Genomic DNA, 72089 nt, shown 5'->3' on the forward strand with positions numbered 1-72089 from the left:
CCTAGGGCTTATGTGGTTTGTTTCTGCAGCTCTGATACTTAAAATTAGTTTAATAACATAAAATCTGTATCCTTCCATTCAGACTGACCTCTTCATGAACCCTGGAATTGTATATGAAAAGTTGTTGTAGGCCAGAGTATGGTAAGAGGCCACATCTGGAGTGCTGTGTCCAGCTCAGGGCTCCTGAGCACAAGAAAGGCATGCACCTACTGGAGTGAGTCCAGCGAAGGGCCATGAAGATGATTAAGGAATTAGAACATCTGACATACAAGGCGAGGCTGACAGAGCTGGGACTGTTCAGCCTGGAGAAGAGAAGACTCAGGAGGGATTTTATCAATGTGTATAAAAATCTGATGGGGGAGTAAAGAAGATGGAGCCAGGCTTTTCTCAGTGGTGCCCAGTGAAAGGACAAGAAGCAATAGGCACAAACTGAAATACAGGAAATTCCATCTAAACATAGGAGAATAGGTGTTTTAATCTGAAGGTGGTCAAACACTGTAAAAGGTTGCCCAGAGAGGTTGTGGAGTCTCCATCTTTAGAGATATTCAAAGCCCGACTGGACACGGCCCTGGGCAGCCTGCTCTATGTGACTGTGCTTTGAGCAAGGGGTCGGGCTAGACGATTGCCAGAGGTGCCTTCTAGTCTCAGCTGCTCTGTGATGCTGTGAATAGAGAAGGATGTAAAAAGAGGTCCTTATTATTGCTTCTTGCAGAAAACATTCTCAAGAAAGTGTCTACAATTTTGTTAATCTCTGACACATATAGAGGTACTGCTGTCTTATGAATAAGCCTGTTAGATGCTTAAGGGGAGAAACAATTTTATTGTGCTCATGCAAATTACATACATACAAATACTATATGTACTTTATCTTTGAAAATTGGTGTTAGCTATATGTTCTGCAGATTTTTTTCTCCCTCTCTCTCCTTGTGACAGAATAGCTCACCACAGACAGCATTTTCAACCTCACAGTGTTGAGGAAGTCATTGTCATAAACACAAGGTCCTTTAAGGGGGAATAAAGAGAAGCCACATCTCCCCTGATGTGCTAGACAGTGCAACCAGCTCTGCAGGGCTTCCTCTCCCAAGCTTGGGCTCTGATTCCACGGACAGCAGCAAAAAGTCACACTCACAAGTGAAAGGGGCAACTTTTGTAAGGGGCAACCCTTGTAACTGGAAGCAGCAGCTAGCTGTACTGCTACTATTCTTCTCCGAATTTTCTCCATCAAATATCCAGAAGGTTTTGAGGGATTTAACATGTGAGCACATATTTTAAAAATTTAATAGCTTGGGGACTTGAGGCTGCCTGTAAGGTCATAACTGAAGGTCATAAACAGAAGAACTGCTGTGGATATAATGTGACCAGGAGTGATGGACAAAACAAGAATAGGAGCTGTCAGGCCCAGAGAGATGGTCACAAGGAAAATAATGAATGATATTCAGGAAAAAATACAAGGTGTAGGAACTAGGAAGACTAGTCCTGATACTTAAAACAATGTAGTCTTGTGTAGGAAAAGAGCAGGGATAGAAAATCTTTTTAATGACGATCATGTGCTTTTTCTGTGTTTTCCCCAAGGGTGGTGGAGTTTTTTCATAAATCTATGACTAATTTTTGAGTTCTGGATTTCAAGCCAACTCTACAATTAGCTAAACCTTTTAGTATTTTTAGTAAGAGTGCTATATGCACGATTTCAGCCAAGTTAGTCACACACGAGCACAAATTTTGTACTAAACAGTCTATTATTCATGAAAGGTTAATAAATATGGTTGGGGAGGTAAAGAAGGAGTTAATACTTCTTTCTATAGTAAAAATTATCATATATTTGATGTGGTAGGTCAAAACCTACCCAGAACTAGGACACAAAATAAACAGTGCTTTTACAAACAAAATGCCTATCTTTAGGTATGAAAGACTTGGCTGCTTCTGCATTATGGAAGATGGGAGGGGTTTTTTTGGTGAAGCTGAGGACTTCTCTGTGTAATTAACTGGTGAAAAGAGTAGTGAGGCTATTACTAAAGAGAAGTGATCCAGCGTGCTAGTATTGCCTGGCTGAATGTGAATCTACTTAGGATGCCAGTCATTTTTGTAATAATGAACTAGCGATATGACTTTGATATTAGTTTTATCTGATTTCAAATCAGTCTTTTAATCTTTTTGTAATGTTATTTTGTTAAGTGATAGAATTCTTATGGTTAATGATATATTCCACTTCTGATTTTTTTCTCTTTATGTTAACTTCTTCAAACTCCCAAGTTTTCTTCTGAAGTTTTTCAAATCTGTGAAGCTTTATAAAGAACTTTTTCTCATATGCATATTGAAGTAGCTGAGTTACATTGTTTCTTGAAAAGTTTTATTAACTATTTCAATAAATGAAAGTCTCACCAGATGCACATAAACATTTTCTAAACACTAAGAATTATTATGCTGTATAATAAATAACCTTGTGGGTAAGTAGCATGATTCTCACTGTTAAGGCATTTAAAACTTACTACTGGACAAAGCAGTAAAATTTTACAGTAGACTATGTCTTGGCAAAGATACCTCATGAATTTAGTTACTATGTAGCAGAGATTTATTAATTTCAGACTTCTTGGGTCCCTGCTCATCATTCTTTTTGGCATTTTATATTATTACTAGCAACCTTATGTCCTATTAAAAGGAATTGTTACGAGGACTGTTTCCAGATCAGAGTCTTCAGAGGTACCTATTCCCGTGCTCCTAGTATAAAAAAACTAGTCTTGAGGGCTGTAAAATTTGAACTTCAAACCTGTTTTATCTGTATCGTAGTAAAAATATGATCCGTATTTTGGGTTGCATTCACATACACCTTACATATTTATTTTCTACTGTTAGGACATCCTATATCCCCTTGCTAAAATTCTTCATGTGGAACTTATAATGCAACATGGTAATTTAGAAAGCAGAAAAAATGTGGTGATATATGGACTCTCATGGCACGTGTGGTGCCTGCGTTGTTACAGTCTTTCTTACCTTGGCTCTCTGTAGACTAGTAGAGCTTGGGACAATCCCCTCAGTTGTATTTTGATCTCCATCTGTCTCCTTAAAACACAAACCATAAATGAGAGTGAATGGACAACCAAAGACCTCTACTACCCTCACTCACACAATCATTAAGTTGAAAGCACAGCCTTCTCAGCTCGTCTGGCAAGGGAAAACATCCTGTATGGCAAATCCAAGACCCTGGTATATTTGAGATGTAAATAAAACACAATGGCTGTTTAGTTGTTTTTGTTTTTCCTATTGACAGTGTTTCCAAACCCACACTGCTGTTTTGTTTGTGGACATGTTCTGAGCCTCTTAATTAATCCCTCTTTGCTCATACTGCAGCAGTGCCGAGATACTACAGCCTCATACATGGCACTGAACAACCACATAATAAAGGGCTGAAGATCCTTTTCCTCCCCTCAAATTATATCAAGTGAATAGCTCCAACAGATGGAAGAGGTACAAGGGATAGTAGGCAATAGATGTGATTATGGCCTGTTCAAGTTTGAGCCCATTCTTGTGGGTAACCAAGGGAGTGGAGACGTGGTGACACTTTTTGACATATATTAGTGGCCAAAGTAAAAATACCCCTTCAGCCCCAGGTGCACACACTGCTATCAGGAGCTAAAACACATGTCACTGTGACTGCTGAAGACAGCACAGTTTTAGCATATATCACAGTTGCATCTTCATTTTTGTTGTGTAGACATATAGAATCATATATGAGACTGCACAATAAACTGGCAGGACTCTGCATGCCAGCTGTCTAATGCCTGTCAATATTTTGTCAGCTTTAGTGCAGAGACAACTTAAGGAGGAAAGTGAGGGAGGATGAGGAGAGTGATGACTTATTGTCCATTAACATTTTATCATATGAATATATACATTAATGTCTCAGATGCCTTTATAGCATATACATAGAACAAGACCTAACTATCCCAAATTCACTTTGAAAAACTGCCTTCCTAAAAGCCAATGGCAAAGAAATATTTTTTTTTTATGATTCAAGCAACTGACACAAAATACTTCAGTTGTTCTGAGGAGGTCAGGACATAAGGAAAAAAATTCCTCAGAAGTTTAAGCTCTGAGGTACTGAAATTCACATGGACACTGTTTCCCACAGCATTCTCCTGGAAAAACTGGCTGCTCATGGCTTGGACAGGTGTACTCTTTGCTGGGTAAAAAACTGGCTGGATGGCCGGGCCCAAAGAGTTGTGGTGAATGGAGTTAAATCCAGTTGGCGGCCAGTCACAAGTGGTGTTCCCCAGGGCTCAGTTTTGGGGCCAGTTCTGTTTTATATCTTTATCAGTGATCTGGATGAGGGGATTGAGTGCACCCTCAGGAAGTTTGCAGACGACACCAAGTTGGGCGGGAGTGTTGATCTGCTCGAGGGTAGGAAGGCTCTGCAGAGGGATCTGGACAGGCTGGATTGATGGGCCAAGGCCAACTGTATGAGATTCAACAAGGCTAAGTGCCAGGTCCTGCACTTGGGTCACAACAACCCCATGCAACGCTACAGGCTTGGGGAAGAGGGGCTGGAAAGCTGCCTGGTGGAAAAGGACCTGGGGGTGCTGGTCGACAGCCGGCTGAACATGAGCCGGCAGTGTGCCCAGGTGGCCAAGAAGGCCAATGGCATCCTGGCCTGTATCAGAAACAGTGTGGCCAGCAGGAGTAGGGAAGTGATTGTGCCCCTGTACTCGGCCCTGGTGAGGCCGCACCTCGAATACTGTGTTCAGTTTTGGGCCCCTCACTACAAGAAGGACGTCGAGGTGCTGGAGCGTGTCCAGAGAAGGGCAACGAAGCTGGTGAAGGGTCTAGAGCACAGTCCTATGAGGAGCGGCTGAGGGAACTGGGGTTGTTCAGCCTGGAGAAAAGGAGGCTGAGGGGAGACCTCATCGCTCTCTACAACTCCCTGAAAGGAGGTTGTAGCGAGGTGGGTGTCGGTCTCTTCTCCCAAGTAACTAGCGATAGGACGAGAGGAAATGGCCTCAAGTTGTGCCAGGGGAGGTTTAGATTGGATATTAGGAAAAATTTCTTCACCGAAAGGGTTATCAAGCATTGAAACAGGCTGCCCAGGGAAGTGGTTGAGTCACCATCCCTGGAGGTATTTAAAAGACATGTAGATGCTTAGGGACATGGTTTAGTGGTGGACTTGGCAGTGTTAGATTAACGGTTGGACTTGATGATCTTAAAGGTCTTTTCCAACCTAAATGATTCTATGATTCTGGGACGATTGTGGGGTTATAAACATACTGGAACGGAGGTGTCTGAACCACCTGCCAGATCTTTAATGAGATGAAGATAAATTTTGGAAACTAGTAAATCATGATTAAAAGATATAACAGACGTATTAAAATGACTTGCTGTAATTTGTCTGCCTATGGCGAACTGACCTATTCAGACTTCGAAAGAGTCCTTTGAGCTTATTTCTGTTCGGTAAGTATCCAAGAAAATTATCTTGAAAATCTGATGGCTTTGTTTGTTTTAATTCTGTTCTCTAAATGTTTCTTCCTGATGCCAGATTGAGTTGCCCAAAAGGAAGGTTACTTTTACAGCTTGCTAGATGGACGGGCGGTTCTGTAGTCAGAAGATAAAACAAAGACTTTGACTAGGTGCTGTGGAGGCAATCCATGCTCCAAACACATCACCACACTTTCAGGAAACAACATTTGTTGACAATAGATAATGCCACCCTCTGTACTGAGAACTAGAATTTTGTTTTAAAAAAAAAAAAAAAAGATTCCCACATTGAACATACAGTGCATTAGATGTACAGCCAAAACAAAAAATCAGTCACGACTGCCCAGTACAAGGGCGAGGTGGCAGAACGAACGTAAGGACTAAAACTAACTGGCATCTGCGTCCCTGCGCGATGTGTGAACGCGAGTTGTCAGCCCCTTCTATTGGATAGAGAGCCGTCAGCCATCCGTCAGGACTGTACGCTCCATATCAGCACCATTGTCGCGGAAGGAGCGAGACTGCACTTCACTCGTAAGAGAGAGGCAACAATACACTTTATTGATATAAAACAGTGAGTTAGAGTTCAATGGTAAATGCGACAGTGATTTAACAAGATTCGATGGCAAGGTACACTTGATTATTTACTGCATAGAGGACAGGGTCAGACAAAACTGTCAGGGAGACCCTCCCGTTGAGCCGTGAGGTTCAGAAAGGACCCCCTTGCTTTCTAGACTCCTTCTCAGAGAGGAGTCTAGGTGCGGCTGGATCCAATCCTAGTCCCAGACTTGGTCAACGGTTTATGTCTAAAGGATTATATATGCGCAATCAATCCTTTATATCACTTAGCTAAGATTTCAAAGTTGAGCATGACTAATAGTTACTTACCGAGGATCTGTTGCGGCAAGGAATCTCTCAACCTCGAGGAGTAACCTTGAGAGGCGTCCCTACTCAAGGGGAGATCCTGGCGTGCAGCCCACTGCCGTGCAGGAGAGCTCAACGGGCTCTTGGGCTGCTCACTATTTATAGGGGTAAGATGATTGACTCATAGTCATATTTGCATACCCATCACTGTGGTTAGGTGGGCGCATTGCTCACAATAGCCCTTGGCTATTGTGTTGTTATCGGGCTCCTGAATCCACTTTGAGCTGAATGCAGCTATCGCTATCAGCATCCATTAACGACCGCCCCTGGTAGTTATCACTTGAGGAGGGTTACAGGAGATAAAGGTCAGGTTGGGCGGGGGAGCACACTGTCACAGCGCCATCCTGCTTAACCAGCTGCTGGCCTGGGCTCCCCACTCCAGTGGGGAAAGCCTCATCCCGGCCCTCCCGCTGCACAAACTGTGAGCGAATTCGTGTGAGTCGTTAACCTAATTTGTTAAATTGCCCATAAATAATTCGTACCAGATGCACATTGCTCAACACCACACCTCAGTATCTATGGAGCTGCTGTCTGCTGTAGCGTGGAGAGGGTCCGAAAGCCTCTGCTCCATGTATGGCTCTCACAGCCACAGATGGGAGTTGCTCCTTTGTTTCTGGCTGGGAAACAGATGTGCTGCAGCCCAACTGGGAGCATTTAGTGGCAGCTCTGATTCTCATTTTCCTGCCTCCGGGGCTGCCAAGGCAGCAGCTTCTTTGTATGGCAGAAGCACAAATTATGTATTTATGTTTCAGTCATCCTGAATATTCAAAACACCATACCATTTACTAAGAAAAGATACTTCTTAAATACATATTAAAATAATTGTAAGAATTAATCTCTTTTTTTCCCCCTCTCTAATTGCAGAGAGCTACAGTTTGGGGAAACCTGGAGCAATGAGAAGAGAGGTAAAAGCTCTGCTTAGAGCTCACTGGAGGAACTTCATGGAATAACATTGCTCTGAAATGTGTGATTGCATAAAAATGGAACACAGTACACAGGAATTGTTTAAAAATGGAAAAATGTAATGTTTTCATTGTCTTTTGGAACAGTTTTTTAAAAATTATATTATATTGAAACCAAACAGCTTGGAAAATGCCTTGGAATTTTACTAGGAAGAAAATGGAAATTTTTGGCTTTTATCCAGCTTAAAATAAAGTCAAACTTCAAAATGTGAAACACTTTTCTGAACTAGAATATCCTTTCTTCATATGGCCATTGTTTTACTGTCCATGTCCTACTTATGTTGCAAGAACAGGCTGTGAAGGCAGTTGCAAGCTAAGTTTTTGTTAGCAGTCAGACTCAAGGAGAGTTTATTCTTCCATATATTCAAATTTTCTAATCCTCTTCATTTATTATTTTTTCCAGCTGCTGAGAGATTTTCTACTGATTTCCTATTGGGAGGGAAATTCCTCTTAATTGTGGAAAGGAGGAAAGTCAGAATGGGAAGCCAATGCCAGATTAAAGAAAAAGTGTCTTGTCAGTATTACACATGTGGCAGGGAAGGAGCACAATTCTTTATAAACAGCAGCTCTAGTGGAGACAGTGTGTCAAGCTCTATTCTTCAAAAATTATGAGAGTTTCCATGTGGGATTACAAAGGACAACACAAATTTGACTAATCTTTCTTCTGCATGAAATCCTTTGGATTTGTCCACTGTACAGTCCCAGCCTTGTGTTACAATCTTGATTACATTTTGATAGGCAAAGATATGTCATAGAGCCCCACCCTACTTTTCTCCCATTCTGAAATATTCCTTGTAAAGGATATCTGCTCAAATCCTTCATAACTGAAGTAATTGGAAACAAAGATTCCTCTGGCTCTCTTATCAGATTGCACTGCATGATAAGATATGATTCAAAGCACACCTATTTTTGCATCTGTTTTACTCATCTGTCAGCTTATTGCTGTTTGCATTGGCTATTGCAATCAACATAAAATGCAAAGTGAAGATGTGCCCTAATTCCTTACACTAATCAAGGCAAACTCATTGGAGAGGCTCCAACTCCTTGTGTCTTTCATTAGTGCTCAAACATTTTCTTGTCTTTTTCTGCCCAGGTTTTCAACTTTGCTTTCGGGCATCTGTGCACCACCCCACTGCTGCTACAGAGCTGCTGCAGTGGCAGTGCTGTAACTCACACAAGGAGCCCTCCACTTTCCCACTCTCCATCCTCACATGCTGTCCCTGCGCACAGGGGAGGATGGCTGGGTGTATAGATGCTGTAGGAGCCTCTGTTGCAGCAGCCTTCCTGGGTGCTTTTAGCAATTGCTGTAGCTTATAGTAGCCCCAAAGAGCAGTTAAATCTTTAGAGATACTCTGATGTGTAGAGCTGGATTATCCAAGATGAAGGCAAACAGGGCTGCCTTGGGAAGGGGAAGGGTACCACCGCACTGCACATCTGGGTTTATGCGATGGGATACTGTGTCTGATTGTGTTTATACAAGTTACATCCTAAATATGCTTGCAGGCCTTTTGTGTCCTAGAGGTGGCTCCACTGAAATTAATCTGTCCCTCACATCTTTTAAAAGCTCTCTCTATAGACTCTCATCTGATAGGACACACGCGCTTTTAATCTGCTCTGAAATGGAAAGTCCAGATTCCTTGCCAGACTGTCTTCTTGTTTGTGCTCTTTTTGCTGGTATTGCTTCTCCTGTGTATTTTCTCTAATACCAGTTCTAAATTACTTGGAAGGTCTCCCCTCCCCAGACACCTCAAACATTCAATAAATCGTGCACATAATCAACAACATATCATCCAATTGCCAAAAGCTGACTATTCTTCTGCATGATCAAATCACAAAATCCCCTGTGTCTGTCTTCTATCTAGGGCATGGATTTAAAAAGCAGCTGTATTCTGACTTCTATTCATTTGTTTGGAGCATTGCACAAGCCATGCTAACAATTACATAAATCATCCCTGACCAATAACCGTCCTTTAAAAGACTCATTTTACAGGATCCTTCCTCAAAATTCAGCTCATTGCATTCATTGCCAAAACCACACTGAAACATTCTCTAAATGAGTACGAATTAGAGGGAACAGCGGGGTTTTGTTTGATCCTTGACTAACTTGGTATACTCTGTGAGCGGTGTTACCAGCTGACCCTCCCTGTCAGTGGGACAGCTTCAGTGCACACTGGTGAGTGTGCTCTCTGTGCCCTTGCCAAACCGGTTGCATGCCTGTGACCATGCCCTCCCATCACCGCCTTTCTCCTACCCCACCTTGTGAGACAGGCTCCAGAAACAGGATGGATTCATGGCTCATCATTTTTACTATGGTTATTTATTGCAGCCTCGTTGTGCAGGCAAAACAAATGCAGTGAGATTTAGATTACAAACCCCAGCTAAGCCATCCAGAGCTGCCTGTGGATCCCTGAGTAAGCAGCATCCTGCTCCCTGCTTGGAAGCTGGGGGAGCGAGCAGCCCTGCTGCTTACCAATGTGTTGCCCCACAGCCCTGCAGCTGGACCCATGGGCTCCAGATGTGCCCCCCCTCCTTAGAGCAGTCCTGCTGCATCTGCACCTGCTGAGTTGGCAGCAGGGGTGGCATGGGAGCCCGCTGTTAGGTCGCCGTTCATCTGGTCTGATGCACTGTCAGCTAAGTGATCTCATCTCGACCAATTATTGTCAAAAAAGGACTTTCACAGTCTGCAGGGGGATGGATCCCATTTGTCTCTGAGCAGCGACACACCTGATCTTTGCTTATATGCTTGATGCATCCTGATGCCAGATGTTATGTTAGCTAGGCTGGCCAGCCAGAAAAATTTTAGTGGTTTCAGAGGGACTGTGATAGCTCTTTGCTCAGCTGGGTCTGTTTGCTTACCATAGGCAGGATTTAATCAGGGTCGAAGACACTAAAGAAGAGCCCAGGTAATACTACCTGCATTTTGTCTCTATAGATACAATCTGATATGCATTGGGTCTGCTGAGCTGCTTTAATGAGATAGCATTTGTATGTGAGATTTGATCCTAGGGTGCTTTTGGTATACCAGCTTTATACTGGTTGCCAACAGCCAACTACTTATAAAGATGTTAAGTTCCAGTTTATTCCAAGCCTGGAAATAAATGAATTCCCTCCAATATACTGGGCTTCCTCATTTCTTCCATCACTCATCTCTGGCAGAAGTGTTAGTGTCAAGACTCTTGACAATTTTCATGTCTCTGGCCACAGATGTCTTTAGCACATTAAAGCTGTTTTGAGATAGTTGTGGTGAATATATTTAGTTCTGTCCTTGCCATATACATTTCTGAGAGTATTCAAGTGTGCTCTTTGTGCTGCATTCATATTTTCAAGGAATCAAGTGTTTCTGAATGGCTGGGATCTTCTAATCTTTTAAAGGAGTTCTGCATATTCCTTATCTAGGCAAGGGTATATTGTTTTTGGCATTCAGATAGGATGGACTTAGGTAAATCTTGATTATGCCTGATCTATATTGATGTCACTTGGAGTAAACTTATCTCTTGGCCAAGTTTAGCACTTAGCAAGTCATAGTTTTCTACAGGTACTGCACAGGGCTCTGGGGATAAGATATAGACATAGAAACCATAATTTGGAAAATAATGGTAATCTCAAAGAGAACTGGTTATGGCAGAAATTTCAGGTGCCTGGCAGAGTGTTGCCATGCAGCAGTGAGCCAAAGATTGAAGAAGCAATTCAGAGAGCAAGAACAAAAACTTGCTAGTTGCTTGGGGCTGCGAAGAAGCTGTAGTTTGCTAAGGAGAGGTGTTTCTACCTGTGTGCCACCCTCCTCAGGCCAGCAAGGGGGTTCCTCTGACCCATCAGTGAGCTGACTCAGCTCAGTAAACCAGCCTGCAACTATTCACTCTGTTTCTGCCAAACGAGGTGTTCTGGATAGAGGATAACAAATTGCATCCTAAAAGGTTGAGGTTGCTTTCCTTGGTCATGGGGATACAGCAAGGAAAAGAAAGAAGCTAAATTCTGTTGTTTGCTTCCTTCTCCTTCTCTGGTGCTGGGGGAGCGCTGCTCCGAGCAGAGGAGCTTTCTCACTGTGGATACTGCAGGAGGTACATGGCCAAAAGGAAATCACAAAAAGTAGTGGAGAGATTAAAGCCCAAAGCCCACATGCTCATTTTGAAGGGTCTTACTATATAAATCTGCATTCTCTACACATATTGACCAGGCACAGTTCAAATTGTAAGGCATTTGTTAATTGACATGAAACAAGTACTTACATGTAAGGAGCAACATGATTGTCTCTGTAGTACAAGCCTGAGCAGGATTGCTCTGGCTCCTGAAGTCAGCCAAATTGTCTTGCAGATGTTAACGCCTGTTTCCACTCATCTCCCTGCCCAGGTCCACATTAGAGGTGACCCCCCCCACTCTTGTGCTCCCATAAAAGGCCCTGTTTGAATTTAATGTGTAATTGGTTTGCTTGGCATTTGCTTTTTTCTGTTCATTTATTAAACCTTAAGCTTGAAATTGCTCTCATCTACACTTGGAAATCTAACCGTACCTATCTCTCAAGTTATATGCAATATAATTTTCCAGATACTCAATTTCATCCTTCATGTTACAAAATGTAAATAAGATGTATGGAAATATATTCAAATTCCTGTCATTTGGAGTTATGATTAAATTATGACCAAACCAATAGAGTATAGATATTAACTTTTCCCTATGGCACTACCTCCTTGATGGGTACAAATCAAGGAGAGGTTCCTGTAATATTAATTAATTAAAAAATAAATTAAACCACGACAAGCTACTGCATATTAATTTATTTCATTTAAGTTGCACTTAGAGGTAATAACATTCTATTTTATCTTTGAAGGAAAATTTAAAAAATATCTTTAGTTTTTATTTCTCTGGGACATAAAACAGAGTACAGGATACAAATCTGTCCTGTGTATTAGGCTTTTGTGGCTTGCTGGAGCATGAGTGTTTTGGAGTTAGAAAACTGTGGCCTGTCTTATACTGCAGGTCCATTTCCCTTATCGATTGTTAAAACTAAGAAACTGTTCCTAAGAAATTATTTATTCTTTGTATTTATTAGTTCTATGCTAAAGAAACAGGAAACTGTATTAGCTCTTGTTTGTGCAGGCGGTGCAGCCACACTTTGCTTCTCTTCAAACAGCTTGGACCAACTCTGTAAATGGCTCAGAAACACACTGACACCTAGCAGACAGGTTGGTGTGAGCACATGTGCCAAAGGCACCTGCCAGCCATCTCTGCAGGATGTTTCTGCAGATATTTCTCTGCAGGACTCTGCTACCTCCAGCTGCCCTGGCTGCCCCATCCAGCATCCTGTTTCCAGCTGCCGCTCCCCATGGGGAAAGGAATGCTGGTTTCAGTGGGGAAAAATTGCCTTTCTGGCACCATTTTGACCGGTGGTTCCCGTAAGCTGGGCAAACTCCATTCTGACCTGCAAATCTGCTTGACTTCAACTTGCCTGATTTGAAATTAGATTTTCACTGGTGGATCAGACTGACCTACTTTTTTTCTGCCTGTGGCCCAGCCCAGAGGAACGGCTGCTCTCCTTCCCTGCTGCGTGCCCTGGAGCCCTGTGGCCACCTCTGGTGCCCTTCCACCTGCACGGTAATGCACCTTATCCTGTGATGCAACACATTTCAGCTCATAATAAAATTATTGGCTCATTCCCTTTGTGGAAAGATCGCTGTTACACAATGGGAGGGCAGCTTGTGCTCCCTCTGACATCTGGCTGCTTAACATGGGGAAAGGAGCAGGGCAAGAAGAGTTAAGACAGCATGTCTGCCTGCTAGGGCAAAGATTTTTGCATTTAGCATACAGTTTTAATTTCCCCCAGCTAACATTCGAAGCAGACAAAAAATTTCTTCTTATGCCAACTTGAGCACATCAAAATGCCGTTTAATGCAGCATCCAAGTTTGGCTGGAGCTGTTTTGATTTAGTAATGTCTCTTACAAATACATGCCAAAGTATCTAGTTTTCCAGTAATAACTTCAGCACTGGCACTATGACTTTATAGAGAAAATATCAGGTTTTAAAATCTATAATGAATGTGTTTGTAATTAGTTGCAAATATTAGGTCACTTATGTAATTTTTATCTTTCAAATTTAAGAGCAGGAGTTAGTTACCTAAAATGGTACAACTATGTGTTGGACAGGCATTATTTTGCTCTGTAAAGTGAAAGTGGGTTTTGCTAATGAGGGAGAAAATTGCCTAATGTAAGACATATAGAAATTTACCTGCCTTTATAGAAAATTATACCCTCTAGCACCTTGTTTCATGCACAACACAGCTGAGCACTATGATATTTCTGCACATCTAACTTGAAGTGATCCTCAAACACATTCTTAAAGATTCCAAGTAGGTTTTCAATTGTGCAAAGTTCAAGAAGTATTCCGATTTGGGTTTTGGTTAGGGAACTTCCATCTGAAAAATTCAGGTTCAGATTCTCAGTTCCTCCAAGGTTTCTGAGCATTTAACTTTTTTGGTTTTAGAGATACTGTCAGCCACCTCAACAAGGGAAGATTCCTACTTCTTTTTTTTATCCCTTCTTATTTCAGTGATTATATAAAAAGTGAGGAAAAACTTAAAGGAAAAAATATCTTTGTGGGAGGTAAATAATTTCTGGCAGGAATAAAATATGATTTCTTAACAGGCACTATGGAGCAATGAACTTATTCATCAGCCAGTTAATATCTAGCCATGTACTGTGGCTATGTCCTTGAATGTGGTTTTGAAGTGTCTGCCTCTGAATCTTTTTTTATCCTGTTTCTTTCCTTGCTTTCCTCCTCCACCCCTTCAGTCCCTCTCCAAAAGTTGCATAGATTCTCAGTCCAGGATATTGCCCCTGAGTTGTCCCTCAGGGGTCTGTATTGGGACCGGTACTGTTTAATATCCTCATCAATGACATAGACAGTGGGATCGAGTGCACCCTCAGCAAATTTGCAGATGACATGAGTGGTGCGGTTGACACGCCAGAGGGAAGGGATGCCATTCGGAGGGACCTGGACAAGCTCAAGAAGTGGGCCCGTGTGAACCTCATGAGGTTCAACAAGGCCAAGTGCAAGGTCCTGCACCTGGGTCGGGGCAACCCCCGGTATCAATACAGGCTGGGGGATGAAGGGATTGAGAGCAGCCCTGCCGAGAAGGACTTGGGGGTACTGGTGGAGGAAAAGCTGGACATGAGCCAGCAATGTGCGCTCGCAGCCCAGAAGGCCAACCGTATCCTGGGCTGCATCAAAAGAAGCATGGCCAGCAGGTCGAGGGAGGTGATTCTGCCCCTCTGCTCTGCTCTGGTGAGACCCCACCTGGAGTACTGCATCCAGCTCTGGAGCCCTCAGTACAAGAAAGACACGGACCTGTTGGAGCGGGTCCAGAGGAGGGCCACAAAAATGATCGGGGGGATGGAACACCTCTCCTATGAAGAAAGGCTGAGAGAGTTGGGGTTGTTCAGCCTGGAGAAGAGAAGGCTTCGGGGAGACCTTATTGCAGCCTATCAGTACTTAAAGGGGGCTTATGAGAAAGATGGCGGCAAACTTTTTAGCAGGGCCTGTAGCGACAGGACAAGGGGGGATGGTTTTAAACTAAAAGAGGGTAGATTCAGACTAGATATAAGGAATAAATGTTTTACGCTGAGGGTGGTGAGGCACTGGAACAGGCTGCCCAGAGAGGTGGTGGATGCCCCATCCCTGGAAACATTCCAGGTCAGGTTGGACGGGGCTCTGAGCAACCTGATCTAGTCGAAGATGTCCCTGCCCACGGCAGGGGGGTTGGACTAGATGACCTTTAAAGGTCCCCTCCAACCCAAACTATTCTATGATTCTATGATTCTATGATATAAGGTCAAATCCATGTTCCATAAACAGCACAACTCTTCAGGCTTTTCCCTTTATTTGGGGCTAAAAGTTAGAGCACTGTTAATATCCAACATGCAAAATATAAAGTCCCCTGAAATAACTGTACATTTTTTCAGGAACCCAGTTTAGGAATTAACAGTGTATGTGGATATAATTTTCCGTCATACACTCGTCTGCTATTGTAATGCAAACACTGCAAAGATTTGGGAAGGTGTTTCTTGACTATACTGTTTATTTCATTTTGAAAATGAAGAATTTGCTGAGTAATCTCTTTAAAACTGTGTCTATTTTCATACAGGAGGCTCAGTTTGGACAGCAGCCAGTCCATTAATGCAGGAAACTGGTCAGCTTGCACAGAATATTTGCTAGTCCCTGCAAGATTCAAGCTCCACTAAAATGTTCCCAGTACATTAATTGCAATACTAGAGAAAAACCTCACATTTTTCTTTTTTATTTAGTCATGAAAAAGAACGCATTTTAGTTGTCAGCACAGTTTACACTAAAAGCATCACATGCCTTAGGCTCTGCCTTTGTTATATCTGGTTGTCTTGGTGCATTTGTTCTACTTATGGCAACAACAGATGTTTCCAAGAAAGTTATTTTGAGGGGAACAAATATTGGAATTGGACATTCTTGATGAAAATATCAATAATACAAAAATTCACTTAGTAAATTAGCAATTAATCATATCTTGCAGCTTTCTTACACTAGCATTGGTGAGATCTGCACACTGCTGCAGTGAGCAGGTGGAGAGCAAGGCAGTGCAGTGCAGTCGTCTCAGCCTCCAGCAGGACCTCCCTCTCTTGCTCCGAATGCCACCCTCCACTTTGTGTAGTCAGATGCTTATTAATAATTTTAACAATGATGTGAGGAATGGGGCCTGTGCAATGTGAAGCAGGTGGAATGATTCGTTACAAATTACAAATTGTCATTTGCATTTTTCCATCAGTTATAACACTGTGCTTCATCCAGAGCTACTCTGCTGGAGCTGGAGTCAGCTTATATGAGTCTGACCCCAAACGATTCCCTTACCAGGAGCAGGCTTGCTCCCTTCTTACAGCAGCTCATAGGCAGAGCAAAATCAGGCTCATTGAGCAGAGCCTGAGATTTCTGCATTGTTGAAGGAGCATCCCAAATTGTTTGGCTTGCCTCCAACCCAAGAAAATCTACCTCAGTTGTAGATTTGGCCCTAGAAAGCTGCTGTTTTTAAAGAAACACTCTTCTTATGCATATGTGCAATAGGTCACTATTAAAGCTTCTCTCTTTGATATCTACTTAGATATCTGACTAGTACAGACTTTTATGAATTAAAAGTCAGGCTAACTCAGCAGTGCAATGAAGTGGAATGGTAAGGCGTAATCTGTTTTCATCACACCATTCTTCATACCCCCATACATATCAGTTTTGGCTTTATGGATTGGTATATCAACATCTCAATCCAGCATCCTATTCCACATAAGATTTACTTGGTGTTACCATGTGGTGTCAGCTCCCTGGCCTGTCTTTGATTTAGATAAATACTGTTCTGTTTTAGCTGAGATTCAAACACTTATTTTTTCACCTAATAGGAACACAGAATTTTCTTACTGATGGATATATTTTAAGTAATTGTCTTTGAAAGATTCTTCAGGTGTGCAGCTGCCTTTGAAATACAAGGAAGGAAGAGGTGAAATTTTTTATCAAAGTAATGCAGCTAGAGAAAAAACACATGCATTTTTGGGTATGCAACCTCCCCTATTATGTCCTGAAGAGGTAGCTGAGAAAGATTTTGCATATCACAAACCTTATGAATTGTTGTTCAGTTTCTTTTCTTCAAGTGTTAGTTGCTACATTTATGAATACTGCTTCTCTTATAGTCTTAGACCATCATGACAATAACCGCACTAGGGCTTTAAAACTTAACATATTTAGGGTGTGGGATGGAGTCTTTCAAATCTAGTGGAAATATATGGAAGCTATTCACAAGAAGGACAGAGGATAGCATTTTTATCTCAGTTATGTGTCTCAGTTAAAATATATATTTCAACTCAATGGTAACTTTATCCACCTGTCTAGATTAGGAAATCACTAATAGGACCTAAATAAAGGCAGGTTTGGAGGGCTGTTTGGGTAAGGAATAAAAAATGCATTCATATCAGCCCTAATAGAATAGATTTGTTGTATTAGGAATAATGCTGGGAAATGTCTCCTATTTCGTTCTTAACCTCCTCATTTAAATCCAAAACAAAGATAATGATACATTTAATACTGCATTTCTTAATCTAATTGCTGCTTATTCAGCAGGATAGACTTGAAGTCTCCTTTGTCGTGGAGAAAACCAATGCAGGAGGTAAACCTTTCTAAAGTTAATATAGAAGCAAATAACATGTTTCAGGCTAGATGGCATGTATTCTAGTCCTTTGCATCAGATCCTAATGCAAGTGGATTTTTTTGAGAAATACATCAAAACCCACTACACTCAATGCAGAGTCTGAAACTATTACAGTTAATCCTGGTACTTTCTCAAAGCACTGTGTATAGGACATATGGCATGTGTATAGGATGGTGTAATTAACTTCTTAATCTAGGAAATTGCAAATCAGTACAAAATTTAAACTATGTGCATATTTGGAGGAAAACAAAGAGAAAAGTTCACTTGTGCAGTAGGTATGCAGTAGGATATTTCATTGGGAGCAGTTAGTAGTCAGAATGGTGCACATATCTGCTGGTGATGATTATTATGCACGAGTATTTTGCATGTGCAGCTATTTTTGAAGTACACACAATGGATGTGAATGTATGGATGTGTACGTAACTGTACAAGCATTCATAACTTGCAATCATGGTCCTGATATTTCAGGCAATAGAAAAGGCTACACAAAATAAGGGCTCATTTCACTGCAAGCTTGTTCTGCACCCTCTACATATGTGCATGTTTGTATCCACATATCTACAGCAGCTGATCTGATCCATTTGAGCAAAGCCCTCACTTTGCATGGTAGCACAGTTCTTCCTTTATAGCAATTCACTCAGCATGTGGCACTCTCACAGGCACAGCAACTCTCAGCAGACAGCAGTAGTAGTATTATTAGACTGGAAACCTGCCTTCAAAAATATAAATATACAGTTATTTCCTAGTAAAACTATCATCAGATGGTATCTGTAATGAAAACCCTCTCTTTCCACATCCATCTCCTTCTGCCAAAGCTGTAAGGATTTTTCCACTGTTCCCTGACATTTCAAGCAGGGCTCTGGTCCTCTGATGTTTACAGTAGTATTTCTTACAGTTGAATTCAGTTTAACATATAAACACATCATTTCCCAAATGGAAGTGCAAGTCTTTCAGACACGGCCAAAATTTCCTTTCGGTGACCCCATCACAACTTCAGCATCTTGTCTTTACTGGTAAGAAAGTCATATTTTTACCTTGAGATACTGATGTGGATAATGGCTCTCGAGGCAGAACCAGGGAAGAGACAAAATACTTTGTCTTCTGAGGTCAAGGCCAGGTGGCTCCCATGGCTGTTAAATCCGTGTCCTCCCATTCCTGTAGACAGGGATTGACATGGTTATTATCATGCCTGCTTATCTCAGACTCCCCAGCCCAAATTATTGAAGTTAAATGTCTTTTTTTCCTTGGACTTTTATCCTGATATGGGCTAGGGTTGATGGCCAGCAGTGGGGATGACCCAGAGAGCTGAGAGATGCAGATCTGAGCCAGGGGTGGGACCAGCAGGACTCGGCAAGAGGCAGGGGCTCACCCCTGCGGGCCCCCAAACTGAGCAATAGCCATGGCTTTTCAGGGTGGCTCATGACTGGAAACATCTTGCTTCTTTGTGAAACAGTGTCTGTAAATGAATTTATGAAAGAAAAATGTGACCTGGCAAATCGTTTTTAAAGGGTGCTAGCTCCGGTGTAGCCATGCAGTCAGTGTCGGTACTGGAGCAATGAGCTCAGAGGGCTTGTCTGCCTTGGCTTAGGCACTCCCGAGATGCCAATAAACATTTCCTTTCCTTCTGTGCGGGAAATAACACATCATTATGCTTAAAATCTTCTTTGTGGGCAAAGAGAAAGCATGCCATATATATAAATAAAGCCAAGAATTTATTTTTATTATAATGTAGATCTTAACAGTGTAATTAAAGAATCATTATTAGTCTAGATCTTATTATTGCAGGAAAAGGGAGACTAATAATGCAGCTAGAGCACTTCTGTACAGAAAAGGTCTCAATAATAGCAATAATAAAATTGTAACGCATATATTTATTAGTTTCTATCCTTTTTCTTGGAGTTATGCTCGCCCTTCTACTGCTCCTCTGGACCTTCAAGTCAGGAGCTTTGGACTACTGGAGAGGATAACACCGTTGACCATCGGCCCCTGGAGTCCCTCACTGGGAGGAATGTGATGTTCGTGGTGCTGGATTCTTCTTCCTCCCCTGAAGGAACTTGGATCATTTTTATGGGATCTTTTTTTTATGTTTGCTAACACAGTTTTACACCTTTCTTCTTCTTCGCTGGTCTACAGCTCCATGTTACAAATGTATTCACTATATATGGTACCATTTATGTATGTTAGATATTATTTCTTTGTTCTCTTTGTTCTACCTAAAACCAGTTTTGTCCAGCTCCAGATCCATATTTCTAAAACTGACCACTGATGAGTTGTCTCCAGTGCCAAGCCTGTGCCCCATCTCTTATCACCCCATCCCCGTACACCTCTGCGCCGCACCCTGTGTCTGCACTTCTCAAGTCCTCTGCTGTTGTACCAGGCCTGCATTTCTCTGCCCTACATCACTGTGTCAGTCTTAAACATCTCATTCAACATAGCGTCACTGCTTGCTACTGCTAGCTATATAAAACAATGGTTGTACCATGCAAGGATAAACAAAAGTAGAACAAATTAGCCACAGACACTAGGTCAATTAGAGAAATCGCTGTCACAGCTAAACAAAGTAAAACAGAGCTGTGGGCAGGTCAAGAGAAGTTCAGACAGAGCAAGCCTGATAAGCCTCAGTCCTGAGGCCTTGCGAATTCACTGCAAAGCTCATGGCCTCTTGCTAGAAGGCAATACTACATTGCAGGGCTACATGGTTACACAGCAAAATATTGTTGTCTCTGGAGATACTTGTGCTTCCATAATCACTCTCTAATAGTAGTACATTCACCCAGTACTCAAAACATTTCACAGAGTGTCATCTTCCAGCTGTGATGTGTGTGCAGGGACTGGAAAAGATCAGTTAGAGGTAGCCAGGGCCCAAATCCTGAAATGCAGAAGCAGAAATCACTCTCTGAAACTCCTGGCTCAGGAAGTGCCCTGCATGGAAGGAGCATCCCCCCAGCCGAGAGGGCTGACTCCCATGGTGGCACAGATGTCCTCGAAACAGGGGGAGATGCAGTGAGAGGGAAACGGAAATGTGGGATTCACAGTTCTGAGTCAAAGCCATCTCTAATCAAGACCTACTTTACTTATTTTTGGTACTTTTCTTGTGCTTGAATGCTGCCCTTTGCTCAAACTTTCTAATCCGAAAATGTGGCTTTCAATAACTGGTTTCTTTTTTTCTTTTTCTTTTTTTCTTTTTTTCTTTTTCTTTTTCTTTTTCTTTTTCTTTTTCTTTTTCTTTTTCTTTTTCTTTTTCTTTTTCAGCTGCTGGGTTGTACTAAAACCCATGCAGTGAATGTCAGTGCTGTGTCTCTAAGAGGTTAAGCACAGCTCCTATGGCCAGAATGACTGTGGGCTAAGATGACCATAAGCGTAGTGTTCTCATGGTCTGGGATGTTTGGAGGGCTGCAATACCCCCTGCAGAACCTGGTGTCCTAAATTTACACCTCTAGATGTTCCTTGCATATCTCAGTCACACCTCCAGCACATAGTTTAGGCCATTGCTTTTGGATAAGTCTTTTTTTGTGGCTAAATATAAATATTTTAAGGCCCTTTGATGTTGTTTTATCCCTAGCAAGGACTAATAAAAAAGTTTCTAATTCCAGTGGTTTATCATATGAAAGAAAAATCTATGACTTATTCAGAAAGTATTAAGACTTTGGAGAAAAGGATTTTTTTACAAGATTTTTACAAGCTTGCCTGGTCCAGCATGTTTTGGACTCTTCATGGGAACAGGATTTGAAAAGTAGAGCTGTCTTTGCTGGCCTTCCCATGAGATGGCAGCCCTGTCCCGGTGCCAGCCCAGCCCCCGGCGATTCACCAGCTCTGGGCCTGGACGACAGCACGGTTCAAACCCCTCCCAGGATCGCCCCCCCCGCCAGCCCGGACTCTGCCTCCCAGCCCAGCCCGCCGGGCCCTGGGAATTGCTGAGCCCAGCGGCCAGGCAAGAGGTCCGCGCCCTGTGATGCCCATCACCAACTTCACTGGGGGGTGGCCAAACTATCTGTTCTGTGTCTCTGACCGTTTCTCTTTACCTCTTCTGTTCCAGTTTTAGTTTGGGGGGATAGGACAGGGAAAAGCACTTTGGAAGGGCATTGCCTGCCCTGATGCCACAGAAATACCACAGAAAGGGGAACTGCAGTGCTTTCCAAAATAATCCCCACCTCTACTCCTCAGTCCAACTCCTATCTGCATCTTTGTCAAATGCAGTACCTAAGTTTTCAGCCAGTTGTTTGCATGTCTTAATCATCTTCCAAAAATGTTAAAACAAATTCAAACTCCAGCTGTACTTACAATTAGCTTAAATTGTTCTTTCATACCAAACATATTTAACAGAGGCTGCATTATTTTACACCACATTGGAATTTCAAATTGGCTTGATTGGCTCTCATATTATTCCATTGCTTTGGATATATTTTATACATAAGTATTTCAGACATGCCGAACATTGCTCACTGTTGCTGAAAAGACCCTTGTAATTAATAACTAAAAGAAAGGAAAAAAACCCTTATAAAATATTTAAAGGCTGCAGTTTTCTAATTAGGATGCAATATGTGAAAAGTCCTCTAAAAAACCCCACATAACAGAATTGTATGTATTTAAACATGTTTATTAAAAATAATAAATCTGATACTCTTTATTCCATCTCAGAAGTCTTTGAAAGGTTTCTCACATGCTATAGTTGCCACATAACCACATGCTTCCAAAAAATGAATTCAAGAGAGAAAATATAATTTATTACCCCAGAGTAATATGTAATGTGGTGATTCATCTCATTTAAAAACAGCTGCTTGCTTTGTCATCTTTGTAAGTAGCATTCATTTTCCTGGCATGAGCACAATTTACAAATTCATCATGGTCCTCCCAAGATTCAGGTAGCATCATTAGCATATATTTAGCAGTAGCAGACAGTGAACAGCAGGTACAAATGGCTGGCTGATGAGCTAATATGCTTTGGATGCTTTTCCAGCTTGTATGATAAGAGGAAAATATGCTACTTCAAAGTCTGTCAGTTGCAAACCAATTAACAGAAAAGAATAATAAAATGACCTAAAAATTCAGCACTGAACTAGGGGCATAGCTGTACTGACATGTTGCCTAATGTATAGAATTCTAGTTAAAACAAGAAAATACCACCTGAACGAGGAGATACTTCAGCACATTACTTTCCCATTAAGCCTTTTTGTCTTTTTTTCAGGGAGTCATCAATAATAGAAACGTACACATCTGCTGCCTACTGGCAATGTGGGTAATAAATATCCAACAAACCATAGCTGGCATATCCTGCTGTCAACATGAATTGGATATTTTAATTTTAGCGAAGGATGTCACTTTCCTAACATATGTTGCTAAATAAATGTGCACAAGAGCTGAGCAAGTGTGTCCCTATCAGTTGTTTTCATTCAACCTTAAAACAGAGATGTTACCTGCTGTTGAAAGGACAACAAACCTTTTTCACAAAGCAGGCTTAGCAAGTTGCTCAGAGACACCTAGATCAACACAACACTGACACAGGGGTAGAGTCCAATTCAAAACATGCTGATAATTAACCCTCTACTATCTTAAAAAATACACATCTAGAAGAGAGTGAAAAAGCAGACTGTTGTTGCAGCCTGTGTTTTACCCTAATCCAGCCTCATTTTCTAATGGTTGTGACCTGCTGGCCAATAAAACATCTAATGCCCTATAGATTTGTTCAGTCTATGAATTTCATTTCCACCCCAATGAATGGTGGCATCAGAAGGAAAACTCTATGGAGAAGAGCTCCTCATGTTCTGCTGCATGCCCATCACTTATTCTTCCTAACGTCAGTGACCAAGCAAACAAATAGTGCATATGAATTTGTTTCTTCGGTAAGAACATTTAAAACATAAACTAACCCTCTGGCAGACTGGAAACCTTTCTAGAGGAAATTCTCTTTTGTAAACACTTGAAAATTTGGTCACTGGTTTCAGAAGTACTTATTGTCCAAGCCAGCACAATGCAAGGTCACCACATTTCATATGTGAAATATTGGGTGTTATTCTTTGTTGCTATCATGTTGTACTTGGCAGTTCTAATAATGACTTGATAACAAGTTTGATATGAATGACTTCATTTTATAGTTTCTTTTTTTTTCTGGAGCCTGAGAGATGATTTCAAAAAGTCTTAACCCAAGACTTCTCTTGAAGAAGGTGAATTGTGCAAGGAGTAAAAAACTGATACAAGTGTTTGCTCTCTTGGGACTGAAAGAGTAGGAACTAACCTGATATGATTTAAGTCCATACAGCAGAAGATTTTATTTATTATAAATGCCAAAATGCAGGGGGAAACAAAAGGTTTTTTTTCTTCTGTTTGCTGAATACAAGCACCTGTGAAGAACCAGTCTCCAAAGAAATGCAGTGCTTCAGACATCACAGGCATCTGTATTGTGCTGCAGCAGCACGGGTGCGCCCTGCCTGTCTCTGCGTGCTCATGCACCGGCTGCAGGGCCCCCACCGGTGGTGCGTGAGGTTCAGTTCAGCCATCACACAGAATTACTCAGGACCAAAAAGTGGCTCAAAGCAGGGACCTAAAACCCAATGGGTTCTTTCTTCCCCCAGCAACTCCCTGTGATGCCTGTGGTTAGAAACAAAACACAACTTGGGCATCCTTGAGGTGGGTAGCCTGAAAATGTGATTCAAACCCCTCTATGCTCAGTGCCTACTCAACCTCAACAGCATTGTTGTGGTTTAACCCCAGCCAGCAACTAAGCACCATACAGCTGCTCGCTCACTCCCCCCTGGTGGGATGGGGAAGAGAATCGAAGAGTAAAAGTGAGAAAACTCGTGGGTTGAGATAAAGACAGTTTAACAGGCAAAGCAAAAGCCGTGCACACAAGCAAAGCAAAACAAGGAATTCATCCACTACCTCCCATCGGCAGGCAGGTGTTTAGCCATCTCCAGGAAAGCAGGGCTCCATCACGCGTAATGGTTACTTGGGAAGACAAATGCCATAACTCCAAACGTCCCCCCCTTTCCTTCTTTTTCCCCCAGCTTTATATACTGAGAATGACGTCATATGGTATGGAATAGCCCTTTGGCCAGTTTGGGTCAGCTGTCCTGGCTGTGCCCCCTCCCAGCTTCTTGTGCACCTCCAGCCTTCTCAGTCAGTAGAGCATGGGAAGCTGAAAAGTCCTTGACTAGTGTAAGCACTACTTAGCAACAACTAAAACATCGGTGTGTTATCAACTTTGTTCTCATACTAAATCGAAAACACAGCACTGTACCAGCTACTAGGAAGAAAATTAACTCTATCCCAGCCGAAACCAGGACACAATAGGAGCTGTAGCTGCATATCTACAGGTATCCCAAAACCACAAAAGGTGTGGGGAGAAAAAAAAGTAGCTATCACTCAGTACATGCTCTTCAAGCCTTCATGGTCCTCAGCATTGCTGCGAATACAACACTACCTTGTGTGCGAGCATGACATGCCTTCTGCCCTTCCCACCAAACGTGCCATACTTCTGCTAACAACCCTCTGCTGAACCGCATTCCCACAGAGCAGTCACCATCTACGCTGCCTGGAGGAGGAACAAACCTAACAAAGAAAAACAGGCAAAAATGGGCTGGTAGAATTAGACTGGCATGTAGGGTCTGTGGTCTGTAGCAATTGGCAAAGTTAGCTATGTGTTTGTGGGTAGAGGTGACTCAACTTTTTCCTTATTATTCATGTATCAGGCATATTCTGTCTGTAGCAACTCTATTTTTGTATAAATTTACCATATATATATATCTTTTCTGCATTCACTTTTTACTCCAGTTTGGCAGCCTACATTCTTAGAACTTACATTAAACATTCATGAAACCTTTTTTCAAGATTTTACCTGTTGGATACTTTTTTGTCTCTTGTGAATAACTGTCACTGAGATATTGTTTCAGTGGTGAATTTGAACTCTTTCTTGGTGCATTTTTAATTCCTGCTCAAAGGTTTGCAATTTGAAAGTAGTCTGACAATGAGCAGAACCTAATTTCTATCAATAAGAAGGGAGATAACCCAGTTAATTTTTTCCCTATCTCAGGGTCCTGATGAACACCAAGCAGCCCAGAGCAGAGGTGTGTCCCAGATTGCAGAACAGTGATGCAGTAAAGCCAGTATACAGGCTGCTGTAGTGAGCTGCAGAATGAGAATGTTTGGGACTACATTCAAGGAGGCACTTAGGCACCCAATTCCCAAAATTATGTACTTAAAATACCTTCATAAGCCACTGCTCAGTCCTGGAAGCGCCTAATTCCTTAGCCACCTACCTTTTCAGGTTTAAGTTCTTGGGGCTGCTGCAGGTGCACTTTGCACCTCCCTCAAGGTTGCTCAAGTCTTTGTAGGGTCAAGCAGCTCATTGCTTAATGTGCATCTAAAACTCACCAGCACAGATTAACCGGGCATTTCTCTGCCTGAGTTTCTTAGAGTTGTGATGGTTGCGCTAGAGGCCATCTAAAGGAAAACAAGGTCTAGATTAAAGAGTACTTAAGTGCCTGCAAAGTAAACTCTAACACTCCTTTTTTTAAGCATCTGGTTCCTGAGTGCCCAGAAACTGAAACCCTGAACTAGGTTCAATTTCCTACAACTGATCCTGCAGGCTTTCCTCTGGGAGGAGAGTTTGCGACTCTAGAGGGATAAGTCCCAAGACCCACATGCAGAGCATGAGACCCGAGACGCACAGGCTGAGCCTAGAGCCTCTCTCTAGGAAATTCAAAATACAAGGTGCATTTGAACTCACGCTCAGCTAGAAATGCTGGTTATTTGTTTTGCTTTAAACTGACTTTGAATTGAAGACAGAAATAACCCTGAAAAAAGTGAGTAGATTACAAGACTTCTTTCTTCTCAGGAAGCGACCTGATCAACAGGGAGAATGTGAACAATGACACGTCGGGGTGTGTGAGCTGTGCAGACCTGGGGGAGCCTGTCCTGCTTCACGGATCCCAGGTGGATTTAAAGAGGGTCTGGGAACTTGCAGGCTGAAGGAAGGCTGGTTTTACATGCTTGTGCTAGTTTTGGCTAGGATAGATTTAATTTTCTTCATAGTAGCTAGTATGGGGCTATGTTTTGGATTTGTGCTGGAAACAGTGTTGATAATACAGGGATGTTTTAGTTACTGCTGAGCAGCGCTTACACAGAGTCAAGGCCTTTTCTGCTTCTCACCCCATCCCACCAGCGAGTAGGCTGGGGGTGCACAAGAAGCTAGGAGGGGACACAGCTGGGACAGCTGACCCCAACTGACCAAAGGGATATTCCATACCATATGGCGTCATGCTCAGTATATAAACTGGGGGGAGTTAGCCAGGGGGTGGGGACCGCTGCTCAGGAACTGGCTGGGCATCAGTCAGCAGGTGGTGAGCAATTGCATTGTGCATCACTTATTTTGTACATTCTTTTATCATTATTATTAGTAGTAGTATTTTCCCTTCCTTTTCTGTCCTATTAAACTGTCTTTATCTCAACCCACAAATTGTAGGGGTTTTTTTTTTCCTTATTCTCTCCCCCATCCCACTGGTGGGGGTGGGGAGTGAGCGAATGGCTGTGGTGTTTAGCTGACTGCCAGGTTAAACCACAACACTAGTTGACACATGACAACTATTCTAAAAATTTCTGCAGAGGAAAGTCCCCATATAGTTTGCCATATAGTCTGGGATTTATACAAAATCTGAGCACCTTTTCTCACTCTTAACTTCTTTTCTAAACTGGGATTTGAGGCTAACATTGCTCTAGCCCAGGTCAGATTCCCGGTATGTTGTGGCCACATGGGTCGTGTGCACTTGACTTCATCTGGATCTTTGGATAACTGCTCGTTGTCCAGGTCATCATAAAACACCTCCAGCACAGCTAATTCCCTCAGGTACTGGATACCTCTCTCCATGGTGGTCCACTTGCCTGGGTGACATACAACATCTTCCTTGAAGGGATACCTTTCCTTCACGCCTGACAGGAGTCGCCTCCAGAGGCTGAGGGCTTGTGCCCCTTTTCCAATTGCTTTGTCAATGCCCCCTTCCCTAGAAAGGGATCCCAGCTGCTTGGCTTCCCTACCCTCTAATTCCAGGCTACTGGCCCCGTTATCCCAACATCAGAGGAGCCGGGTGAGAATGTGCTCGCCTGGACGATGACTGAAATCTTTTCGCATATCTCGCAGCTCACTCAGGGATAGGGATCGGGTGGTTACCATCTCATTTATGGGTTCTGCCTCTTCCTCCTCCTGTTCTCGTGATGGCCCTGGTTCATCTTCATCCCTTACTAAATAAGCTGATTTTCTTGTGTATTTCTTCTTGTGTATAGGGGCGACTGATACCGGCATGGGTTGGTTCTCTGGTTCAGCTGCAGTGCCTGTCACCAGGGTTGGAGTAGCTGCGGTGCCTGTTGCGGGGGTTTGAGTAGCCACAGTGCCTGTCACAGGGGTTGATCTCTGGATGGTATTCTTAAATAATTGTTTAACCTTAAACAAGACCTGAACCACATTCAGGAGACATAGCAATAGGACCATGCTGGTTTGAACATCCCAAGGATATTCAAAATTCTCAAGAGCTGTTGTAACTCGCCTGAAGGAGAAAGGGAAGGTGAAGGAGCAGGGGAAAGTGCCCCCCCCTTGTCTCCCCCATAAATTGGTTCCCTGAGGAGAAAAGGTAAAGAGTGTAATTATTAATAGTTTCCGAAAAGTGGCTCCTGAGGTACAGAGATGATGGCAATGCTGAGTGCAAATACCAGATTAGTCTCATGACCAAGAATTTTATCATATCATAAACCAGTGTTACACAGGACAGCAAAATGATATCCTTGATCCAGCTCCCAGAGGTGATAGACAGCACAACAGGGAACATATACAGCAAGTAAGGTGTTACATAACACAACTTTGAGAGTAAATTAATCAACATTGTGACCAGCGACTGTTGAACCAATATGATGAACGCTTATAACAAATTTGCCTTAACACGCTCTGGTCAGATCTGTCGTTATCTCAACCCTTCGTGCCCCACGTTGGGCGCCAAAAGGACTGCCGTGGTTTAACCCGGCAGGCAGCTAAACACCACACAGCCATTTGCTCACTCCCCACCCCCCCAGTGGGATGGGGGAGAGAATCGGGAAAAAAAAAAAGTAAAATTTGTGAACCTGAGAACCTCTGCGTTGGGTGACTTGGCTCCCTGAACAGTTTGCATACACAGTCCCCAGAGAGACAAGCAAAAGGAAGTCTAGAAGCAGCCCGTGAAGGAACGAGCACAGGGGTCGTGGGCAGCACTGCCCCCTTGGGAGCCTACGTCCTTCCTTCATGGCTTCAGATGAATGTTTTTATAACCTTGGGACCTACAGCCTGGAGTCTTTTTAGGCTGGAGTCTTTTTAGCCTGGAGTCTTTTTAGGGCACCTTCAGTGTTTCCTTTTGAAGAACAGCATAAAGCTCAGGCCTGACATGCTGGTGGGAGCGCCACTGCCTTCTGCACACTGCACTGGCTAGCAGTGAAGCAGCTTCACCCATGTGGAGGGGAATCCCAGCTCCTTCAGCCTCAGAAGTTCAGGCGCATATAACCTAGGAGCAAGCGTCTGCGATCAAAGTGTGAGCTAGGGCTCTTCCTTCTCTTTTTGTCTCCGAGTGCAGAAGAATGCCAAGGGAGGTTGTGAGATGACCGTGAGGCCCATTACTCTGAGCATTTACTGCCAGTGGTTCCTCCTCCCAGGGCTGCTCCTGTATTTTACACCAAGCAATAATGGATTTTAAAGAGAAAGTGGCCACAACTGCCTTCTGTAGGATACTTCATCCTTTGGATGGGCACTCGTGATCTAAGAGCGGTCCAGAGGGAAACCTGCAGCATCTTCCAGCCTCCTTCTCTGGCCGTCAACATACAGCTCCCCAGTCTGTGCTCTACTTGGACTGCAAGGAAAGAGAAAATTGCTTCCTCCTTCCTGTCCTCCTGCCCTATCAAGTTCCAGCCAGGCTTTTCTTGCCACATTGGTACACTGAGCAATGCTCCAAGGTGCAGAGTCTAACCTTTATCTGGTTACTACTGTGAGCAGTTAAATTTCTTTCCTCCCCACCCCCAGGCACGGGGATGCATATTGCTCAACTCTTTTGGCCAAACACATTCTTTAACTATGGTTCAAAGTGTGAGCAATCAATTCTTGAACTACGGCATGCTGCTTCATCACTGCATGTGCTGCGGGGGTATGGACAGCTAAGCCTGGAAAATTACCTATTTAAGACACTGCAAGACAGAACTGTCATTGCTTACTGTCCAGAGCTCGGCCGTGATGGCGCTGCAGGAGGCGAGCGGCTGCGTGGTGCTCAGTTGCTGACTGAGGTTAAACCACGACACTTACGACCACCTGGAGGGAAAGACAGGCAGAATGGAACAACAGCTCCAGCTGCTCACCACTGCAGGATGATGCATCAGCCACATTTTTATTCAGGGTTTAACGTGTACCATCTCAACTTCGATTTTCCATATGACTTTCATGCCACTCAAAATTCAGCTTAAAGGCACCCTGACACATTGTTTACCTTAATCAAAGCAGAGATCCAGCTGCCTTTCAGCACACAGCTTGTGAATGGATGTTGCTTATGGAACAGTTCAAACTGTCTGAGAGCAACTGCCTATGCTTTTATCACAAGTGAGTCCCAGGGAGACAGTAGGAAGGAGAAAAGAAAAAAAAAGAAAATGCATACACTAAATTTTTGAAATTAAAGACTCTGCTGAAGAAGGTAATTGAGCTTGGGTAGACAGACTTTCCTTACTGTCTAGCAATCCTTCATTAGCACATTCAGTCTTGTTTGCATGAATCTAGTGGACGGACTGTATTTCTATACTGTAGCTACACACAGACGCAACACGGAGCTGGTATAACGCTCTGACAGCAGAGACTTTCCCTCTGATACAGCTTGCTGTGCTCCTGAACAAGACTGCAAGCAAACAAGATGTTTGCTTGCATTCCCAACACTTATTAAGCTCTCAAAAACCCTTCCTATTTTTCTTACAATTGTTATGAAGTGAAATCTACCCATGATAGATAAAAAAATGGCTCAGACTAGACACGGCAGCAATTGAATCAGCAGCATGGTCCTCAATTTCTTCGATTTAACAATTAGTGTAGTCTTCTTGTCTGCAACATTTCTCTGAGCGAAGCAAAATGAAAGCAAGTGAATGTGGCAGAACTCTGCCAGGATGGCACTGGAGGAGTCTGACACTTATTTTGCAAGCGAAGTTTTGCAACATTGCTTGTGTGTTCGCAACTACACCAGAAACTGCCTGAGAAACTGAAACTGGTGCTTGTGGCTCTTCCCCCTCGTCATCTGAAGAGGCATTGGGGCTGTCATGATGGGTATGGTACCCTCCTGAAAGAGAGAAAGGGCTGAGTACTCCTCAAGGTCAGAGAAGGAACTGAGCGTCTCCTACAACTCTTACTTGAGAGCTAGTGATTAAAAAGGGAAGGGGGGGATGCTCTTATATTATTTCACTACTTTTATTTTTAATGAAAGAACTGACTCTTGCTTTTTTTTCAAAGAAAAATCTTAAAAAATAGCATGGGGTGAATCAGTACCAACTGTGAGAAATACAGACACCCTAACTCACTACAAATAAAACGTTGTACTATCTCACCTAGCTCTTTAATTTTTTGTGTATTTATGTTATGCTCCTCATGTTTTTACTGCATCTTAAAGTCATATGTATTGAAATTAACTCAGTGCATGCCTGAGCTCTGCTGTTAACTGCATGAGTCTGAAGTATACTGAAGTTACAGTACTTGTATATATTACACAATTTATGTTTCTACGTATAGCATGTACTATTCGGCACTGTGTTATATTGAGAAGTTACTGAAATTACAAAAGCAGTATCTCAAAACTTAGGAAATGCCAGAAGTAAGGTAACCCATGTGACTAATTCAGCTTTCTTGTGAATATGCATCAAAAATGGGCTCCAATGACATGATCCCATACGATTTTTCTGGGAAGGCCTTTCTCTCTTTCAGTTCACTGAATGAACAGTACCTGAGTGAGCTTCCTCTAGAGGCTTATTCTACCTCACTGCTCTACACATGGCCCCATCCTTTATTTCCCAAATAATATTCACACCTCATGCCGAAGACTGAGTATTAATTTCCTTATGAGGGTTTGAGGGTGGTTTTTTTAACCTTAATAAAGCAACGTCTGAAAACTCTATTTATTTCAAGGAGTTTATATTCACAACATTCCAGCAAAATTAGCTGGGTTTATTATTCCCCTTTTGCAGCTGATAGATTACAATGTCCTCTAATTTGTGGTGGTCTACTTAAAGAAATGAATTCTTGATTTTTTTTTTTCCAAAGAACTTTGCATTTTGTAGCATTTTCTCTATTCAAAGCAGAATGTCCACAACCTTCAGCAAAAACTGTGAATGCCTAGCACTTTTTTTCAGATTAGGTCCTGGATTTAAACTCAAACCTACACAAAATGGAGAGCACACTCTTAACACAAATTATTTTGTGTGGCTTATATTGCATAGAAGAACTTGGGTAGAGGCAGGGACAGTTGAGTTCTCTGAGCACCACTGCAGGCTGAGGGAGACCCTTACTTGATCTTCATGCTGCCTTTCTCACTGTGCACAGTACAACTGATGCTGCAAAAGAAGGAAGGATTATACAGACAACACCCTCCTTGAAAGACCTTAGTATATCCTGTGCACTGAATCAGGCAGGGAAGTGGTGGAAAGCAGTTATGTGATTGTGTGTCATGATGTGCCTTGATATACTAGCTACACAGGCAACTTTAATTCTGAAATTTCCCAACTTTTTTTTTTACTGGTCAACCTTAGCATTCTTTAATACAGTTGTTTGTTGTGTGCAACTTCCTAAATCAATTCCCTCTTCCCTCCCCAAGAAAAAAACAGATAATAGAACATATGGAGCCGTACTGATACCCATAGCGCTGCATCACAGAGCCTGCATTATGGCATCTCCTTTAGCCCCTAAATCTACAGTTCATCAACAATTAAAACTTTTCAACTGCCATATCAAACCTTTGACCATCAAGCAAAGAAAGTAATTTATAATGAGAGAAACAAAACATTGCTGTCCTCACCAACAGAAGAACTTGTTACCCATTTTGTGACTTCTCATTATGGCTATTTAGTAACAGCAAAAGGACACAGATGCTTTGGAAGCCCAAGGTATAATCAGAGACTGAAGGAACAGGCTTTTGTAGTCACAGGGCTTTCTGTCCTCACCCTTTTCTGATCTTTGTCCCCATGTGTTCCTCCCCAACCATCTCCGACCTCCACCTTGCTGTAGCTGCCAGGCCCAAACTTGTATTCCAGGCTGCTGCTTCTCTCCTCCCGTGGCCAGGTAGAAAGAGCAGCAATGCCAGGACCTACCGACAGCTTCTTTGCTCAGCTTCTGGTCTGGGAGGTTCAGCCCCTTCTGGATGAAAGGAAAAACAATTACAGAGAAAGTCTCACTTAGCCGCTACTGACCGAGGTTAGAACCAAGATTGCTTGGAGCAAGTGGGAGCTACAGAAAATTTATCTGTCAAACTTTAGCACAGTAGGGCCTGGAGAAACCTTAGCTTAACTTGGAAATATTTGGGCAAATTTTCACAGGCAGTGCAGCAGGCATATCTAAGGATGCAAAAGATAGTAAGTCTGCCAAATTTCAAGTCCTTGTTCCAAAGTATGAAAGAACTAAAGCTTTCCAGCCAAACTGTTTAGAGAATTTAAGAGGAAAAAACTTTTTTATTTTTATGATCTCCTTCTGAGAAATAGCTGAACAACTTTTGTTTAAGTTTCCCAGAAGAATTCAGGCTGGAGCAGACAACCAGCATGGAATGTGTTAGCTGGAATAGTGAAGGTCTGGCAAAATAAGAAGGTACTGCAAACAGGGTCTTGTAATTCACCAAAAAGATACCTGTGCCTCACCAAATAATGTAGGTATTTTCAGTGTAGGCAGTTCATTAACATTTTCTAAAAACATATCAATTTTATATGCAACATATTCTTCCATTTTGAATTTTTTTCAGATTTTGTTGGTGCTTGTCTTGAATGTTTCATCACCACATAATTTTCCTACTGATCTCTCTAAGCTGGGTCTTAGAACACTTCTAAATCAAGCGTACCATGCCATTGGACCCTGAAACTGGTAGAGAGAATCTAGAAAACATGCACAAGTCATAAATAGAGGCAACTGTCTTCTCTGCAAGTATCAGACAACAAAAGGGCTAGGAAACACACTGATCTAATCATTTTAGCAGGTTGTTAATTTCTAAATCTAAAACCTACAATTTAAATAGAAACATTATTCACACTCCACTTGCTGGTCATTCTAAGTAGATATATTCCCGATAGGTTTATTCCACAGTTTTCATTGGATTCAGCACTTTCACAGAAACCAATACCTCAGTGGATCTTCTTGCAGCTTTCAATTCAACCTCTCTAACCCCCAACAAGTATACCAGATACTTAACTACTGCCAATGCAAAAATTGTGATGCATCAAAAACAAATTACAGGAATGGAATAAAACAAAGGCATTTAACATTATTCTATAGAGCTAATTTGCTTGCCTCCACGTTTATTTATTTAAAAGGATTGTTAGACTTCCTTTGATGCTTCCACAGTCCCACACAATATACATTCACTTTACTGTAGAGTACATTGGGATCTCAGACCTCACCATCCAGTAGTCCGTCAGTCATGAGTGGTCAATGTCATACTTGTTCCAAATAAAATTAAAACTGTAGTTCTCGCATAGTGCAGTAAGCATTAATGGAGTTTAGGCTCCCCATATCAGTTTAACTCCAACTCTATAATGAGTGAGGAAAAAAGGAAGACACTAATATGGATGCAGATTTGAACCTTTCTGAACTCTGTAACAATTCAGATCCAGGATTCCAGTCAAGTATTTTGGTACATCAAGTTTAACCAATTAGCATCCCTACTCTCCCCCCGCCCCAAAAATTCAAAAATGAGAAAGTAAGGTGAAGGCCATGACAGTTTATTTGGGAAAACTGTACCTATCTGATAATGTTGTATGTATACATATCACAGCTTAATTTCCCCCTGGACACGTACATGTCATTAATACTAACCTCCTAGAATACTTTGACTGGAACAAGATCAATTTCTGTACAGGTCTTAATACCTCCACGTAGAATTAATTTGACTGTAGTCTGATCTAATTACTGCAAAGACATTTAATAAGACAGTATCTGGCTTAAGCAAACACAAACCATGGAACTCAGCTCAAACCTAGCTCATCACTATCTCATGTAATTAAACAACATATGGGAAGCTGGAGTACTGCTGGGAAGAGCTATTACGGGAAGTGGTGAGTTTTGAATGTAGAACGAGACACCATGAGGAAGACAAAGAGCAAGCCAGCCCTATGACTATGGTCCTTATATTATGGTCAACCTTGTTGTTTGCAGCACTCTTTTAATAGCCTGGAAATGGAGAATTTCCTCACTGACTGTTCTTTCTTTTACAAATACTGTTTTTTTCCTCTTCGTTATTCTGTATTTTACTTCTTTGGGTACATACTAGCAGCACTGCTGAATGCAACATGCTCAAAATAGCAATCTCCAAGCATCTGAAGATGAATCTTAAAACCAAAACTACATTCTTACATTTATTCCTCTAAAACAGAGGTGTGGTGTTAAGCTACAGAAACTCACATGATCGAGCAAAAGAACTGTACCATTTCTGCTGCATAGGTGAGGAATGGTTTGTACTTAAATGTAACTATTGCTTAACTTCCTTTTCCAGGATATTGTTTGTTTAAGCTATCTTTGATTAATTTAATTAAAACAAAAAAGTAAACATTTTGCTTCCTTGGAAAGTTTTGTTATTTTTGTTTAGGAGAAAAAAGGTAGGATAAATAAAAACCTTCTTTCATACTGACCTATAAGAAGGAAACCAATAGGTTATAAACACAGACTTCAGACTTAATTCAAGGGAAATAAGCCAGAAAACTCTTTAAAAGATAGTGTTTACGTATATATAAATGCACCCTGCTTGTCAAAAATATTTATACAAAAATTAAGACAACTGTTAATTCAAGTGTTATAAACATAAAAATGCAACCTGTTTTCCAAGTCAGTTCAGCCAAGAGTTATTTTAGATCATTTATATTACTGAACATCCCTGAAAATTTGTAACTTAGTAAACTAATGAATCACAGTGGAGTCTCAACTCAGACAACTGCCAATGTAGATGCAAGTCTGAAGATAAACTGAATCAGCAATGAACAATGAGCAGATCATTTCAAACATAAAAAACGTTCTAGCCACACAGCTTGCATTCACATCCCCTTGATATACATAATTTTTATTAGGCTAGCTCTTCAAATTTCCACTCACAGTAATGCTTTATACTAAAAAAAACCCCCTCACTGTAATATTCATTTCGGAAAGGGGATTTAGTGGTGTATTTTTGTATATGTGCTTAGCATCCTAGTACATGTAACAAGTAGTCTCCATTTTCAGGGCAAGTGTGAATAGATTTAAGTTCTCCTTTTTGAGACAACATTTGTCGTAAGACAGTACTTGCTGTGCAAACTGGATGGCAGCTGATTTTTTTCCAGTCAATATGAGGTTTCATAATCAGTTCCTGTCATAGGCATCAACCCTTCATTCATTCAATCATAAAAATGTGACTTACTAGAAAAGGAAAAATAGAGTCTAAAGGCACAGAATCGCATAGCTGCTCTAGTAGGAGTCTGTAAACAGAGAATCGTTTGAATTTAGGAAATCCAAATCTAGGAAAGTAAAAAGGCATCTGAAGCAAGCTTTTATCTAGCCAAATTCCTTGAAGATCCAAAAGGTTTTGAGGTCTATAAAGTATGCACTAAAATACCATATTTCAAAAAGCAATAAGGCAAATAGTATACTCATTATTTCAAAAAAGTTACAATGGTAGTGTAGGCATACACAGCATAACTTAGTTACAATGTGTGATACTGTTTCTACTACATAGCCCTATAACTGTTTCCTTTCTACATAATCAGAGATTAAACCGGGGTTCCAGGTGAACACAAAACCATCCTTGTACCACCATCTACCACTGGCAACAGTTCTTCAGCAGCAGCAATGTTTGCTCTGCTGCTTGAGTCACATTCATACTGAGGAAAGTCCACAAATCAAAGTTCAGAGATTAAACACTGTCATACTTGTGAAGAGCTTCTTCTAGCTTTTGTGTCACTTTTTGAAAAAAGAGTATTTGCTGTTGCAAGAAATGCTGCATCTGTGATTTAAAGTCCCTCACACGAATTTTGTGGAAATGATTAATTTCTGCTAGGGTGGCAAAAGAAATAATGTTACAGCGTTCTTGAATGCCCTCAGCTTTTTGGAGCTCCATCTTCCCCTCTTCCACATGTCGCTTACTCTCCTTTACTTTGGTAAGGGCTCCTGTGTAAAGAACAAAACAAAATAGTTGAACTGTGAGGACAATGTAGACTCAACTACTGTACTTTAACAAGTGATTTAATAACAACAAGGATTCATAGAAAGCTCATTCTAAATGTATTTATATGTGTGCATATATATATGAATGAAAAGAAATAAAATAAAAGCTTTTTCAGATCAAAAATCACAGAACAGTGAATCTTGTTTAAAAAAAAATTTTTTTTTAAGGCTCTAGCTTACAAAAGTTAGTAAAACATGCCTATTTCACAATCTTAAAAATCAGATGGTGTCCTTCAGAGAATATCTGATAAATATACCAGTAGTGGAAAAAAATGAAAGCACTAGAAAACTAGTCAGACCAATTTAAGCCTACATAAACACCAGAAAAATAGCCTCATTCAGAAATTGGACTTTGTGAAACATCACAACTTTTCACAATCTTTGCAAAACATCAAAAGGAGATCTGAATACACAAAATCTTGCCAATACACCATTCTGCTTTTACACTACAGATACCCAAAAATTAATTATTGAGTACTAGAGAATCTAAAAGTTTATTTTAAAGTTGTAGACATCCAGGTAGAGCTAACACAATCTTGTAAAGAGCTAGAAGAAACAGAGAGCAAAAGAATTGACAGTCCTCCTCCTCCAAATAGCTAATTAAAGCACACACATCCTACAAAAACAAAATATCACCCAAATCAGACTCACCCAAAGCAGACTCATATAGTGACACAGAATACCAAGATACGTCTTAGACATTTATGTTCATGTCTCAATTTCCCATAAGAGCAACTTCTTTGCCTTAAATATTATATACATATTTTATTCATATAACTAAAACCAGTCAGACCAATAAAGCTTTTATCTTCTCACAAAAAGTTAGTGATATGACATTTTTCACAACCTTTATGACCACACAAGTTACTTGTTCCTTTAACTATTTGTAATGTCTTAACTAACTCTCTCCTTTCATATTACACTTCTTACCATATGTGGGGGGCTGATCCCGGCTGGACACCAGGTGCCCACCAAGCCGCTCAATCACTCCCCTCCTCAGCTGGACAGGGGAGAGAAAATATAACAAAAGGCTCATGGGTTGAGATAAGGACGGGGAGAGATCACTCACTAATTACCGTCACGGGCAAAACAGACTAGACTCAGGGAAATTAATTTAATTTATTACCAATCAAATCAGAGTAGGATAATGAGAAATAAAACCAAATCTTAAAACACCTTCCCCCCACCCCTCCCTTCTTCCTGGGCTTAACTTCACTCCCGAATTCTCTACCTCCTCCCCCCGAGCGGCACAGGGGGACAGAGAATGGGGGTTGCAGTCAGTTCATCACACATTGTCTCTGCCGCTCCTTCCTACTCACACTCTTCCCCTGCTCCAGCGTGGGGTCCCTCCCACGGGAGACAGTCCTCCACGAACTTCTCCAACATGGGTCCTTCCCACAGGCTGCAGTTCTTCACAAACTGCTCCAGCGTGGATCCTTTCCACGTGTCCTTTCCACAGGGTGCAGTCCTTCAGGAACAGACTGCTCCAGCGTGGGTCCCCCATGGGGTCATAAGTCCTGCCAGCAAACCTGCTCCAGCATGGGCTCCTCTCTCCATGGGGCCACAGGTCCTGCCAGGAGCCTGCTCCAGCATGGGCTTCCCATGGGGTTACAGCCTCCTTCAGGCACATCCACCTGCTCTGGCTTGGGGTCCTCCATGGGCTGCAGGTGAATATCTGCTCCACCATGGACCTCCATGGGCTGCAGGGGGACAGCCTGCCTCACCATGGTCTTCACCACAGGCTGCAGGGGAACCTCTGCTCCGGCGCCTGGAGCACCTCCTCCCCCTTCTTCTTCACTGACCTTGGTGTTTGCAGAGTTGTTTCTCTCACATATTCTCACTCCTCTCTCCGGCTGCTGTTGTGCAGCAGGTTTTTTTCCCCCTTCTTAAATATGTTATCCCAGAGGCATTACCACCATCGCTGATTAGCTCAGCTTGGGCCAGCGGCAGGTCTGTCTTGGAGCCGGCTGGCATTGGCTCTGTCGGACATGGGGGAAGCTTCCAGCAGCTTCTCTCAGAAGCCACCCCTGTAGCCCCCCCAGCTACCAAAACCTTGCCACACAAACCCAATACACCATACAAACGACTACAGTTCACTGACAGGACTCCCTATACATTGCCTTGAAGAAATGCTTTTCTGTACTCCCTACAGCGATACTAGCCAGCAAGCTAACAAAGAAACCTCTCTGCCTATATCTTTCAGGACAACCTCCACTCTATCTGCTGGGGAAGCAGGTTTGTCTTCTTGTCAGCCTGAATCCACACATGTAGTAAACACCATTAAACAGTAAAAATGCAGTTCATCAGCAGTAATATTATCTCCTGTCCTTTCCTTCCTGTGCCTGTTTAATACGCCATTTCGAATACGCCTTCCCCCAGTGCCCTGAGACATCTCTGCAATTCGGATTTGGAATATGACTTTGTGCACGGCAGTGTCTGGGTTTGCTCTATGGCCAGCGAGTTGGGAGGGAACCGGACAGCACGGCCACTGCTCACTGCATTTCGTTCCCGCTTCTCACATTCCCCTGCCTGCTGCGGCTCATCCCCTGCCCATCTCCAACCCCTCACCAGGCAGTCAGGTAGAATGGAGGGTCAAGGTATGCTCTTATTACAGGCAAGTTAAAATACCAGATGATTTGGCAGACTTGGGGAAAAAGAGTTTGTTGCATTTTTTAAACGCAATGGGGGTTGTGCCTTGCATTATAAATAAAATCTGGAATTCCTAAATTCAGAGAAGCATGCGTGATTTTTCTCCATTCAACTTCTAACAACAGCTTGTTAACTGTGCCAGGGGGTGTTTTTAATAGCAAATACTTGGAAAATATTCCCTCTGTTATCAATACTTCTCTACTCTTAAAATCATATTTTTCGCCTCAATTTGCATTTAGGCTGCGCTCTACGTGGCATCTCCTGTCTGCAGTCCTGGTATGAGCTTTGAGTCGCGAGCATAAGAAATTCCCCTCTGGTGTGACGTACTTGCAGAAAGACCATACAGAAGATTTTCCTTTTCTTTTTTAAACTGTGGCAGGGAAGTTATTAACAAGGTAAGTGTAGACTTGAGACTGCATGGCTGAGGACACCGGTATTTGAGTGGCAGAGGCCATGCTCTGAACCCAGCGCGCCAAAGAGCTGCCCGGAGGCCAAGAGCACCGAATCTCCCCAGGGGCTGCGAGGTGGTGGCAGGGCCTGGCTCCACACCTTCCCGGTCCCCACGGCCCACCGGCATGGTGGCTAAAAGCTTGGCACCAGCTGCTACAGCTGATTGACCTCATCATCTCCAGCCTGGCCCAAAAAAACACCACCAAAAAACCTTTTCCACACGCAGTGGTGCCAGCAGCAGGACCGTGCCAGAAGATCTGTATTTTCTCCTTCAAGGAGTGAGGAATCTGTGAGGTAGGGCACAATCTGAAAAATATTTAATCCCCTCTTCTGCAAAAAGGACGCTTCTTTCAACAAACAAAACCGAGCTTAGCAAAAATTTTCTCTGCGTTCTGTTGGCATAGCAGGAATCCATGCAAGGCTGTGAAAAACTGAAATTTGGAACTGTCCTGGTTTTGGCTAGGATAGAGTTAATTTTCTTCATAGTAGCTAGTATGGGGCTATGTTTTGGATTTGTGCTGGAAACAGTGTTGATAATACAGGGATGTTTTAGTTACTGCTGAGCAGTGCTTACACAGAGTCAAGGCCTTTTCTGCTTCTCACCCCACCCCACCAGCAAGTAGGCTGGGGGCGCACAAGAAGTTGGGAGGGGACACAGCTGGGACAGCTGACCCCAACTGACCAAAGGGATATTCCATACCATATGGCGTCATGCTCAGCATATAAAGCTGGGGGAAGAAGAAGGAAAGGGGGGACGTTTGGAGTTATGGCGTTTGTCTTCCCAAGTAACCATTACACGTGATGGAGCCCTGCTTTCCTGGAGATGGCTGAACACCTGCCTGCCGATGGGAAGTGGTGAATTAATTCCTTGTTTTGCTTTGCTTGCGTGCGCGGCTTTTGCTTTGCCTGTTAAACTGTCTTTATCTCAACCCACGCGTTTTCTCACTTTTACTCTTCTGATTCTCTCCCCCATCCCACCAGGGGGGAGTGAGCGAGTGGCTGTGTGGTGCTTAGTTGCCGGCTGGGGTTAAACCACGACAGGGACTTACTGGAAGCCAGATAGAGCTGGTTAAATAAACATGACAACTCTTCGGTTGTGATGTGGGAAACAGCTTTAGATGTTATTTCTAGAATGACCAAACTGGAAGAAAAATACTGAAATTTACAGCATCAGCAGCTGAAAGCATAACTAAGTTCTGGAGCATGTATAATCTTAAAATTATTTTACATCAATAAAAAAACATACATTACCAAACACTAAACCCCTCCAGACTAGACATATTATGCGTTATGCATTTTCTGCCATTAAAAAGAAAGAAGAAAGATTTATAATTAGGGAAAGGAATCCAAGGGGAAAACTTGCAGCCATTAATACTGCTCTCTTAATGCATATAGATTCATACTGGTCCTAAACTGGAATGTCCTTTAAAACCTAGGCAGATTACAACCGGAGGTCAGCAATGTATGACAAGAGCTTATACATATGCTTAAGCACAAACTTGCTTGTTTTTTTGAAGTGCCTCTAAATGAAGTGTTGAATTATTAGTGAAACAATTAACCTGAAAATAACTTAATAGAGTGAAAATTTTAGCTTATTTTAGGACAATCAAAGAACCTTCCCAATACACAGATTAAAAAAGGCAATGATGTGCTTTATTTTGAAAAGCAAAGGACCATTTGTTCTAAAATGTCATTTTTAATTTGTTCAGTATCTACTGAAGTTTGCAAGACAGTTTAGTAAATCTTAGAAAAAAGTGTTTTTAGTTTGCACAACTTTGCAAACAGCATTACTAACAATAACATACCACATTTCATCTCAAATTTTCTCAGAACACTTCTCCATAGCCTACATCCCTTCTATTTGAATCTACATGAGCAAAACTCTGAGCTGGAGCAGATATTCATTGATGTCAAGGGTGCAATGATCCACGCAGGTTACTAATGGCGAAAGGGGGAAGGAGGACAGGGTGAGGGAAGAGAGCAGACCCTTATATGCATCCCTGCTTGAAAACAAGGGTCTTCCTCAGAGATGCCTGAGTGGACGACAGGGCCTGTGGTAACCCCTAATGCCTCCCAGCCCGCAACTCCTAACCGGTCTCACCCCAGGCTGTACACCATGAACACCTCCCCCCCCCATCCGCACTAATCTATCCATCACCCTCAGCACCTAATCCAGCACCCTCCAGCTCCTGCTGCCGCCCTTGCAGGCTGTTGAGGCTGAGCAAGCCCCCTCTGGCCTAAGTACACCTGCAGAAGCATCTCCTGGTTTCTGAATTTAAAGATGTGAACATCAAGTATTGGTTTGGACAATCCAAAAAAGCAAGATGTTGTATTGGGTTTGCATGGCAAGGTTTTGGTAGCAGGAGGGGCTTCTGTGAGAAGCTGCTGGAAGCTTCCCTTATATCCAATAGAGCCAGTGCCAGCCAGCTCTAAGACAGACCCGCTGCTGGCCCAAGCTGAGCCAATCAGCGACGGTGGTAGCGCCTCTGGGATAACATATTTAAGAAGGGGGAAAAAAACCTGCTGCACAACAGCAGCCGGAGAGAGGAGTGAGAATATGTGAGAGAAACAACTCTGCAAACACCAAGGTCAGTGAAGAAGGAGGGGGAGGAGGTGCTCCAGGCGCCAGAGCAGAGATTCCCCTGCAGCCCATGGTGAAGACCATGGTGAGGCAGGCTGTCCCCCTGCAGCCCATGGAGGTCCACGGTGGAGCAGATATCCACCTGCAGCCTATGGAGGACCCCAAGCCAGAGCAGGTGGATGCGCCCAAAGGAGGCTTTGACCCCATGGGAAGCCCATGCTGGAGCAGGCTCCTGGCAGGATCTGTGGCCCCGTGGAGAGAGGAGCCCACGCTGGAGCAGGTTTGCTGGCAGGACTTGTGACCCCATGGGGGACCCACGCTGGAGCAGTCTGTTCCTGAAGGACTGCACCCCGTGGAAGGGACTCACATTGGAGAAGTTCATGGAAGACTGTCTCCCATGAGAGGGACCCCACGCTGGAGCAGGGGAAGAGTGTGAGGAGTCCTCCCCCTGAGGAGGAAGGAGCAGCAGAAACGCGATGAACTGACCACAGCCCCCATTCCCTGTCCCCCTGCACCACTTGGGGAGGGAGGAGGCAGAAAAAATCGGGAGTGAAGTTGAGCCCGGGAAGAAGGGAGGGGTGGGGGGAAGGTGTTTTAAGACTGAGTTTTTATTTCTCATTACCTTACTCTGATTTGATTGGTAATAAATTAATTTCCCCGAGTCTAGTCTGTTTTGATCTCTCCCCGTCCTTATCTCGACCCATGAGCCTTTTATTTTCTCTCCCCTGTCCAGCTGAGGAGGGGAGTGATAGAGCAGCTTTGTTGGGCACCTGGCATCCAGCCAGGGTCAACCCACCACAGATGTATTTCAAAACAAAAGCAGAATTATGGCAGCCCTAGAAAAGACTAACACACATTTTAGGGAAAAGAAACAGGAGTCACCTCCTAATGCATATTAGCTCAAGGAAACCTGCTGAATACACATCTGGGATAAATATCTGCCAATGCACTGTTCCCAGAGGGATGGAATACATTAAAAAAAAATTTTATTTTTTTTTTTTTTTAGCTCCAGCTCTACAGATTCTGTAAAGATTTGCCCATACATTTAAAGCTTCTGTTCTGATGAAAAGACCTTCTGTCAGGAGATCATGTTCTAGTGATCAGGACTAGCTTTCAAACAGCGAAGAGGGCCTGGATCAAAGACACTGCAAAAAGGTGTGCTACATCTATTTCTGTTCTTAAAGGTGGGGAAAAGCAGATGTGAATGCTGTTTTTCATTGCCCAAAGCCGGATGTTAAACAGACAGTGGTGCTCACTGAATGCTGCTAAGGGCTTAAGAGAAACTTGCAGGTTTCAGTGCTTGTTTTGAAGTATGAGATTAGACAACACAAGATGATATAAACACAGTTAACAAGGGACATTTATAGTAATGTGCTAGCAGCCAAGAAGACAGGGACAATGTAAAATTCCTGCTAGAAATAAATACTTCCAAGCTGTGAAACACACAATACAAACAGCAACTTAAATAGGTGCTGAGGAGTTATCAGGGAAAAAAAAAAGTGCATTGAGTCAGTAAGCTGGACACGTAAACATGAGGTTGCAATGAGGCAGGAAAACGCAAATACATTCAGGAAAATTAAATAAAAAAAATTCCTGAACCTGAGAGCACTCAGGTTTGAGTCAAGCAATATATTTTCCCATCACCTGCAGTTTTTTACACTAATAAATGATTTGAGATTGTGTGAACAGTTAACTAAGGGTGGGTTTGAATCCATACTTGAGCTTGTACTTACTCCCCCCCCCACTATACATATGCATATATACATGTAAACCCATGCTGATGCATATATGTCTCCAAGCTCTCCAATTGCATGGTATGATCAGCCTACCAGCAGCTAGCCCTACACTGGTTCTTCACGCTTAGCGTACATGACATAAGCCCAAGTTGCTGCCTGCAATGTAACCAGAAGGAAAAAGTTTCAGGGCTCAGCTCATGAAGACTGCAATCAAGACTGCTCTTCGCTCAACTCCTTTGTCTCACTTGAAGCTAGGTCTCCCCCGCACCTGCCAGCATGGGTTATCAGAAGCTGAAGAAGAGCAGTACCTGCTAAGGGTGCACCATCTTCCCACTACCCCATCTCCACCTCTCCCCAAAGTACCTGAACATCAGCTTTGGAGTTTTGCATACAGCAGTCAGGAGCGAAACTCCAGCTGTGTCTTTAGTTACTAATCCAAATAAAGACAAGCCTAGAGAAAGGGAATTCTTTAGGGCAGGAGCCCTTTTTTGCTCTTTATTTGCACAGTGCTTAGTACAGTGGACATCCATTCCACAGCTGGGCTTGCTCAATTCTTAAAAAACACAAGCAGTAATTAATGATACGCTTCATAACTGTATCACTCTTTTCTGAAAAACATCTAAGAAACTGCTGTAGTAGCAATGATTTAACTGCATACAGTAATATTGCATATGGGATGAAACACAAAGAAGCATCGGCTCAACATTGCTAGAATGTAGCACTAAGTATCTGTTGAAGTCCGGGAGGTCTGCAATTCACAGTCAGTCACTCTCAGGAACATGTATTAAGTCACCAATATATCAATGTCTTCAGTATCTCAGTCTAAAATACTGAACTTAAAAAAACTTACCCAGCTTATAGGAGCCAACGCATTAATTTTTTAAATCCTATATAACTGTAATGCCTTTATCACTGCAGTTATTCAAATATTTCTTTCACTTTAGTGATTAATTATGCTAAAACAGAGCAAATAGATTTCTTTCACTAGTAGTGAGATAACAGTTTACATGTATGTCAGTTATGATTACTACAACACTTTCTTTCAGCAAGTACCCATGTTCTTGTTACTTTATACCTTGAGTTAAAGAATTATTGCAAAACAACTGCAAAGGGAATGAAAGAAGACACGTGAGACAAAAAAAGTTAATCTTGTGGTTCTCCTTGATATATTACAAAGAACGTTATTTTCTGAAATGTATTTTTAATGGAACTGGGGGAGGGAGGGAGAGTGAAGCAGTGAGCTGAGTGCCAGCCCAACAATATGTGCAGCTCCTCACGTGATGGCTCTTTGCCTTTCCCCAGCCGGCTTTGGCACTGCCAGGAGGGAGGCGAGCACAGGCTGGCACACCGCTGGGGCCACTGGTCATGCTGCAGGTGAGAAGCAGTAACCGTTCCGAGGGACAGAAATGTGGCACCTGGCCACAAGCTGCTCCAAGCACAAATCCATACTTTTCTATTTGTAAACCCTATTCATAAATTATACTGAAAAAAACAGCCATAAAGACGGCAGAATGGAAAAAAACCTGAGGAGGGTGATCATTCCGGCCTTGACATCAGTGGTAAGTGTGGCAAAACCAAAGAGTACCAGATTCCTGACCCCCGGCCAACAAGCTTCGGTGCGACAGCCTCCCCCAAGACCTTGTGTCAAAGTCCAAAGGCTCCTCTGAAAGATGGCTCTCTCAACAGGGAAGGACAGCTAGGGTCAGAAAACACTGTGCTCCTTAAAGAAACTCCCAAGTTTGACAAAGAAAATATTTTAGCAGTTGTACCTGAGAAACCTTGTGCAAATAAAATGACCTGTGCAATAAATAATTTTTCATCTTTCTACTGTCAGCAAGCTACAAAATAAAATTTGGTACATTACTTACTAGAAAGTAAAACAACATACATTTCCACACCATTCAGCTGCCCATCATATTAAATGGCCTAACAGTAGGCATGACGTGTCCTTCAAAGCAGGCTACTTGCTATTGAAGGGAGAGCTTTGAATGAGTCTAACGACTCCCTTTGCTTTACTTTTATTACAAGACACTGTCTCTAATATGAGACACCATCTCTGAAAAGAAGGGAGAAAACAATGTATTCATCATGTTGCTTTTAGTGGCTTTCATAAAAGGATGCAAAAGCAGAAAATGAAATGTTTCTTTTTCCTTACCAAAGAACCTAATGATGAGATTATTTAACTACAGCTCTTTGCTTAAAGATTTGAAAAGGCAAACCCTGGGTAGCCCATGTGCATATAGCACATTTTTGATTTACCCTCCTGAAATAAACAACTGTGGAAGAAACATTATCTCTAATCCATCAGACTGCTGCCAGAACAAGCCTGTCTACGTGGCCGTCCCACTTACACCAGATCTAGCAAAGATGTTACGGGATGACTCAAATGACTAATCCAATAAAAAAAACTGCATTTGGCCTGGAGGGGAGGAAGATGGTGACTTAGTTTTATCAATGGCTTAGCTATTTGATCTAACTCAGCCCAGGGCTACACAATCATTAGCTCCAACACAAGGGAAGTTGCAGAAGCACCACACAAGATTACACATAACATGAAATCCTACTCTGAAAAAAGCCCCCAAACTTCCCTCTCTCAATTCAAAGTGAAACGATGAAATTGTATGTAGCAGAATAGAGATTTTACTATGTTGACAGTTTATTTGCTTAAGAATGCTTTGAGCACAGATTAACAAAAGAAGCCTACATTAAGTTAAGATTCTGCAAATTCTTTACATTTTCTGGCCATGATTTAGAATGGAAAGCAGCATAATGGGAATTTGCCTGAAATTAAAAACAGAAGACTTCTCCAGTAGAGACTTAACTGTATAAAAGAAATGTCACAGGGAAAAAGTAGCATTACAGTAACTAACATAGGAACGACTCGCTACTTTAAAATCTGGTTTTACAATTTTAAACAGAAAAAAGCAAGTGATCTTCAACATCAAAGGCAAAATGATGAAGTCACTTGTTTTTTTTCTGAAAGTGCCAACACAATAGCGTTTTCAAAACCAGGCTTTCTAATTCAAAGATGATATGCTTCTTGATGGTGGAAAACTATTTTAACAAAGTTCTATTTTCCATAAGGAAAGTTAGAAATATAAAAATAAAATATATCAAATTTTAATTACTTTAGTATTACAGGGGAGTGTATAGATATGTGAAAATGGCTATAATGCTTTTAGAATCTGCAGCCTAACAACAGTTAAAAACAGTGAGGTTTATTTTTTATTATTTCGCTGCCCATTGCTCAAAAAAAACCCAGAATAAAATACTACTATCCTATAAATCTAGGCTCATAAATTACAGTACTCTGCTAACATCTAGGTTAATGTTGACTGAGTGCAGGATTATTAATGTTAGACAGAATTATTTGTTCTTCCAGTTACCTAGTTGTAAAGCTCAGTGAAAGCTATCACCCAGAGATGCATTCTTCAGTTCAAAATGAAATCACTTTCTAATCTACACAATTTGGAGATCACGCAAAAATAAAACAGTCTTTGCTACAGATTTCAGAAACTTGATTAATTTTAATCTCATCTGGTGGTTTTAATATCTACATTGATTTAATTAATATATAACCGATTAATGATGGTGTTAGAACGCACAGTGTCAAATGTCACTCAATTTTAAAGAGCTACCAGTGTTAATGAACACGATACATGTCTAACTATTTTTTTTTAAATAATGCCATATTTAAGACCTGATTAGACTCATTGTGCATACATCTGCAAGTTGGTGTACACACACGTAAGGAAGAGCATACATAGCCAATTTATTTTATCAGATCTACAAGGACTGTAATCATACCTGTGCATGTTCAGAGTCTCCAAAATGCTCATGCTACTGAAAAATATTTAAATTATCACATTGGCAACATGCATTTCAGCTCTAGAGTCCCCCAGAGGAATCTACAAGTTTTGGTGTGCAGCACCTCTGGTATGAATATTTCACTGGGCCACGTTACACCACACTGCTATGCAAGCAACAAGCCATAGTTTGCCCTTGAAACAGTTGATAACAGGAGGTGAGAGCAAGATGGCAAAATAAATGAAATAAATGCTACAGAATTACCTGTCTATTGCACCTACTGCCACGCATAACCCCATTAACAAAAAAAAGCCCATACTGCTAAGTAACCACATGTAAAAATTGTGCAAAATCAGATGGAAGTTTTCCATTCAAATCTTGAATGCAGTGACTTTAAAACTAACATATCTTTAGATGTATTGTACACAGACAATGTTTTCAGTAAACAACCAACCTTATTTCAGCCACTACAGCATGTTTAAACTGTGTTCATGAGTAGTTCTGACTTACAGGTACCTACAGTGATGTCTGAAAGGGGGCCTGTCAGGAATAATTTCATTTTAAAATCCAGCTACATTGTTTATATTGCTGTCCATTATCACAAACATAGCGTTTTGTACCACAGCCTGAGGGGCAAACACTAGGTAATGCTGGTTTTGCCCAATTCTAAGAGTGTCTGTGCTTTTAAGCACTCATATGTACCATTTAAGGAGTTTTTCTTTGGTATGGCTTCAGCTGACACTGCAGACTGGGGGTACAGAAAGGAGTGAAACTTAAACTAGGCTGGTTGCTAGAAATGCAGTACATTTGCCCCTTGAAAAGCCGGTCATGCTTTTCAGGGTGGACACTTGAAAATTTAAGCAATTGCAATTTGCGGAAGTACCAAGATGAAACCTTTCAGTAATTTTAAGTACTTCTTACTAGCTTACATCTAAAAGTGGCACCAAACAGGCTTTTAAGATAAATCTCTGTTTTTCCAGAGTTTAAGTTGGTCTATTACAGTGTAATCATCATGGTTCTGAACACTAATTTCTCCCATTTAGGATGTTAAGAACAGGCACTTTTCTGTCAGAATGATGCTATAGACTCTCAACAGCTTTTGTAAATGCCCTGTTCATAATGCCGACTTCAAGACAACAACCTAAATCAGAAATGATGCTATGCATGTGTAATATAAATTAATCTTCAGTAAAACTGGCATATGAGCAGAAATGTCTCCTCCGGATCTGTAGAAGACGAATATAAGTTGCGGCCAAAATGACTGTAAGCATCATTATGGTAACTTCTTCAAAATTTTCTTGAGATTTGTGGGATGTGGGTGGACAGGAGAAGGCAGGTAAGACCGCATATCGAAATCCATATACCATTATCAAGAGAAGCAAGTATAAATGCAGGTTCCACCTACTCATACATCCCTACTTTATTGGGGCGCTATGAAAGACCTGCTTTTGGATGTTGTTCTCTGTAAGGCTGAAGGGAAACAAAGAGCGAGCACAATTTATGGTGTTTGCTTGTCCATCATCATCTGCTTAGCTCCAATACTGTCCTAAGATGAGCAAATACAACACGCATAGACACTTTACATAAATTCATATGAAAAGAGTCAAGATCCAAATGAAATGCAGATACCGCTCCACTTTTTCCCTAGTGTCCTTTAAATGCTCTCTCTTAGAAATCTGAATGCTGCAGTATCTCTGTAAGGACAAAAAGAAGTAGACTCCTTGTTGTAGTACAAAATATGCAAGGTAAACCATCATTAATGTAACCAATTAAAATATATTATATAATTCAAAAGTAGAACATGTGAACATTATAATAATATAATGCTATATTCATATTATATATAAGAAATTCTATATATTACGTATCGTTATATTATGTTAATTTAAAATTGTAAATACAAAAAGTTTATTAAATTAATATATTAATATAGCACATAATATATAGAGAATATTATAGTATTATAAAGGCAGAAGAGAATTGTTTGCCTTTTTAGTAGGAAGGGATCTACCCCTTTGAGTTTGGACTTCTATAAAACTGCAAACAACTTGAAAATGTAATGTCATTATCATGATATTTGAGAAAATGGTTCTTTCTTCAGTATACTACCAGTTAGCTGGCATAGCTATTCATGCATATAATGATTCAAAATGGTAAGTCTGAAAAAAATAGAATAGCAAGTTGCTTTTTACCACAGGACAAGAACGCAATATAGCATGAATCTGCTTTTTACATTGTTATGAAAGAATTGCATGTAGGCATAAAGAGAGGGTAGTTCAGTTCATCATGATTATGGAAGTTGTCCACCCGTGATATGTACCTACCTAAAACAAAGGCTGAAACTATCTCTTCTCCCTGCTCTGCTACAAGAACAATCAGAGACCCGAACAGAGACCTGAACAGATAGTTTAAATGTATCTATTCTGTTACCAATTTCATGAGACCTCCACTCCAAAATGCACTTTTCACTAGGTTTGGGTTTTTTTTATTTTTAATTTAAATTCTCATGGCCTTCATGAAAGATATAAACAAGATTGTGTAGAAAGCATTTGCCATTTGTTTGCTCTAGTCTGCTGATAAAACTAGTGTTTTGGGGGGCTAAGCCAAATGTGATTTCTTTTTTTTTTTTAATTACAATTTCAAATTCTGTGCTATTTGAATCAGGCAATTTAAAATAAGTAAGGTACCAGCTGGATGAGTTTATACAGCCTGCACACATTAACTTGGCATTTTAACTGTTCAAACAAAGTCTAACAATGAAGTCATGGAAAGATGCTGGAAAGGCTGAAACATGTCCTTGTTTCAAAGGTGACTTGTAAAATAGAAAAATCGGCCAGCTAGTTTGTTTTTGATAATGTGCTTACAAAGACTTGAAAGAGCTCTGGGAGCTACTTTCTGTTTTCAGTCTACCAATTCTTGTCTTCCCTGTTTGGATGGAAGTCCTTTTAGCAAGACCTGGAGTTCTCTCAGCTGCAAGAGAGAACCATCTCACCATCTAGATTCTTCATAAGCTTCAAGCTGAAAAGGTATTACATAGTCTTTCAAATAAGATTACTTCCTCTTTCTACAAAATAATTTTTATTTCTTCAATATCTATACTGTCCTGCTACTCTCTAGCTGTCCACAAGGTTTCCCCAGTAGACAGGGCCTTAATGCCTGCGGCGAGCAAGTACCCGTAAGAGCACAAGAGCTGACAATGTACTTGCCTTTGGTCAAATCTGTGGGTGCGAGCTCTGATCAAAACTTCTCCAGCCTGTTGGGACTAAATGGGCAGTCTGGATAGACTTTCTGGTGAGCAGTAATGCATGCAGTCTTTCCCACGGGAGGAACAGTTATACTCTTCCTCTGCTACCAGCTGTTTGCGAAAAAAAATCACTGGGATTTTATCAGCTAGGAAACATCTCTCCATCATCGAATTTGTATGATATCAGGCTAACGGGTTCCAAAAGATAACAGGAAAGAGAAATACATCATAACTGCGTGAATCTTGCTCCTTTAGAAAGGTAAGGTAAGAAGAGATGGGGGAGGGAGAGGAAAAGAGAAAAACTAAACATATTTAAGAAGACCCATGCATCTTTTAGGTAGACAGGACATAGAAGTCAAATTTTTTTCCCTGTTTAATCTTCTTCAAGAAAGGCTATTGCTCAATTTTAGTCTTGCTCATTGTTGTCCTCTGTGTGATTTACACACACCAAGGAAGCTATAATTTTATACAGTTTTAGATTCTTTCATATTTTAGCCATCTAAAAGTCTCAGTTCCCTTCAGGTTACCTTCAAATACTGGGAGGTAATATTGGGTGATTCAGCAGCAAGCAGACAACACTATATCATTGCTGTAACAGCAATGGGGAAGCTGAGAGGGCAAGAAATACAACAGTCGTCCTAGAGCAATCCATCCTTTTTCATCAAAGTCCTTAAACAGATGAAATGTAGGTACCCATCTCTTTTTACTGTTGTGAGGGTCATCTGGCTAGGATTACATGCCTAGCTCTTAGACAGTAAAGTTACTTGAGTTGAACCCCATGCAAAGTGTATGTATCTGAGGGATGGAGGGGGGGGAGGAAAGATGGATAAAGGAAAAATAGGGACAGAAAACACATGTCTGCACAACAAATTTAAGAGGCTAGAAAGCAAGCAAGAGAGAAAAGCACTGCTTTTAAATTGTGATATAAAATTTTAGGTGTGAATTTTGACCAGTCTGATTTATTTATGAACACACACACACACACACACACCCCCCAAATAATTCACTGAAAATGTTATAGAGAGCTCCAGGTTTCAGTGCTGTTTGGGGTTTTTCGATGATTGAAATTTCGATGCATTCCCAGCTGGAATGGGTTTTTTTGCCTATAATTTTGTAAGATATTCTAAAAACACTCCCAGCACATTCTTTAAACATTCTTTAGACATTTCTAGAATTAAGTTTGCTTCAGGTAAAGACGACCATTTGCTTATTTTACTTTTCACAAATGGTGATCAAGAAGCAAAAGGGTCATTCAGATTTTTTTTTTAAATAATTCTTTTAAATCTTGGCATGCAGACGAAATGGAATTGCTGCCTACATCTTAGAAAACATTTAGGCCACTTTCTCAAATCCATTTTGCAAAAATCATAACCAAAAGTTTATCGAGCGTTAACATCATAATGTTAAGAGAAAGGAGAAATCTGGAAAGCAGAGATGAAACAGCAAGCTAGGCAGTATTTTTTCCACTTTCAGGAATCACAAGAGACCAATTATAGTAATTCCTCAAACAAAACTTGAATGAAAGAAACCCTAAACCCCATAACTTCTCTACTCTCACTAAGCAAATATCAAGACAAGATAGCCAGACCAGCATGAGCTACAGTACTAGCATACACTATCTCAAATTCTCACGTGTGCATAAATTTTCTGAACCTGAACTTGCATGGGCCTGCAGTGAGCATTTATATTGAAGATTATGTAAGCCAGAAGATCTCATCAGTTGAGTGAAGCTCTAGCAATTAATATTTAGGAATTATTTTGCCAAGAATGCCTAGGGAATTTCCACAAGTAGACCTTAAAAACACAGAAAAGAACGCATTATCCATTACAAATGAAGATGGGAGGCTGCTTTTCTTCTCAAAATTAAAGCAACTGAAACTAGTATTTTTTGAAAGATACACCAGTTCTGCAAAAGAAATTACAAAAGTGCAGCTTAGTTTTCAAGCCTACTAAACCAGAAGTTGGTCCTCAACTGGCATGTGGGAGTTCAAATCCTTCCTCTGTCTCTTCTGGAGCAGGAACTTCAACTCTTCCTTCCCTCACAGAAAATTCCTTAAACACTGGGTGCACAAGGTGAAGGAGATGAATCTTTTAAAATCTCCTATTGAAGTTATTGCCATTTCATAAAATACTTACAATATTAATAAGATAATATTTGAAAATATTCCCACAGTCCATTGGTTCACATGTTTTACACAAGTGACTAAAATGACAATCCCTTTCCGCATACTTCAGATCATGTATGATGTCCTCAGCACAGGAGGCAGAAAGACCTGGACCCCAGAACAATTAAGAGCACAACGGTTAACACATTTTCCTGCTGATACACAGACAAAGCAATAGTGGGGCTTACATGGCTTTGGTTCATAATTCTAGGAGAAAAGATAAAGTCCAAACTGAGGGAAATTTTTGTCTCTGGCTCAGAGATTCTCTGGCCTTCTTTTTGCAGAAGAAAAGTTGCAGAAATGATTCAGAAACCCCAGACATGCAGACTTCTCAGTCCATACCACAAAACACACTTCCAAATCACATTAAGCAGCTGTTCAACTATCTGCAGTAGAGCAAACCCATAACAGGACAAGGCAGTCTAATATTTTACCCATAGATATAGGTATGTTTTGGGCATAGCAGACTTTATTTTTCGGTCCTTCTCAGGTCTAGGGTAATATAGAAATGGAGTCTAAAAAAGGCTTCGGTTTTTATCCCAAGTGGACAATACATTTGCATTATGTAGAAGAAAAATGGGGAAGTACTCCTAACTTCAGAGTTCATCTTTTTAAAGTCATGCCCATGTAAGCAATGTGTCAATCAGCCTGCTGTTTCTACCACTTCTAAGGGCACTTTGGGGTCATTTTACTGCACTAAGAAGTTGTACACTAGAAAATAAAACACTGAAAGAAAGACACTTCAACTCTATTTTTCAGATGATCTATTATCACCAACTGATTTTTGTCTATACGGACAATAATACTCAAATACTGACAACTATCCCAGTTAGTAAATTTAAAAGAAAGCTCTTATGTTGTAAGAACACCAAACTTCATATTTTCATCTGAAGTTTACAATTTGGAACTGAAAAGTTATACCTTGTTACAAGTAACTCTTAAAAGTAATAAAACAGCAATATACTGGGGGTAAAAAACATCTTGCTCTCAGTTTTCTTCCAGTTTGCCTATTTTGTAAAGGGAACAACAACAACACGTAACACCCGGCTCTAACCCTATTCCTATGATGAACATGGGCACTCAAGAGACCAATATCTCAAGCCCATACCATTTTCTGATGGCAAGTATGTACCAGGGATAATATTGTGTTGAAGGCAGTGTTAGCCCAGAGGTGCTGGAGCATTAACACCTGCAGGCAGACCAGCTGTATGTTTCTCCAACCAGTTCCAGGACAGTGTTCTGCCACAAAATCAGCTCAACATACATCATGCTCATGCACTGCTCTAGTGGAAGCTCATTTAGATGAACTTTCCCTGGTTCAGCATGGTAAACCTAACCAATAAGTGCAAATTTAAACAGAACTATAAAGGAAACAGAGACACGCAAGTTGAAGGAAATATGGGTTGAGTCAAGCACGTATCTTATTATTCCCAATCCTCTCCTCAAAGTAAAGTCTCCAAAAATATTACAATGAAGAACTCTATATAGTCTTAAAGCTTGAGGATATAGTATTTAAATAGTATATATCACCTGCTATTTTATACCACCTAATAAAAAAAAAAATCTTTCCCTTTGTTTTTTTTCCAGAAGCTTACAAATAATCCTATTATTAGTTGACAACTCACTTTAAAATCCTCTACTCCCAAACACAAGGCATTACCACAGTCATCCTTCTCTCCAAATTTAAAATACTTTAAAGTTGTTATCAGCACACAATGCCACAGCAGCTAACAGCACAACTCCTCCAAGGTTAGATTGTACACTTCCCTTTTTTCTTCAAAATAATATTGATTGTTTAAGCTTCCACTCACAATTTTCAAGATCCGACAGGAGAATGGAAATCTGACTTTGATGCATGTAATTTTAATGAAAAGCTTACTTTTTAAAATAACAAATTGTGCACTTTATACCAACTCTGCCTCCTCAGTTTTTCCCAGCAATAATGCATACCTCCTGAAAGCCTGCCTTTTTGATCTGTTGAAAAAAACTCTTCCAATTCTTATCATCAAACTCAAGGTATTGTTCCAGATGCAAAAACCTTGGAAATGTCACATAAGGGCACAAAAGACTGATTCACCGTGGGTGACGATTCAAGTTCTGCCTCTTGGGGTGCAGAATACCACTTATTAATCTCCAAAATAATTTTCAATAAAGAAGCTCACGCATTTTCTCGGATAACTGTTACACACACCCATTTCTGTACAGCATATGTGATGTTTTCTTGGCCTCTTTTACAGCTCTAATCCCCACACATCCTTAATCATATATAACAGCAAAAAGAATGAATGATGGGCTAGTCTTGTCACAATGGTGAAGAATATATGAATAGTATTAACTTCACAGTTGGGAAATCATCTACACATATATAGTGCTACAAACTTCTATTTATCTGAACAAGTGTCACTAGTTATATAGCAGATGATTCTTTCATTTTTGGAATTTCTTTCTCTCCGATGAATCACAAAGTGCTATACAAACGGCAACCTGAACCTCAGAAGCATATTTCAGCTAGAAAGATGCTGAAAGGATAACAGGTGAGCAACATCTTTTTATGATAATAAGGGCAAAGGATGAACAACTCCAACTAAGAACATCGTAGCAGGCCATCATCCTTACAAAGGCACCAAGAGAGTTTAATGCATGGCTGAACTGACAAACCCCAGCAGCTTTAAACATCTCATCTGAATGTCTGACACTGCAAAACACGCACACCACCATGCGCACCTCAAACAAGGTGGTCAATCGGAATATCTCCATCTTCAGATTACTTCATATTTATTATCTACTAGATCAGAGATTTAAGATACCTAACATACATTAAAGAGTAATAGATGTTTTCATACCACTTGATCTCCAGGGTTTGTAAACAAGCCCATTAATTTTTAATGTATCAGCACTATAGGCAGATGTGGTTTCTTTCAGAGATACACAGCCAAACACAGTAACCTCTAACTAATAAAATTCCCAAAAAACATCTAGACCTTTGGCACAGAATGAAAATTGTCACTGATGCGTTTTTTGTATTTTTAGCAAGTTTAACTGAGTAAACACTGAAAGATTTAACCCAAGGCCAGCAAGCCAGATGCAGAACAAATTTAGCCCTTTGTCTCTATATCTCTGTGTATACCACTGATACATAAAATTTCATCGTTTCAGAAAACACATAAGGGTGTTACCTTTCTGGACATGGATGATGTCTGGAAAGTTGGCCAAATGCCCCTGATACAGCGCTAACAAATCCATCACAGCATCTAGGTCCTGCCGGGGCTGATCTGCAAAGAGGTCCCCGATAGCATCATAGGCTTCTGCAGTGAAGGCTATGGCTTGGTTGAGGCCAGCTGAAAAGGCCTGCTGGTCCAGCTCAAATGCCTGACTGAGGCACTTAAAGGAGTGCCCCACCTTCTGGTATTCCTTCTTGAAACCAGTGACTTGTTTGCGGGCAAACTCGTTGGCCGTGTGATTAAGCTGCAGGGCGCTCTCGTCCATCTTCTTTGTGAAGGCTTTGAAGCCATCCACCTGGCTTTCCACCTCCTGCAAGTCCAGGCCAGCCCCAGGGCCAGTGGGGACACTGATGGTCAGGAAAAAGTTGGCACCCACCATCTCGTCCTTCTCAGCCTTGCGCTTGCCTTGTTTCCAGGCCTTCTCATCTGTGCTGGGACAGGTGAGGAAGTGCTGGAAGGCATCGCACTGAGCCAGCACAGGGTGGCTGCACATGTGGTCCATCCACCAGGCCAGGCCTTTGCGACGTTTGGAGATGAAGTCTTCCTCAAAGCGGCCGGTGGCCTGCTTCTCTGGCAAGTGGGGCACGGAGATGACAGGGAACTTCTCGGCCAGGCGCCCATAGAGCCAGTCAAAGTGCTTGTAGCGGCGGTGCACCTGCTGCCCAGTGTGGCTGGGCACCAGCTTGTAGGCGATGTAGCTCTTCATGCCCTTGAACTTGGTCTGCTTGGTGGGGTCCTCGATGGAGCACTGGAAGGGGTAGGGGTTCTCCTGCCACTCGGGGCCCCGGGGGCCCAGCACCACGCACAGCTTGTCCCCGTCCTTCACAAAGCCTGATGCCTCGCCCAGCACGAAGGCCTCCCCGCCGGACTTGACGAAGGTGGAGAAGCGGTTGAGGTTGCGGCTCACCGTGGCCGAGCTCTTCGCGCTGCTGCCGGGCAGGTGTGGGTGGCCTGCCAGGTGGCCACCGTGGGAGCTCAGGGACAGCTCGGACCGTGTGGACAGGTGGTAGTGGCCAGACGCCCGGCTGCCCGCCACCTCATAGTCAGGGTAGGAGCTGCCCAGGGCGCCCGGCTCATCAGCCACCGTGGAGCTTTCGTCCCAGTCGTCGTCCCAGTCATCATCGCTGCCCTGGCTGGGCTGGTAGGAGCCACCGTAGGGCGCCGGCGGGAAGGGGTACCCGGCGGCGGAGGGCAGCGGGAAGGGCTCGGGCGCCGCCGCCGCCGGGGCCTGTTGCATCGCCGGCTTGAAGGCGGCGGGGGCCGGCAGCGGCTCGAAGCCGCCGGCGGGGAGGTTGGCATAGCGGGCGGGCGGCGGCGGCTCGGCGACCGGGGCGCGGATCACCTGCACGTAAGAGGCCGGGAAGAGGCCGCGGTCGCCGCGGCTGTTGACGCCCTCCAGCCAGCCCTCGATGTCCTGCTCGCTACAGAGGCTCAGCACCTCGTGCTCCCGCAGCGAAATCTCCCCCGGGTTCTCCGACCTGAAATCGTACAGCGCCCGGGCCCGCAACGCCATGGCCTCACCGCTCAACCGTCCCCCGGGGGCTCCCCGCCGCCCCGGTGCCGGTGCCGGTGCCGCCGCCGCCCCTCACCGCACCGCGCCGCGCCGCGCCGGCGGGGCTGCGGCAGGAGAGCGCCGCGAGTGCCCCCTGCCTCCGCGTCCCGCCGGCGGGGACGCGGCGGCGGCGGCTGGCTCCGCTGCGCTACGGCGCGGCCGGCTCCGAGTCCTGGCTTCACCCCGGCGGGCGACCGTCCCACGTCGCCAGTTTCGCTAATCCAGAGCCGAGAGACAGGGCGGAAGAGCCGAGCGCAGAGCAGCCGCCCCCATCGATGGGCCCGGCGCACCCCGCCCCGCCCCCTGGCGTCCGACCGGCCGCGGGGTGGGCGCCAAACCCCGGCCGTGTCCCTGCTCATCCTCCTCTCCGCGGCCTCTGCCCTTACTAGAGAAAGGTACCCCGGCCTCGCGGCCAGAACAATAACACGGTTATAATCTGGTAGCGTTTCCAAACTGCCGTGTTTTGAGTGTTTTATACCAAGTTTTACAGGTTGTAATCTTTAAATCTGTTGATTAAATTTTCATAAGTCTACAAGATTTCTGCGACTCAAAAGCATGATGATTACTTCCAACCCCCCTCAAAGATGTTTCAGCACTTCTCCAGGTTTGGCAAAGGAGCTTGTGTGTCTTCTCAGATGCTTTGTTTTCTTTTCAGGGTTTCCATGTTGTGAGAAGGAAGAATTTATGCCATCGTTTCTTGAACTTTTCTGCAGTAGGTGTATTACGTAGATGCTGTGGGAAAGTTATGCTGTTTCTGGTGGTCCTCCTCCAGCTGGTTCTTGCTTACAAAGAAGCAAGAAAAGTAAAGTTAGAATTAGGAAAGCATGCATTTTAGTTGTGGATAATGTGTATTTCATCCCTCTTGAAAAATGTGGTCATGCTGCTTATGTTGTTTTTCTGTGGAACAGCCTCAATCCTGTCCCTGTGCTTTTTTCCCTGCCCTGATCATTTCCCCTCATAACTCCTGTGGCACCTGGTCCTGTGTTGTCTAATCACATGGATCCCATCCCATTAATGATGAGCTGTCTTTGGATCCCTGGATACAAGTTTCTCTCAAGATTTCTACCTGTTAAAGAACAATTTGAAATAAAGTTTGTGTGGCATGCACTGGCTACAAACTTTTTTCTGCCTGCTGTCTTCCTCCTGGGTGTAAACGCGGCCTTCACTGTGTTGTGGTGAGCTTTCTTGCCCCTGCCAGGAAAGAAGTTCTCTGGAGGAGATTGTGCCTGTTTGGTCCCCAGTTCTTCATGTTTTTCCATCAACATCCTGCCAGATACGCAGTTCTTGCTTATTTCTCTGATGTAGTTCAAAGTGTATGTTACTTCTCAAAGGTCTTTGTGTCAAATAATTTGTCTTCATCTGGGGGTGATTCACTGGAATCCTATAAGACCCACTGCTTGCTTTCATTGCTGGTTTTAGTGTTTGATACCTAGGGTATGCTTTTGTTCAGTTTTTTCTTTTCACCTTTATTTTTCCAATGTTAGTGCATATATTATCACAGCACTTTTCTATTACTGTTGCTTGGCTTGTGTACTTAACATTTTTTGAATATATCAGCTCACCTCAGCCTAGCATGTTAGCCCCAAATTCCTTCACTGCTTAACTCTGGAAGTCTGTTTTAATTAGCCGATACCAATAGTGCCCAAAGAACCACATAGTTCACCACACAACCAGCTCCTCGGTGGCCAGCCCAGTGGAACACATCCATGTTGCATCATCTGTGCCACTATCTCCAAACCCAAGCGCTAAATTTGCAGCAGCAAGTTTACGGAGAGCAATACTGAATGTCCACATCAGTGATAAAGCAAGAAGCATCAGTCTCCTCCCGAGAGAGAGCTGGCAGCTGCCAGGATGGTACAGCTGAAGACCTTGACTTCAAACAACTCTGTATCAAGGCTTCTGGGTTTCCCCACTAGCTCATTTGGTACTAGTGGAAGCACCCTGACCTGGCCTGGTCACAATTAACCCCCCAGCAGGCTCTGAGGTGCTCCTCAAGCCCCGCATCAGCATTTGTCAGCGCTCTTAGAACTACCAAAGCTCTTTTTCTGTCAAGGCTAGTGATCATCAGCTTTCTGCCACTGCAGCCAGTGCGCCATCAGTGTCTGCCTTCGATGCAGATGTGGTTCTTTTCTGCCAAATGCAGGGATTCCTATGGTACCTGATTCAAGGTCCAGCATGCTGCCCTCCACCCATGTGGCCAACTTAGAGTAAGGACTAAAATCCCAACAGGAGGTAGATGTGGATCAGTTTAACCTCTGTCTTAGATTTCATCCCAAATTCTGACTACTGCAAATCAAGATAAGTGATCAGGGTTTTGTATTCTTTCCAAAGTTACTCCTAACATTGATCATGATTTGATCTGGGCAGTCTTGTGCATTCACATGAATCCTCACAGGTTAAACTACAGGAAAATTAGTTCCTGATCTGCCTTTTCTGTACCATTTATTGTTTTATATACATTTTACCGCATCTGATTCAACTCCTTTCCTAAACTTTTCAGTCCCTATTCATCTTACTTTTCAGTGCCCTTAATCATTATTGTTATTTTCTCTGAAATAGTCTTTTTCACATGGAGGTGATCAGTACTGGAAATTATGCTGACCTACTTGATTTGTGTAAATAGACACATTTAAGATTTGTTTCATTGAACAATCTGGAGTGATGAACAAGATGCCTTGTGCAGCTGCAAAGCCAGTTCAGGAATGGGATTTTGCTGCTCCAAATGGTGAGGAGTCGTGCCAATGCCTGACAGGCTGTGGCTGTCATGGCCAGGGCAGGAAGAAGGGACAAAGTTGAGCAGGGAGCCTGACTTACTTCCTTGGGTGCAGTGGTGGAGGTGGCAGCTGTCCTGCTTCCCCCTGCCCCCCTTAGTGCATTAGATCTGACGTTTTCTTAATAAGTACTGTCTCATTATTTGTATCTCAAATGGACACAAGCAAAGGCATCAAGTTCAACAGGTACAAAAACTGCTACCAGGAGAATTTGAAGACATAAAATCTGTAAAGCTAATGAAAATAATATTTCTTAAATAAATAAGTGTAAACTAGTGAAGTAGTTATTCTCTAAAATCTTCCAGTTTTATCTTGAGATTTTAACAAAAATTAAGTTACGTGAAATTAAGTCATGTTTTTTCAGGCACTAACACAATCAATAAGGCAAAATTATGAAAGGAAAAAGTGTGTTATATTATTTCCCTGGTGGACAAAACTGAAAAGAGAACTTGGAACAATAACTAGCTTGAAATTATATTTTTCATCTCTCTCCCACCAGTGAGCCAACTCTGATTACCATTGTGTGCAGGCACTCTGTTGTGGATGTTAAAATTAACATTTTTAAAAACTCAATGATTATATTCAAGAAAACCAACCTGCAAAATTAGAAATCACCCTAAAAAAGATTTTTAAAGGGTTTGAAGAAGCCAACTTCTTAGGCCCTCAGTAACCATCTACAGTGCCAAGTAGAAGAGCTGGACTGATTGAGCTTTGTTTCTTGTTCAGACTAGCAGGGGCAAGGATTTCAAAATAAGAATAGCACATATTGACTTGTGGCATTTTAGCTGTACAAAACACGTATCTGAATGCTTTGCTTGGTTGGGAATTTCTACCATCTTCATTGGGAATTAAATTTTCAGACTCAAAGTGAATGTTATTCTGATCCTATTGAGACTGATAACCTATAATTCAGTGAAAATGTTTATTATTTAATGTGTTCCTAGGGATTTGTAATTTGGGGGGTGAAACTGAAAGCCAAACTAAAGCCAAATGGCTACAGATGTCTACGTATGGGATATCTCATTATTTTCATTTGGAGTTAGGCATCTCAAGACCCCTGAGAATCTATGCTGAAAGAGGTGTTTGAAAGCATTGTGATTTATTTTTCTGCTCAGGTGCAGAAGCTTTATTATAATAAATTTGGGAATATTTTGGGGAAAAGGTAAGGAGTTTAGGCTATCTTGAATTAAGAAAAAGTGAATGAGTAGAAGCTCTAAAACCAAAAATAATAAAAGTGTGTATCACCTCCTGGGTAACTTTTCCTTGAAGCCCCCAAATGTGTTTCCTTTTTTATTTTGTTATGTCGTGGTTTAACCCAAGCTGGCAACTCAGCACCACACAGCTGCTCGCTCACTCCCCCCTGGTGGGATGGGGGAGAGAATCAGAAGAGTAAAAGTGAGAAAACTCGTGGGTTGAGATAAAGACAGTTTAACAGGCAAAGCAAAAGCCGTGCACACAAGCAAAGCAAAACAAGGAATTCATTCACTACTTCCCATCGGCAGGCAGGTGTTCGGCCATCTCCAGGAAAGCAGGGCTCCATCACGCGTAACGGTTACTTGGGAAGACAAACGCCATAACTCCAAACGTCCCCCCCTTTCCTTCTTCTTCCCCCAGCTTTATATGCTGAGCATGACGTCATATGGTATGGAATATCCCTTTGGTCAGTTGGGGTCAGCTGTCCCAGCTGTGTCCCCTCCCAACTTCTTGTGCGCCCCCAGCCTACTTGCTGGTGGGGTGGGGTGAGAAGCAGAAAAGGCCTTGACTCTGTGTAAGCACTGCTCAGCAGTAACTAAAACATCCCTGTATTATCAACACTGTTTCCAGCACAAATCCAAAACATAGCCCCATACTAGCTACTGTGAAGAAAATTAACTCTATCCCAGCCAAAACCAGCACAGTTAATTTTCCTCTATGTTATAATTTTGTTGCTTTAGTAAGAAAATCAAAGTGATTTTCCATGAGAGAATCATAGAATCATAGAATCATAGAATCATTGAGGTTGGAAAAGACCTCTAAGATCATCGAGTCCAACCGTCAACCCAACACCACCAGGCCCACTAAACCATGTCCCTAAGCGCCTCATCTACACGTCTTTTAAAAACCTCCAGGGATGGGGACTCCACCACTTCCCTGGGCAGCCTGTTCCAATGTTTAACCACTCTTTCAGTAAAGAAATTTTTCCTTACATCCAATCTAAACCTCCCCTGCCGCAACTTGAGGCCATTTCCTCTCGTCCTATCGCTTGTTACTTCGGAGAAAAGACCAACACCCACCTCACTACAACTTCCTTTCAGGTAGTTGTAGAGAGCGATGAGGTCTCCTCTCAGCCTCCTTTTCTCCAGGCTGAACAGTCCCAGTTCCCTCAGCCGCTCCTCATAAGACTTGTTCTCCAGACCCCTCACCAGCCTCGTTGCCCTTCTCTGGACACGCTCCAGCACCTTGACATCCTTCTTGTAGTGAGGGGCCCAAAACTGAACACAGTATTCGAGGTGCGGCCTCACCAGGGCCGAGTACAGGGGCACGATCACTTCCCTACTCCTACTGGCCACACTATTTCTGATACAGGCCAGGATGCCATTGGCCTTCTTGGCCACCTGGGCACACTGCCGGCTCATGTTCAGCCGGCTGTCGACCAACACCCCCAGGTCCTTTTCCGCCAGGCAGCTTTCCAGCCACTCTTCCCCAAGCCTGTAGCGCTGCATGGGGTTGTTGTGGCCGAAGTGCAGGACCCGGCACTTGTCCTTGTTGAACCTCATACAGTTGGCCTGGGCCCATCCATCCAGCCTTCCTACCCTCGAGCAGATCAACACTCCCACCCAACTTGGTGTCGTCTGCAAACTTACTGAGGGTGCACTCAATCCCCTCATCCAGATCATCAATAAAGATATTAAACAAGACCGGCCCCAGTACTGAGCCCTGGGGAACACCACTCGTGACCGGCCGCCAACTGGATGTAACTCCATTCACCACAACTCTCTGGGCCCGGCCATCCAGCCAGTTTTTGACCCAGCGCAGAGTCCACCTGTCTAAGCCGTGAGCCGCCAGCTTCTCGAGGAGAATGCTGTGGGAGACAGTGTCAAAGGCCTTGCTGAAGTCCAGGTAGACCACATCCACAGCCTTTCCCTCATCCACTAGGCGGGTCACCTGGTCATAGAAGGAGATCAGGTTGGTCAAGCAGGACCTGCCTCTCATGAACCCGTGCTGGCTAGGCCGGATCCCCTGGTTGTCCCGCTCATGCCTTTTGAGCGCCCTCAAGATGAGCCGCTCCATAATCTTCCCCGGCACCGAGGTCAGGCTGACAGGCCTGTAGTTCCCCGGATCCTCCTTCCGGCCCTTCTTGTGGATGGGCGTCACATTGGCAAGCCTCCAGTCATCCGGGACCTCCCCCGTTAACCAGGACTGCTGATAAATGATGGAGAGCGGCTTGGCGAGCACCTCCGCCAGCTCCCTCAGCACTCTCGGGTGGATCCCATCCGGCCCCATAGACTTGTGAGTGTCCAGGTGGCATAGCAGGTCATTGACTGCTTCCTCCTGGATTACAGGGGGGTTCATCCTGCTCGCCGTCCCCGTCTTCCAGCTCGGGGGGCTGAGTACCCTGAGGATAACTGGTCTGCCTGTTAAAGACTGAGGCAAAGAAGGCATTGAGTACCTCAGCCTTTTCCTCATCCTCGGTGACAATGTTCCCCCTTGCATCCAATAAAGGATGGAGATTCTCCTTGGCTCTCTTCTTGTCATTAATATATTTGTAAAAACATTTTTTGTTGTCTCTAACGACAGCGGCCAGATTGCGTTCTAGCTGGGCTTTTGCCTTTCTCATTTCTTCTCTGCACGACCTAACAAGATCCCTGTACTCTTCTTGAGTCGCCTGCCCCTTCTTCCACAAGCGGTAAACTCTCCTTTTTTTCCTGAGTCCCAGCAAGAGCTCCCTGTTCAGCCAGGCCAGTCGTCTTCCCCGCCCATTCTTCTTACGGCGTACAGGGACAGCCTGCTCCTGTGCCTTTAAGACTTCCTTCTTGAAGATCGTCCAGCCTTCCTGGACCCCTTTGCCCTTCAGGACCGTCTCCCAAGGGACTCTCTCAACCAGCGTCCTGAACAGGCCAAAGTCCGCCCTCCGGAAGTCCATGGTTGTGGTTTTGCTGCCCCCCCTCCTTACTTCACCAAGAAGCGAGAATTCTATCATTTCATGGTCGCTAAGCCCAAGACGGCCTCCGACCACCACATCTCCCACCAGTCCTTCTCTGTTTGTAAACAGCAGGTCGAGCGAGGCACCTCCCCTGGTAGGCTCACTTACCAGCTGTGTCAGGAAGGTGTCTTCCACACACTCCAGGAACCTCCTAGACTGCTTCCTCTCTGCCGTGTTGTATTTCCAGCAGACGTCCGGGAAGTTGAAGTCCCCCACGAGAACAAGGGCTAGCGATTGAGAAACTTCTGCCAGCCGCTTATAGAACGCTTCATCCGCCCCTTCATCCTGGTTGGGTGGTCTATAACAGACTCCCAGCAGGATATCTGCCTCGTTGGCCTTCCCCCTCATCCTTACCCATAGACACTCAACCGTACCATCATCACAATCGTTGAGCTCTATACAATCAAAACACTCCCTAACATACAGGGCCACCCCACCGCCTCTCCTTCCTCGCCTGTCCCTTCTAAAGAGTCTGTAGCCATCCATTGCAGCACTCCAGTCGTGAGAGTCACCCCACCATGTTTCTGTGAGGGCGACTAAGTCATATCTCTCCCGCTGCACAATGGCTTCCAGCTCCTCCTGCTTGCCGCCCATGCTGCGTGCATTGGTGTATATGCACTTGAGCTGGGCTATCGATTTCGCCCCCAGCATCGGCACGCCACCCCTCGGCTCATCTCTAGCGAGCCTGGTTTTATCCCCTTCCCCCTTCGAACCTAGTTTAAAGCCCTCTCAATGAGCCCTGCCAATTCATGAGCCATGATCCTTTTTCCCTTGTGAGACAGCTGGACTCCATCTGTCACCAGCAGGCCCGGTGCCATGTAAACCTCCCCATGATCAAAAAAGCCAAAATTCCTCCGACGGCACCAGCCCTTGAGCCACGCGTTGATCAGGTGTGTTTTCCTGCTCCTTTCAGTATCCTTCCCTGCCACTGTAGGGATAGAGGAAAACACTACCTGTGCTCCCGATCCTTGAACCAGTCGCCCCAGTGCCCTGAAGTCCCTTTTGATCGCTGCAGGACTTCTCTCCGCAACCTCATCACTGCCAGCCTGTATAACCAGCAGCGGGTAGTAATCAGAAGGCCGTACCAAACCAGGGAGCTTCCTAGTGATGTCTCTGACCCGGGCCCCAGGGAGGCAGCAGACTTCCCTGTGGGACGGGTCCGGTCGGCATATAGAAGATGAAGCTCTGGTGGCATTTCATCTTTTCACTGTCACCATTATGACGATACCCCTTTGTGGACCCTGGAAAAGCCGTGCATCTTCATATTGGACAATTTCGTAGTAGGAAACACACTGAATAGTGCTTTGTGCAAAGAAATGGCTACAAATAGGCCAATTTTCATCAATATCATTTCTAAGAGCAAACTCAGTCAAATGCTTACTCAGTATGTGCTTTTTTATTGTTGCTATTTATGTTGTATCTCTAGATGATTTTGTTTTGCTGGTGGTACTATCTCATCATAACTAGAAATGACTGTAATTTTTCTAAACTATAGAGATGGATAATAAATTTCACTTAAAAGGGTAATAAACTGGTTTTCTTCCATTTCTAAACCATCTGTAACTGTAATGTCTAATTCCCAATCCTCCCAGAGCAGCAGTTCGGCGTGCCTGGCAGGGCTGCCACTAGAGGGCACGAAATTATTTTAAACACTGAAGTTACCAGACTAAAACCAAGTAAAGACTTTGAACTAGCAAAGCAATGAAGAAAATGCAATAAATGCGACACATGTTATTCTAGGGTTTGGTGGTGTTTGGGTTTTTTTTCATTTTCAGCTTCTAAAAGATCAAATATGATTAGCTTTTAAATGTTTTGTACAATCATACTTGAAAACATAAAACAGGTATCAGAAATGGAGACACTTTATATTGTGCTATGGAATTTAGAAAAAGATGCAGTGGAATTTAGGAGAAAACAAAATATTTTTCAAGTGGGAACATAAAATTGCAGAATTTTTTTTTCCCACATGCAGGTATCTCTACCCTCACCCAGGATAAAAAGTTGCAGAGAGGACCTTCTTAGTGAGTTCTGTGCCTGTGTTAACCCTGGCCACTCCCCACAGGGGTTTATCATGGGCAAATAAATGCCGCTGGGTTCTAGAAATCCATGGGACTTGGGTCCTTTTGGGCTGAAGAGGTTCGCATCAACCCTGAAGTTGCTCTGGCCCTGTGCAGAGAGGTGGCTGGCAGAGGCTGGTCTCAGAGTGAAGGACTAGTCACCAGCTCCTCACTTATACCTGTCAATTGATTCAGGATGGATGAGCCTTAACTCAAGTTTATTTGTCCATGAGTTTTTACTGTCCATTGTGGAACCTTATGAGAGTGACTTCTCAGTCTCAGCCTGGAAACCAGAACAAGTTCTCACTAACTTAGGCAACAGACCAGTTTTGATGGCAGTTTGGCCATCAAAGTATTTTCCATTCTCTCAGTGCTTGTGTTTAAGCTGAGAGTGCATTCTGCCAGCAGGAGACAGTGACATTAAATTTTGAGTGAGATTGCTGTCTTATCTTCAAGGAGAAAAATTTAGCTTGCGTTGTTGCTTGAGGACATGCAGTACAGAAAGGATGGCCAAGGAGGTGTTTACGTTGTCTGCGTCAGCTCAAGAGATGAGTTCTGAGAACCTCGGTGGCTGAAAACAGCATTAAGTTACTCTAAGGTAAACGTTTTCGCTTCTGGGTTTTGCTGGTCTTTTGGCAAACATAGAGGCCTGCAAAGGATGAGGTGGTGAAGAAAGTTCCTGCTATACTTGGTTTGGGCTGTGTATTGGTGAGAAGGTGAGAGGTATGAATTCCTTATCACAGATGGTGCAGCCTGTCACTTTCCTTATTAAACTCTTGTTTTAGAAGGGATTTCAGTGTTGGAGACATACTGGGCATCCCATACCATTAGTGAAATGTTAAGAGATGATAATTTTTTAATAGAAATAGTGTCAGAACCTGGCTATGGTCCTTCTGTATGCATTTAGAATACAGAACTGTATTCATATAAGTAGAATTATCTGAATTTAAAACATATTGTTACAAAAAGGGCAAGTGAAAGTGGAAATGGAAAAATTAAGAAGTTGATAGCAAGAAATAGCAATTGACAGTTATGAGAAAAAGCTAAAGGTATATTAAAAATTATATGGCCAGTGGGACAACAGGCAGGACTTCCACAGGAATAAACAAAATTCTAACAATAGTTTAGATGAGTATGGCATGAAGATGACAAAACTGTGGGCTTTCTGTCCACGGGGATCATAGAAACGTATATTTGTGACCTTGCTTTTGGAGACTAGTGCTGATATTGAGACATTTTCTTCTTCTATGAAAGCATTTTTTACAGTGCTTAGATTCATGCATGAAAACATCTTTATCCATTTGTGGGAGCAGTCAGATCAAGTACAAAGGTAATCTTTCACTAATGGGGACTGAGAAGGCTCCATAACACTTGCTCTGCAGGGCTTGCAGCAGCATTTATCACTTATTCTGGGCCAGGATTTTGTAGGCAGCCAATATCAGGGTTCTTAATCACATCAGAATGTTTTAAACCTGTCTTAAGCTGTAGCTGTTCTGAAATCCTTTGCTCTTTATAAATTTCTCATTCTGCTGTCCATGAGCAATATTAGCAGCTTTCTCCGTGACATTCACATTCAGTTCTAATCAGATTATAAAAGTAAAACATCAAATACAATATGTGAAAACAGTTCTTTACAGACAATTCAGAAACACTCTGCCAAGTATAGAATCATAGAATCATAGAATCATTAAGGTTGGAAAAGACCTCTAAGATCGAGTCCAACCGTCAACCCAACACCACCATGCCCACTAAACCCTGTCCCTAAGCGCCTCATCTACACGTCTTTTAAATACCTCCAGGGATGGGGACTCCACCACTTCCCTAGGCAGCCTGTTCCAATGTTTAACCACTCTTTCAGTAAAGAAATTTTTCCTCATTTTTCCTCATGTCCAAAAGTACTTTGAGGCTGTTCTGGTAAACATATAAAAAACATTCATCCAAGAACTTTCAATAAATTGCCGCTAAAAAAAGGAGAGAAGCACTTTCCGCTGTGTTGTACTTGGTGCTAAAACGCAGGAAGCGAGCGGCAGGTCTATATTCCAGCATGGTCCCCGTTACACAAGCACTCTGGTGCTGGGCCAGGGCAAGTTCCCATTCACGAAGGAGCATAGACTTAGGCTTTTGTAAAGCTCTGGGTACTAGAGAAGATAAAATCCGCCTGGGTACATCCTTGCCATGTTTTGGTCAGTACGTTCCACTGGTTTCTGACTGACAATATTGTTAACAAGTACAGAACTGGGCACAGAGTAATGTGAAGAGACCTACAATATAGAACAGCCAAATGTTAAATTCTCCATCCAGTTTTGTGAGGCAGGCCTGAGTGTAACCATGGTATTAACATATATAGAACAGACGATATGATTTTGGCTGTCTGGTCCAATTCCTTGCCGAGTTTCCAGTAGTTTAATCATGATCTAATTTGAAATAATTAAATCAGTTATGTTTTTTTAAAACTGCTTTTTCATCTCTAGGGCTATGAATACCATCACTGCAATCATAGGTAGAATAATTTTTATAAAAATCTATAATTTTAAGTGACCCAATTTACAAAATTCCCTGTAAACAAAAATTACCAAAGCAGGTTACTAACTGGTGATTCTGAACTATATCCCAACAGTTGTGCCATAAGGTGATATGGAAACCATGGGGGAGCTTTTATAAAGTTGGTGTGTAAAGTTTAAATCCAGACCTGTATCTAGAATTCATATTTTTTAATCCATGTTATGTGTTCCATCAGATTCCTGGCTGAGGAAGCTTCTTGACCTAAAAGTGTTTAGAATCTAGATCTGATTTTCTAGCATGATCATCCTCTTATTATCTTAAACCAATACACAAATTAAACACAGGCAATATGAGGGAAAAGTGTGGGTTGAGTGGAAATGTGGGGACATATGTTTTATATTTGGTTTAGTTTGTTAGAAAACATTAGGTTCTTGACTTTTGCTCTATTCAAAAAACAAAATAATTGCACATGATGGAAATTTACAATCCAGACCTTATTCTGCATTTCTTGTACAAATTCCTTGTGAGTTTGTCCTGGTTTCAGCAGGGATAGAGTTAATTTCCTTCCTAGTAGCTGGTACAATGCTGTGTTTTGGATTTAGGATGAGAACAAAGTTGATAAGGCACCGATATTTTAGTTGTTGCTAGGTAGTGCTTACACTAGTCAAGGACTTTTCAGCTTCCCATGCTCTACTGACTGAGAAGGCTGGAGGTGCACAAGAAGCTGGGAGGGGGCACAGCCAAACTGGCCAAAGGGACATTCCATACCATGTGACGTCATGCTCAGTACATAAACTGGGGAAAGCTGGCCGGGGGGGGCCGCTGCTCGGGGACTGGCTGGGCATCGGTCGGCGGGTGGTGAGCAATTGTACTGTGCATCACTTGCTTTGTGTATTATTATTATTGTCATATTATTATTATTATCATTTTATTTCAATTATTAAACTGTTTTTATCTCAACCCACGAGTTTTTCTCACTTGTGCTCTTCCAATTCTCTCCCCCATCCCACCGGGGGTGGGGGGGAGTGAGTGAGCGGCTGTGTGGTGCTCAGTTGCCGACTGAGGTTAAACCACGACAGAGTTTTAGTACAAGTAATAAATAAAATGCAAGAATTAGACTACCCACTTTTCTAAAGTCAATTGCTTCAAATACCTTCAAGTCTAAACAATCACGACATAAATCTTTCTAATGACTGGACATGTGCAGAAGTACAAGGTTAGGGCTTTCATTTTAAACTAGCTTCAGCTAGTGAGAGCCCGAGTTTTGTTCATCAGATTTTTTTCATGTTCTTAAAATTGTATTTGTATTCAGTTTCATTTGAATATGTTTTTGATTTGTCCAAACAGCAGATGGCTATCATAAAGAGTCTGTATTTAACTTGGCACTTTCCATTCCACATTCCTTTACTATTCATAGCACAGCAGTCATACTCATCTCCAGTACATATAAAAGGAGGCAGTTTGACTTGCAGCTGCAGATCTCCTCAAATTTTTGAGTATTTACAAACTCACAGCATTATTTTTTTTAATGTTGAGAAGACCAAATACTAGATATAGTGAGCGGATTTTTTTTCATCTCTACCACTCTCTTGAAATGAGAGAAACTGGGACAGAAATTAAACCTGTGTCTGTAGTAAGGAACCCCCGCACTTAAAATTAGATCCATGTAGAGCCCATGTTGATACAGGGAGAGTGGGACTATACATAGGCAGAAAAATTTGCTCTTGAAGACACAGTTGTGGGATCTCAGCCTAAACTGTCAAGCAACGTGAAGAATAAAATATTCATCTGACTGAACAACAAGACTACCTAAAATGCATAAAAATAAAGGCATCTGTGCTAGAGTAATGCCTTTTTATTACCGGGGCTTCACAAGGAAGAATTTGATCCTTTTGAGTATTTGTAAGCAATATATTTTTTCTTTAGTTGCTAACAGATAGCAGAATGCGTTAAACAAAAACAATTTTCTAAATGTCTTTGAATGTTTTCTTTCAAATTAATTTGTCTTTGACAGAAAGTATCATTTCTACTTACTGTGTTTTCAAACAAATATAGTCAGTGATTATTCTGTTTTCTTATAGTTTCAAACATGCAACACACTTCTAAAAAGTAATCTCTCAAGGGTTTTTTCGATGCAAACTTGAACTGTGGAAATAGGGTTTTTTTCTTGATAGCATCCTTCAGTTTGTGTGCTTTTCCAGAGCCT

General features: G+C 42.5%; 1 protein-coding gene across 2 annotated transcripts; it reads right to left on the reverse strand.

Moving 5' to 3' along the window:
• Window positions 1-34373: 34373 nt before the first annotated feature.
• Window positions 34374-58331, reverse strand: LOC143172112 (sorting nexin-18-like). 2 transcript variants are annotated; one of them, XM_076361371.1, is made up of 3 exons: window positions 57039-58331; window positions 56774-56816; window positions 34374-36908 (listed from the first exon to the last, which is right to left on the reverse strand). In XM_076361371.1, exons 1-3 carry the CDS (start codon window positions 58329-58331, stop codon window positions 36655-36657), a joined length of 1590 nt encoding a protein of 529 aa, XP_076217486.1. In that variant the 3' UTR covers window positions 34374-36654. The 2 variants fall into 2 exon arrangements, with proteins under 2 accessions (XP_076217486.1, XP_076217485.1); XM_076361370.1 differs by having other exon boundaries at window positions 56774-58331.
• Between the last annotated feature and the right edge of the window lie 13758 nt (window positions 58332-72089).

This window comes from Aptenodytes patagonicus, chromosome W, assembly GCF_965638725.1.
Source record: "Aptenodytes patagonicus chromosome W, bAptPat1.pri.cur, whole genome shotgun sequence".
NCBI lineage: Eukaryota > Metazoa > Chordata > Aves > Sphenisciformes > Spheniscidae > Aptenodytes > Aptenodytes patagonicus.

Bases quoted from the DNA above. Each gene is read 5' to 3' on its own strand.
- LOC143172112 (XM_076361370.1), bottom strand. From the start codon at position 58,331: ATGGCGTTGCGGGCCCGGGCGCTGTACGATTTCAGGTCGGAGAACCCG. The intron at 36,909-56,773 runs GTAACACCCTTA...TTCTTTACACAG, and splicing joins CATCATCCATGTCCAGAAAG to GAGCCCTTACCAAAGTAAAG.